Below are 70,034 nucleotides of genomic sequence, written 5' to 3'. Positions count from 1 at the left end.
TGTGACCTTAGGCAAAATTAGCTTCTGCGAATCTCAGCTTCTTTTGTTAGAAAATGTGGATGACAACATATTTGTAGAAGTGTCTTAAGGATCACATGAGAATATGTTTGTCAATGTTTTATAAATTTGATGTGAAAGTTACTTATTATTATTATTTAATGGTAAATTCTACCATTAAGGGATCTTTTAACATCACAATAAAACCAATGTGTTGTAGTTAATAACACATTTTCCAAAAAATCTTGACATTGGACTATTGGTTAATTTCCAATTGTTTTGGGAAATTGCCATGTTGATGGATTAAGATTAGGGTTAAGACTTAGAAATGTACATAGATCATACAGTATTTGTGTTTACAGTTTCTCATTTTGGTCAGTGTTAAGAATCATCGGTATAAAACATTATTAAATCAGGGGCGCCTGGGTGGCTCAGTCGTTAGGCGTCTGCCTTCGGCTCAGGGCGTGATCCTGGCGTTCTGGGATCGAGCCCCATATTAGGCTCCTGGGAGCCTGCTTCTTCCTCTCCCACTCCCCCTGCTTGTGTTCCCTCTCTCGCTGGCTGTCTCTCTGTCGAATGAATAAATAAAATCTTAAAAAAAATTATTAAATCAATTAGAAATGTTTAGCCTTTGGCCAAACAGATGTGAATCAGAAATACTTGTTTAAGCATCTCTGTTGACCATGGAGTGTGTCAGGCGGATGTACAGTGGAGAGAACCGAAGCTCCTTCACCATGGGGATCTAGGACTTGCAGTTAAAACGGTCTGCACAATAGGTCCTTGCTTTAGGAGCCTCGAGAAACAGAGAAGACTGTTTTCACCTTCTGAGGTGTCTGTAGTCTGCTGTAGATTGTGGCTGAACTCTCCTTCTGCTCAGGAACTGGGGTCTTTCCCTGTAACAGACCAACATCAGACTATCTATAATCACCAGATGAGAGCTTCATGTTTAGCCCTGAAGGAGAGGGGACACCCCACCAGGTTTAGGCTTCACACACAAGGTGATGGCTGCCTTAGGGTGCTTCTGGTTGCTCACACCTCCCTTATCAATGGCCCAAGATCGGGAGCTGAGGATGAGCTCCTTCACTCCAAGGAACCCCGGGGTTCGGTAAACATGGATAGAGCCACAATTATCTGTCCATGTGCTGCTGGTCCTGGCCCCTGGTTTGGAAGGACCAGTTATCCAGGATATTGGATGGTTCTAGAAGTGGTGGAGGAAGGAAGGTGTACTGATCAAAAGAGCTCACCTGCAAGTTGAAGAATACTTGCGTATACACTGTGTGGTCTGCAGATGCAGCCACCATGCTTTCTGGGGTGATGAGTTCATACTCTGCTTGCCCCTCAGATGCTGAGTCAGATCCAGTGCCCTCCTGAGAGAGCAAGTCATTCTCCTGGTGTCTTCCAGCCTTGGGTATGTCAGTCCTCTCCTGGTCCTTCTCCATTGTTTCACTGCTGTCAGAGGTGCTGTTGGAGGTGGGCCTATGCTGTTGCTTGGCAGTCTTAGGGAAAGTGTCCAGCTTCTGACACCCTTGGGAGAACATATTGTACAGTGTGTGTCCAGCAGTGAGTTTTGAACACATTGTGCAGGTGGTAAAATGTGTGCCAGCCCCCACCTCTTTCTTGTTTTGTGCAAGGATCCAACCTGCTCTGATTTCTACTCCAGGTGAGGCCTAAAGAACTGGAGGAGAGGTTGTTCTCCTGTCTCCCCACAGGGGACTGTATTCCACTCTCCTTTCTCCCTTCCTTTCAAACATTCACTCATTTCCACTCGGTAAACATTCATGGAGTGTGACACGGGATGGACTTAGCAACACTCGGTGAGCTGACCTGGCTCTGTTGGCTAAGCCACCCTAACTGCCATGATGTGTACTCTGGGAAAACACAAAGGTCATTAGATCTGCTCTTGAAGGAAGACATTGTCTAGCGGGAGGGTCAGATCCATACAGAAATCAACGAATGCAAGCCCAGCTCTGGCAAGGGTGACATGAAAAATGGAAGGAAAATGTGAGGACATAGTCTCTGGTTAGGAAGCAGAGAAGAACTCATGGAGGTGGTAGGATCGAGGTGGGCCTCGACAGAGGAGCAGGGTTTTGACGAGTGACAGTCTATTCTTCGTTAAAGAAGCAGCATGATTAAGGGCAGGTGTGAAATATTCTTTTTTAGAAAAAGATGGTATTCAAAATATTTAACAGGTGCAATGGACTGGGTGTAGCTTCATCAGAATGGGTGCCTGTATTGAACAATTGGTTGGCGAACCAGGTGCATGTCTAGCTGCCTTTGGGGGCACATCAAACAGCCCATTTGGTCTGAGTGCAGAATAATAATGGCTCACCCTTAGGGGCACTTGGGTGGCTCAGCCGTTAAGCATCTACCTTCGACTCAGGGCGTGATCCTGGCGTTCCGGGATCGAGCCCCACATCGGGCTCCTCCACTGGGAGCCTGCTTCTCCCTCTCCCACTCCCCCTGCTTGTGTTCCCTCTCTCGCCGTCTCTCTCTGTCAAATAAATAAATAAAATCTTAAAAAAAAATGGCTCACATTTACCAAGTGCCTAGTATGTATCAGACACCATTCTAAACACTTTTCATTAATAAACTTATGCAATCTGCATGAAACCCCATAAAACAAAACTATATTTATTTTTTGCAGATGAGGAAACTGTAGCACATAAGGGTTAAATATTTGCCTGAGTAAGTGGTAGGGTCAGGATTTGAAAGCTGGAAACCTTGTCTCTGATGTTCTCCCCGCCCCCCACCCTGATGTTCTTAACTAATACTCAAAACTACTCCCTATGGGCTTTGCTTAGGAAAAAAGTAGGTAAAGGTGGTCTGGCTAAATATGGAATGAGAATGTAACAGTAATTACCACCTACTGAGTGCACACTGTTGGCACTGACCCACTCAGTACTCACAGCAACTCTAAGAAGTGGGCGCATTTATTTTGCAAGGTAAGGAAACTGATGCATAGAGATTGAATTGCCCAAGATTCGCTAATGAGCATAATCAAGATTTGAACACAGGACTCTCTGGTCTCAGAACATATACTTGGCCCCTAGGTTTTATTGCTTTTTGAGTAACAGACAAAGGCCATGAGGAGCCATTGATGGTTTTAGAGCAGTCAGAGTTGAGCTTTGCAAAATGATGAGCAGAAGGGATAGAAAAGAGGAACTCTGGAGAAGGAGTGTCCAGTTAGGAAATTATTATACTATTTAGGGAAGAATTAACAAGGCATGGGATTGTCTATTAATGAGGACTGGTTAAATAAATTAAGGCACATCTCTAGGATGGAACGAATGGGAGTCAGTCTTACATATGCTAATATTACTAGAATATTCTCTTAAATTAAAAAAGCAAGGTTCAGGAAAATGCTATAGATTGTTCCCATATGTGTAATTAAAAGAAAGACACCTACACACATACACACACACACACACACAAACACACATGCACAAATATATTTAATGACCATAAATGCATTAAAGACCCCGAAAGGATTTAGAAATGCATCTTAACGATGAAGGCCTCTGGGGGGAGGGACCAGGAGATTGGGATTTGGAAGAAGATTTAATTGTATACCATGTGGATCTATGACTTTTCAGTTAAAAAAATCCTATTCAATAAACAAAAAATTTGTGACACAGCGAACCTCGGTAGTGACAGATCTAGAGAAGAGGAGACTTTGGAGAGATGTGGGGAGGTTAAAGAAGCAGACCTTGGGAGCTGAGGAAAGGTGCTGGGGAGGGAGGAAGACCAGAGGTGACAGTGGTGTCCCCAACACTTCCTTACTCCTCCTCCTGTGCCCGGAGCACCAAGGAACAAGGGCACAGGCTGGGCGAGACCAGGGTCTGCCCCAGGCTGTGAGGACGGAGCTAGTAGGAAGCTTCACACTTAGCCTCATTCCCACTTCTCGTTCCCTTTCTCTTGGTTACACTTTCCCATCAGAAAAGCCTGCACTGTTGGGTGACTCGAGCCACCAGCGTCCCACCCAACACCTCCTGTTCCATCTCTTTGGGGGATCTCCTCCATGAGAGGTTACGTGGGATTTTTTAAAGCAGGGTTTGTCTCAGCAGGTGGAGTTTGGGGATTCTTTAGAACCCCAGAGCTTCGAGTTCAGGGTGGTAATTGAGGATACTGAGCAATGGGAAGGGGGTGGTAAGATGCAGGCATCTCAGCTCACCACTCCAACACCCATCAGGACAGTTCCACTTTTGCACACTTTGTGCAATTGGGGTGTTGCACGGTATTTTGTTTGAAGGAGGCATTCCTTAGCTTTTTCAAAAATCGGAAAACCACTGACACAGTGATGACCTTGGGTAACAGTTGTCCCAGACAGTCTCATGGGTTTGCATTTTAATTAGGTTTTCGTTTTGCTCCTACCACAGATTTTTACCATTCTATCTGGCCTTTGTTCCTCCATTCTCGGAATGAGGAAAATAACGTCATCCTCATTGGACACCACATTTAAGTGATGATAATGCCGGAGGAACCTTGGAGACCCCAGAGAATAGGTTGCCTTTTCTAGCTCTGGTACCATCTTTCCAGAGTCCATCCTGGTTGTGGTTTCTGTTCCCAAACCACCTTCCTTCTCCAAACCACATTACTTCTCAAACTTTAACAGACTTATGATTCACCTTAAGACGCAGGCTAGAGTTCGGTATCTGGGGTGGTGCCCCAATTCGCATTTCTGGCAAGCTCCCGGGGGATGCTCATGTTGCGGATCGGCAGACCACACTGAATACATAGGAGTTTCCATCTGGCCCGGGGACCCCACAGCCCGTGTCACTGATGATCTTACCTGGTGCATCTGCTGGCATGTCAGCGTGGCTGGAGCTGGAGGCTGGGACTGAACCTGACAAACCGAGGTAGAGAAGGGTTATCAACAGGTCTGCGAGGAGGGAGGTGTCTGATTCTGAGTGTCAAAGGAGTTGGGGATAGATTTCCAGGGACAAAGACAAGACAAAGGCACTAGGGAGGAGGTGAACCCTGATGTGAGTAGGAGCCCATGGGAGAGGGTGACCAGCATCCTAAGGTCATCTTCAACTAAGGAGAGTGCCCTGGATCCTCCTGCCATCCCTCTGCCCCCTCTGTGGTAGCCACTCGTCAGATTGGTTTGCCATCTTGCAGGAATTGTTCCAGGGATCCTATGTGTTCTAACCCAATATGCTCTTTCTGGGAACTAGTCCATTTCCCCTGCAATATGAAATTCCAAGGGAGCTGCCAATCATAATAGTTAATCCCGTTGGCCACAATGATTGATTGTTCCTAGCAATGGTCACATGACCCAAGGCTGTGCCAATCAGAGATCTTTTGAGTTGGAGTTGGAGGGAAACTTCTTTTTTCTCCTCCTGGTGGCATACCTCTTAATAGGTGTAAGTTTGGAGCTACCAATTGCTGTGTTGTGGCACACCCCACCCCCACCCCTGTCCCTCAGCTCAAAGCGAAAAGTAAGGGTGAGAGATGGAAGGCTCTGGTGATTTTTGAGTCTCTGGTGACATTTGTCCGTAAGGCCAGTGCCTTCCCTGTCTTCCCCACAGATTATGTGAGTCCCAGAATAATAAATCATACCTCCTGCACCGTCCCCCCCCCTTTTAAAGGTAGTTTGAGCCAGGTTTCAATGATCTGTAACTAAATTTAGAGTCCCAACTAATAGCCCTCCCCACCGTCACTCTGAGAAGAAATGAAGTTTTGGGAGAGAAGGAGTAGGAGGGGATCATGAGAGGGTAGACGAGCCTCCAAAGGTCGCAGGGATATGGTCTAGTGTTGGCAGGTGCCAATAATCTCAGAAACCCACACAGTCTTTTTCGCTTCCAAATGCACCAGATGAAGACCGCAATGCAGGGGATGAAAACCGTCACGAGGAGCACAGTGTAAAGCTCTGTGTTTCTCTCAGGCCCTTTGAAGAGGAATGAACGATATTAATATAAATAATGACAAGGAGATTGGAACAAACAATGGACAAAGCATAATGGCCATCCTACCTGCCTCTTAAAATTTCATGCTATTGCAGAAAATATTCCTTTTCATTCATTCATTCATGCTACACCTATTTCTTGAGCAGGCATTGCTCTGGGCTGAAGCTATAGCAGTACTTAAGGCGGACACCGTCCCTATGTAGAGAGATGTATGCCTTGCCCAGTGCCACAGAGCTTTAAATACCTAAACAGGATTTGAATGTAGGCTGCCTGATCCTAAGACACCCTTATCCATCACACTACACTGCTCCTCTCTGTAAATGGTGTAAGGGCAGTTCTAGGCTCAAGACAGAGTTAAGATTTCCACTTAATAGGGCTCTAAATCCATCTGTCAGCCTGACCTGGCATCGTCACATCCTAGGTAAACTTTCCTTTTTTCTACTTCCTTCTAGAGCAGAACAGAGCACAGAACTCAAGGTCCCAATCATGCTTTTGCTCTGTGACCTTGGACAAGTGCCTTATCTTTTCTGAGTCTCAGTGTCTTTATGTTTTGGAGAGTAGTAAGAGTGTTTGCTGCGTAGGATTATTGTGAAGTTGATTGTGTTAAAATGCACAAGGACCTAGAATAGTGCCTGGCATCTAGTAAGAACCACTAGGCTCCGGTAAGACCACTTTCTAGCTTCCACTCACAGTCTGTGTTCCTTTGTGGTCTACATTCCTTCACCCATCAATTTCTATCAACTCATCTCCACTAACTTCTGACACTGTGCTGCCCAAGTATGGTAGCCAAAAGCCATGGTATGAGCCCTTGGAATGTGGCCAGTATGACAGAAGAATTAAACTGCTTATTTAATTTAATTTTAAAAAATTGAAATAGAAATATGGTGATTCAGTTTCTTATTGGAAAATTGATAAGTAGGTTTGGAACAACTTGGATATGTAAATCTATTTTTTTTAACTGTAACTCTTATGAACTCTGAATACAGATCAAGTACTTCCATTGGAAATTTGGCATCTGAATTGAGATGTGCTGTTAGTGTAAAATACATACTGGGTTTCCAACAACTTAGTACAACATGAAGTGTAAATTATCTCAAGGATAGTTGTATTGAATACAATCCAAAATGGTGATATTTTGGATTTAGTGGGTTAAATAAAACATATTATTAAAGTTAGTTTTGCTTGTTTCTTTTTGCTTTACCTAATGTGGCTATTAGAAAGTGTAACTCACATGTGTGGTTCCCATTATATTTCTATTGGAATGTGCTGCTCTGAAGTACTCTTGCCCACACTCCCTCACTGCACTGCTTAAAGAACCATTCAAAATGCAAACACTTGAATCCAGGCATCCAAGGCCCTGAGGTCTGAGCAGACATAAAGGATAACCTGGACAGATGTTGCCAGAAAGAAAGTGCTGGGAGCTGTTGCTGACAGGGTTGCTGGCGATGCATGTGAAATTGGGATGATTTTCACCACTTGTCCAAGAAACATTGAGGTGAGGTCCCCCTTGGGACTCCACGGTTCCTTTCGGTAGGGGGGTCCATCTATACGTCACGTTGTGTCCACTGTCCTCCACTGAGCATGTCAGGCTGAACCTGCAGATGCCGTCCTCAGCAAGCCCAGGATGCCAGGTAATTTTTGGCTTCTTCAATCTCCCTGTGTGAGGAGAAAGACAGTCCTAATGCAGAGTCAGGCCTGCCTGCTGGGCAGTCACCATGTCTTCGTTCATTCAGAATACACTCATGAAGTTGGGGGTTGGAACTGCATTAGGGCTGAGAAATGCCTCCAGAAGTCACAGGCATTTTGGAGTATACCTGGCCTTTCTCTTGGTAGCCATGAAATCTCAGACATGTCACTTCACCTCTTTGGCTCTTTGATGCTCAGACGTTAAATAAAGGAGCTAATGAAAACTGGAAAAAGAAAGATATCACATCATTCTATACGGTACCGTGGGAAGAACCAGCAAACCCATCAGCACAGGTAAGTACAATGTTCCATGTGCTTTGAAGACTCTTGAAGTCTTACAGGGTGAGGTTCCATCATCTCAGTTTTTAACTCAGGAGATAAAGTGTAAAGGGGTGAGTGCAGCGCCGACATGGAGTTAGTGCTCAATAAATGTTAGCGACTTCAAAAGAAATATCACATTGGTGCCAGTTATTCCCAATTTATTATTATGTTTACTTAATCTTCTTGCCTCTTTCTAATAGCTGAGTCACGGTATGCTACAGATGTGGACTAGCTGACTTCCAGCATATTTTAGCAGGACCATGCCTGGTGATTCTTCACAGATACTTAGACACCACGAAACCCAGGCAGGGGATGTGATGACTATGTCTGGATGGCACAAGCGAAGCAGCTGGCAAACATAAACCCAACTGTCAAGCCAAGCTCCGGTGAGGCCCAAGCCTGAGGAGAAAGACTGCAAGTTCTGTCCCTCACACTTGGGAAAGCCAAGCAGCCGTCCCTCGTGGGGATCATAGGCTCTTTAGACACTAAAGCCTTTCTCCTCAGTCTTCTCTGAGTCCACTCCAGCCAGCTGTGCCCTTATTCAAAATGAAAATGTTCTACAAAAATGCAGGTTGAAGAGTTCTGAGACCCCCTGACAAGCAATGCAGAGGACAGGGGCAAGTACTGAAGGTTGGGTGGCGGAGACCCTAACTCGAAGCCCAGCAGAAGGGGGACCTTGGCAGGTGGAGTTTGCCTAGCTGCTGGTTGGAAATTTTTCCTCCTGTGAGTTGACTGGTCTGAACTCAATAGCTGTCCTAGTGATCCGAGGCATTGTGGTAGGTGGAGAGGCTCAAGAGAGGAGGGAGGCAAGGAAAGCAGCAAAGAGGAGAAACATCTCAGGGAAGGAATCTAATCATGAGCGCTCTGCTCAGAAACTCACCGTAGACAAGCAGGGTGACAAGTTTTGTGCTGATGACTCTGGAGGCCTTTGAGCACACATAGGCATAGTAGTGGCCAGCATTCTCCATCTTTAGCTGGGCAATGATCAGGGAGTAGTCTCGGCTCGAGTTCTTGTTGGGATCCTTGAACTTAATGAATGGATCAGCTGTTGCTGCTTCTTTTTGCTCTTTGCTGATAATAGATGTGTTAAACATCCAGACGACGTTCTCTCCGGAGTGACTGGCCGAGAGTGTTAGAGGCAGGGTGACCAACTCCCCCAAGATCCCCACCACTATCTCCCCCATTGACTCTCCTCTGGAGGCTCCTGGAGCTGCAGTCAGAGATAAGACATTGTGGCTTTAGTCATTGGTTTTCTTCCCTTAACTCTCAGCCTGCCTGAAGGAGATTGAAGCCCCATAGGCTCTCCTGCCCGCACCCCTTTTCCCTTGCTCTGATTGGGCAACCCTGTTGAGCACTTGTTGTGGTCAGATATACACCTGGCTCTGCCTTTTTCATACTCAGGCCTCTCTTGCCCTCCCTGCCCTTCTGAGGAGACCTCAGGGGATACCTCCACCCAAACAAAGAACAAACTAGATCTCTTCATCCATACCCTCTTCCCTTCCCTCACTCTACCCTAGAGTTTCACAGTTCCCTGGGAGTTCCCAAGTGCCCTGCCAGTCTCTCTCAGGCCCCAGAGGGTAGACAACAAGAGTTCTTCAAGCCTGTGTTCTTCCCCACTCTATCTGTGTCCTGCCAGAACCCTGGCAGTTTAGACTCCACGGCTGCTCAGACTGTTTCTGGGATCCCCTGGAGGGCCTAAGGGGAGCCTGCACCTGTACAGAATTGCCGGGCATAGACGGGGCTGGAGGTGTTCTGGCTGATGGGGTTCCTGGCTGTGCAGGTGTATGGCAGGTCTGGGTCACACAGCCTCCAGTGGATGATGAAAGTGGAGCCCTCATGGGATTCAGAAGCATGGGCGTCCTTTGGGGTCCAGCTGTACAGAGCACTTGTCCCTGCCCTCTCCACAAAGCAAATCAAGGTAATGTTACAGGAGCCATTATCAGACATGTTCACAGACTTCATGATGACTTGAGGCTTTGGCACCTGCTCTGTAGGGACAACAGCAATGAGGAGATTACTCAGATCCCTTCTGCAGCAGGAAAGGGCTGAGAGAAGAAGGTGGTGATGATAGAAGACCTAGGGACAGAAGAAAAAAGCCAGAATACCCGTTCCAGGGGAAGTCTTCTCTTAGTTTCCCACCACAGCCCAGACTGAGTGCCTCTCTTCCACACTTCCATAAATCCTGTATAGGTGTTATCTCCATGACTCAACATGACACTAGTCTGATTACTCCTCTCTCTCCCCATCAGTAAATGAACTACTTGAGGACAAGGCCAATGCCTGTGCCTGAATATCTAACACCTGACTGGCCCACAAAAGTCTCTCTTGAATGTCTGGTGAATAAATGGATAAATTAGTCAGTCCCAAACACTGTGGAGCAGGGAGCTCTGCCTCTAGAATTTGAGTTGCTTTTGCCTTTTGTTCTGAATGTATGACCATTGTGCTTCCAGACCTTCTTCCTGGTCCTTTCTTTCCCTTTTGTTCTATTTCCTCTATCCACAGTGTGTGTGTGTGTGTGTGTGTGTGTGTGTGTATGCATGTTTAAGTTTGCTTTTTTGGGGGAATTGGTAATACCTAAAATTGAAAAGATACAAAAAAGTGTAAATAATTTAAAAAGCAAGCTTTCTTGTCCCCAGCTACTTATTTGCTCTCCCCAGGAATTACTGTTATGAATTTCTTGTTATCTTTCTAGAAATATTCTAGGTATCGATACATATATGATAGTATACTATATATGTATATACTGTCCAGAACCCTTTAAAAATTTAATAATATATTGAATTTCTGGGGAAGATGGCAGAGTAGAAAGACCCTGAGCTCACTTGTCCTATGGATACAACGAGGTAACACCCACATCAATGTAAATAACCCAGAAAATGACCTGAAGGCTGGCAGACCAAATGCGCCACAGCTAAATATATAGAAGAGGTCGCATCAAGAGGGTAGGAAAGGCAGAGATGCAGTTGGGAACTAAATGGACCCACAGGACTGTCCATGGGAGGGAGGGATGGTGTGGATGCAGAGGAAGGACAGAAACAGACTCACACAGGGAAGATGAATACCCATAACATTTGGTTTTGAAAACCAGAGGGGCCTAATTTCATGAGTTCTTACAGTCAGCGAGGCTTAACACCTGGAACTTTAAAAATCAGCTGGCTGGGCTCTGGGAGGAGGAAAGGAAACTGAATCCCTGCCCTTAAAGAGGCAGCACAACAAACAGCTCCACATATACAGCATAGCTGCAGCAGTTTGAAAAACATCTGGAACATATGGGAGGGATATTTGTTTACTTATCTCAGAGCATGTGCTGGAGGGGCAGAGACCATTGGGAGACTTCTCCAGGAACAAAGGAGCTGGAGGACATCATTTCCCTCCCCTGCCCCACCCCCCAGCTAGCCACAGGGACACCTGTGGGAACCAGTGCCATGCCAACACTCGATACCTAACTTGCCAACAGCACACCCAACCCCTGCATTCTCCTGTAGACATGCCCCTTCCAGCCATGCCTCCATTCCAGGTCCCCTCCCACAGCAGACCTGCACAAACCTCGCTAACACCAGACACCCTGCCCTCCACCCAACCCCTGCTCCTGCAGATTTGCCCCCTCCAACTCAACTTGCCTGGGTCCCATTTACTACAGGTCCCCTCCTTCAGCCCACTGGGGCAAACCTTGATAACACTGCCCAGCTGCCCCTGAGTTCTCCTGTGGTCTTGCCCCCTCCAATGTGCTCCCAGCCAGAGCCCATCCAAAGTGGTGCCACAAACCTGGCAGTGTGCAAGCAGTGCCAGAAGGGGCCAGCACCACTCAAAAGTGACTCTTGTCCCAAGGAGAAGGGAAGATTAGCCCCCCCCCCCAAAAAAAAGTCCAACTGTGGCCCTAGCAATGGGCTAGAGGCAGACATCTGGTCTGAGTGCAGGCCCTGCTCACCAAGGAAAGCCTCTCAGGGAACAAAACAAGGAAAGCACCCTGTGTTTCAGTGCTACTGCATCTCTGACAAATGCCTGGTCTGACTCAGCTCAAGCCGAGGCAGCCCTAGACTGGCCCACTAACAACACAAGGACCAAATCCTGCCCACAACAAGCAAGGACGGTCATTGTAGATGACTGGAATGAGGGCAAAAGTGGCTCAGCCACACCAGCAGGGCACACACAACATACATAGGAAACACCCCTAAAGCTCCAAGTTCTGGTGAACAGGAGACGTTTCACTTCAGGGCATTCCAGGACCTCTTCTTCCTAAGGCCACTACTTTCAAGAGCAGGAGACACAACTGACTTTCCCACTACATATAAGCAGACACAAAGAATTAGACAAAATGAAGAGATAGGGGAATATGTCCCCGATGAAAGAACAGGACAGACTCATGGCAACAGAGATAAAAGAAACTGAGATAAGTCATATGCCTGATGGAGAATTTAAAGTAATGGTCAATGGACTTGAGAAGAGTGGAGGACCTCAGTGAAACTTTAAAAAAGAGATAGAAAACATCAAAAAGAACCAAGCAGAGAAGAAGAACTCAAAAACTGAAATTAAAAAGACTCAGATAGAGGGGCATCTGGGTGGCACAGTTGGTTAAGCATCTGACTCTTGGTTTCAGCTCAGGTTGTAACCTTAGGGTCGTGAGATCGAGCCTCACTTTGGGCTCCAGGCTCAGCATGGAGTCTGCTTGAGATTCTCTTTTCTACTCCCTCTGCCCCTCCCACTCATGATCTCTCTCTCTCAAATAAATAAATAAATCTTTAAAAAAAATACACAGATGAAATAAAAAGTAGACTAGAGGAAGCAGGAGAATGAATCAACGACCTGGAGGACAAAGTAATGGAAAGCAATCAAGCTGAATGGGCGAGAGGAAAAAAATAATAAAAATTGAAAATAGACTTAGGGAATTCAGCGACACCATCAAGTGTAATAACATTCATATTATAGGAATCCCAGAAGGAGAAGAGAGAGAAAAGGGAGAAGAAAATTCATTTGAAGGGGGCGCCTGGGTGGCACAGCGGTTAAGTGACTGCCTTCGGCTCAGGGCGTGATCTCGGCGTTATGGGATCGAGCCCCACATCAGGCTCCTCTGCTATGAGCCTGCTTCTTCCTCTCCCACTCCCCCTGCTTGTGTTCCCTCTCTCGCTGGCTGTCTCTATCTCTGTCGAATAAATAAATAAAATCTTTAAAAAAAAAAAAAAGAAAAGAAAATTCATTTGAAGAATAATAGTTGAAAACTTACTTACTGAATCTGAGGAAGGAGACAGAAATCCAGATCCAGGAGGCACAGAGAGCCCGCAGAAGTCAACCCAAGGAGGTTCACACCAAAAAACATAGTAATTAAAATGGCAAAAAGTAGTGATGAAGAGAGAATTTTAAAAGCAGCAAGAGAAAACAGTTACATAGAAGGGAGATCCCATGATGCTATGAGCTAATTTTTCAGCAGAAACTTTGCAGGCCAGAAGGGAGTATCATGATATATTCAAAGTGCTGAAAAGAAAAAACCTGCAAGCAAGAGTATTCTATCCAGCAAGGCTATCATTTAGAATAGATGGAGAGACAAAGAGTTTCCCAGACAAAAGTGAAAGGAATTCATGACTACTAAACCAGCCCTAAAAGAAATGTTAAAGGGGACTCTTTAAGTGGAAAGGAAAGATCGTAAGTAGGAGTTAGAAAAGTAGGAAGCACAAAAGCAGTAAAAATAAGTTTATCTATAGAAATCAGTCGAAAGATTCACAAAATAAAAGGATATAAAGTATGACACCATATACCTAAACTATGGGAGGGAGAGGAGTAAAAAAATGGGTTCAAATTTAAGTGACCATCAACTTAATATAGACTGCTGCTGCTCTGTGGAGAAGATGTTATATACAAACCTAATAATAGTAAGCACAAATCAAAAACACGTAATAGACATGCAAAAAATAATGGAAAATAATCTAAGTTTACCACTAAAGAAAGCCAGCAAACCATGATAGAAGAGAGCAAGAAAAGAAAGAAACAGAGAAGGGGGCACCTGGGTGGCACAGCGGTTAAGCGTCTGCCTTCGGCTCAGGGCGTGATCCCGGCGTTATGGGATTGAGCCCCACGTCAGGCTCCTCTGCTATGAGCCTGCTTCTTCCTCTCCCACTCCCCCTGCTTGTGTTCCCTCTCTTGCTGGCTGTCTCTATCTCTGTCTAATAAATAAATAAAATCTTTAAAAAAAAAAAAAGAAAAAAGAAAGAAACAGAGAAGAACTGCAAAAGTAACCATAAACAAGTAACAAAATGGCAATAAGTACATACTTATCAACAATTATTTTGAATGTAAATGGACCGAAAGCTCCAGTCAAAAGACATAGGGTAACAGAATGGATAAAAAAGCAAGACCTGTCTATATGCTGCCTAAAAGAGCCTCATTTCAGACCTAAAGATACATGCAGATTGAAAGTGAAGGGATGGAAAAGCATTTATTATGCTAGTGGAAATGAAAAGAAAACTGGGGACGCGATACTTGTATTGGACAAAATAGACTCTAAAACAAAGACTGTAACAAGAGACAAAGAAGGACACTATATAATCATAAAGGGTACAATCCAACGAGAAGTTATAATGATTGTAAATATTTATGCACCCAACAGGGGAGTACCCAAATACATAAAACAGATGATAACAAAAGTAAAAGAAGTAATTGAGAGTAATACAATAGCAGGGGACTTAACACCCCACTTACATCAATAGATAGATCATCCAAGCAGAAAAGCGACAAGAAAACAAATGGCTTTGAATGACACATTGGACCAGATGAATCGAACAGATACATTCAGAACATTCTATCCCAAAAGAGCAGAATGCATATTCTTTTCAAGTGCACGTGGAACATTCTTCAGAGTAGGTCACATACTAGGCCACTAAACAAGTCTCAACAAGTTCAAAAAGATCAAAGTCATATCATGCATCTTTTCTGACAGCAACACTATGAAACTAGAAATCAATCACAAGCAAAAATTTGGGAAGAACACAAATACGTGGAGGTTAAATAACATGCTACTAAACAATGAATGGGTCAACCAAGAAGTCAAAGAGGAAACAAAAAAATACATGGAGACAGATGAAAATAAAAACACAACAGTCCAAAATCTTTGGGATGCAGCAAAAGCTGTTCTAAGGAAGAAATTTATAGCAATAGAGGCTTACTTCAAGAAGCAAGAAAAATCTCAAATGAACAACCTAACTTTACACCTAAAGGAGCTAGAAAAAGACAAACAGAACCCCAAACCAGTAGAAGGAAGGAAATAATCGATATTAGAGCAGAAATAAATGAAACAGAAGCTAAAAAAAAAAATAGAACAGAACAATGAAACCAGGGACTGGTTCTTTGAAAAGATCAACAGGGTTCTTTGAAAAGATCAACAATCAACTGCGGGCTTAGTCAGTTAAGTGTCTGCCTTGGGCCCTGGTCATGATCCCAGGGTCCGGGGATTGAGCCCCGTGTCAGGCTCCCTGCTCAGCAGAGGGCTTGCTTCTCCCTCTTCCTCTGTTGCTCCCCCTGCTTGTGCTCTCTCTCTCTCAAATAAATAAATAAATAAATAAATAAATACTTTTTTTAAAAAAGAAAAGATCAACGACATTGATAAATCTTTAGCCCGTCTGGAGAGGGGGGGAGGTGGAAGGGGATAGAAAGAGAGAGAGAGAGAACACTCAAACAAAATCAGAAATGAAAGAGGAGAAATAACAACTCACACCACAGAAATACAAAGGATTATAAGAGAATATTATGAAAAATTATATGCCAACAAATTGGACAATCTAGAAGAAATGGATAAATTCCTAGAAACATATAACCTCTCAAACTAAATCATGAAGAAATAGAAAATTTGAACAGACTGACTACCAGCAATGAAATAGAATCAATAATCAAAAAACTCCTCAAAAATAAAAGTCCGGGGGGCGCCTGGGTGGCACAGCGGTTAGGCGTCTGCCTTGGGCTCAGGGCGTGGTCCCGGGGTCCTGGGATCGAGCCCCACATCAGGCTCCTCCGCTATGAGCCTGCTTCTTCCTCTCCCACTCCCCCTGCCTGTGTTCCCTCTCTCGCTGGCTGTCTCTCTCTCTGTCAAATAAATAAATAAAATCTTTAAAAAATAAAAAAAAATAAAAGTCTGGGACCAGACAGCTTCACGGATGATTTCTACCGAACATTTAAAGAAGAGTTAATGCCCATTATTCTCAAACTATTCCAAAAAATAGAAGATGAAAGAAAGCTTGCAAATTCATTCTATGAGGCCAGCATTACTCTGATTCTAAAACCAGATAAAGACACGACAAAAAAAGAAAACTATAGGCTAATATTTCTGATGAACATAGATGCAAAAATCCTCAACAAAATATTAGCAAACTGAGCCCAAAAGTACATTTAAAAAATCATTCACCATGATCAGTTGGGATTTATTCCTGGGATGCAAGGGTGATACAATATTCATAAATCAATCAACATGGTACATTACATCACCAAGAGAAAGGATAAAAACCATTTGATCATTTCAATAGATACAGAAAAAGCGTTTGACAAACTACAGCATCCATTCATTATAAAAATCCTCAACAAAGTAGGTTTAGAGGGACCATAACTCAACATAGTAAAGGCCATATATAAAAAACCCACACTTAACATTTTACCTAGTGCTGAAAAACTGAGAGCTTCCCACCTACGGTCAGGAACAAGACAAGGATGTCCACTCTCACCACTTTTATTCAACATAGTCCTGGGTGTCCTAGCCATAGCAATCAGGCAACAAAAAGAGATAAAAGGCATCCAAATTGGTAGCAAAGAAGTAAAACTTTCACTGTTTGCAGATGGCATGATACTATGTATAGAAAACTGATACTATGTATAGAAAACCCTAAAGATTCTACCAAAAAACTCGTATAACTGATACATGAATTCAGTAAATTTGCAGGATTCAAAATCAATATATAGAAATCCATTGCATTTCTTTCTTTTTTTTAAAGATTTTATTTATTTATTTGACAGAGATAGAGACAGCCAGCGAGAGAGGGAACACAAGCAGGGGGAGTGGGAGAGGAAGAAGCAGGCTCCCAGCAGAGGAGCCTGATGTGGGCTCGATCCCATAACGCCGGGATCACGCCCTGAGCCGAAGGCAGACGCCTAACCGCTGTGCCACCCAGGCGCCCCTCCCTTGCATTTCTATACACTAATAATGAAGAAGCAGAAAGAGAAATTAAGAAAAACAATCTCATTTACAATTGCACCAAAAATTACACAAACAACGAATCATGGAACACTACATCAAAAACTAATGATGTACTGTATGGTGACTAACAGAACATAGTAAAAAAAAACAAAAACAAAAACAAAGCCAATTGCACTAAAAATAATAAAATAGTCAGCAATAAACTTAACCAAGGAGGTGAAAGACCTGTACTCTGAAAACTGTAAAACACTGATGAAAGAAATCGAAGATGACCTAAATCAATGGAAAGATAGTCCATGCTCATGGATTGGAAGAACAAACATTATTAAAATGTCCATGTAACCCAAAGCAGTCTGCAGATTTAATGCAATCCCTATCAAAATACCAACAGCATTTTTCACAGAACTAGAACAAACAATCCTAAAATTTGTAGGGAACCACACAAAATCTGAATAGCCAAAGCGATCTTGAAAAAGAAGAAAAAAACTGGAGTTATCCTGATACCAGATTTCAAGATATACTACAAAGCTGAAGTAATCAAAGCAGTGTAGTTTGGCACAAAACTGGACACGTAGATAAATGGAACAGAATAGAGAGCCCAAAAATAAACCCATGGTTATATGGTCGATTAATCTTTGACGAAGGAGGTATGGATATGCAATGGGAAAAAGACAATCAACAAATGGTGGTAAGAAAACTGGAAAGCTACATGCAAAAGAAAGAAACTGAACCACTTTCTTGCACCATATACAAAGATAAACTCAAAATGGACTGAGGATCTAAATGTGAGACTTGAAACCATAAAAATCCTAGAAGACAGCACAGGCAGTAATTTCTCTAACCTGGCCATAGCAACATTTTTATAGATATGTCTCCCGAGGCAAGGGCGATAAAAGCAAAAATAAACTATTGGGACTACATCAGAATAAAAAGCTTCTGCACATCAGAAGAAACAATCAACACAACTAAAAGACAACCTACTGAATGGGAGAAGGTATTTGTAAATGACATATTTGATAAAGAGTTAGTATCCAAAATATATAAAGAACTTATACAACTCAACACCCCAAAAATAAATAATCCAATTAAAAATGGGCAGAAGACACGAACAGCATTCTAAAGAAGACATGCAGATGGCCAACAGACACATGAAAAGATGCTCAACATCACTGATCATCAGGAAAATGCAAATCAAAACCACAACAAGATATCATCTCATACCTGCCAGAACGGCTAAAATAAAAAACACAAGAAACAACAAGTGTTAGCAAGGATGCGGAGACAAAGGAACCCTCGTGCACGGTTGATGGGAATGCAAACTGGTGCAGCCACTGCAGAAAACAGTATGGAGGTTCCTCAAAAAGTTAAATATAGAACTAACATATGACCCAGTAATTCCACTACTGGGTATTTACTCAAAAAATATGAAAACACTGATTTGAAAAGATACACGCACCCTTGTGTTTATAACAGCATTTTTACAACAGCCAAATTACAGAAGCAGCCTGTGTCTATTGATAGATGAACGGATAAAGAAGATATGGTGTGTGTGTATATATATATATATATACATATATATATGAATATACATACATGTATATTGAATGTATACATATATGAATATACATATATGTGTATGTGTATATATATATATATGAATATTAGTCAGCCATAAGAATGAATGAAATCTTGTCATTTGTAACAACATGGAAGGTTCTAGAGAGTATTTTGCCAAGTGAAATTAAGTCAGTCAGAGAAAGACAAAAACCATATGATTTCACTCATATGTGGAGTTTAAGAAACAAAATGAACAAAGAAAAAAAAAGAGAAACCAAAAAACAGATTCTTTTTTTTTTTTTTTTATTTTATTTATTTGACAGAGAGAGACAGCCAGTGAGAGAGGGAACACAAGCAGGGGGAGTGGGAGAGAAAGAAGCAGGCTCCCAGTGGAGGACCCTGAGGTGGGGCTCGATCCCAGGGACCCGGGATCACGCCCTGAGCCGAAGGCAGATGCTTAACGACTGAGCCACCCAGGCGCCCTCAAAAAACAGATTCTTAACTACAGAGAACACACTGATTGTTGCCAGAGGGGGGGTGGGGGATGGGTGAACTAAGAGAAGGGAATTAAAAGTACACTTATCATGACGGACACCAGGTGATGTATGGAAGTGTTGAATCACCATATTGTACACCTGAAACTAATACAATACTGTATGTTAACTATGCTGGAATTTAAAAAAAGTTGACAATGTATTTTGGAAATTGTTGTATGTCGGTACATACTGAGTTCATTCGTTCTATTTCTATTCGCTGCGCAGAATTCCATTTCTTTAACATATGCAGAGCACTCAACGAGGTCAAACTACCTGGTAGGAAGATGGTGCCGTAGGCTGAATTGTTTCTTCCCAAAGTTCGTATTTTGAAGCCGTAATTCCCAGTACCTCAGAACATGATTTTATTTGGATATAGGACTGTATTTGGAGATAGAGGTCATTAAATTAAAATGAGGTCATTAGAATGGTCCCTAATCCAAAATGACTGGTGTCCTTATAAGAAGAAGAGATTTAAGACCCAGATGACACAAACAGAGGGACGACCATATGAGGATATATCAAAAAGGCGGCTATCTGCAAGCCTAATAGCAAGGTCTTGGAAGAAACCCAACCTGCTGACACCTTGATCATGGACTTCCACCCTCCAGAGCTGTGAAAATAAGTTTCCGTGGTTTAAACCACCCAGTCTGTGGTATTTTGCTGTGCGAGCTAGTACAGGTGGGTGAAGGATATTAACAGAGTTGCAGAAAAGAGAATACAAGTGGCTCTTAAACGTATTTTGGCTGTGTTTTCACTCTGACATCTGTATTTATGGTACTGGGTGAAAAGGACCAACATGGTAGTCCTATTTGTCCTAGACAGAGGAACACCTAGGGAGAAAAAAATCGGTTTTTAAAAATAAAAGCTCAGGGGTACCTAGGTGGCTCAGTCAGTTAAGCCTCTGCCTTTGCCTCAGGTCATGATCTCAGATTCCTGGGATTGAGCCCCATGTCCAGCTCCGTGATCAGCAAGGAGTCTGCTTATCCCTCTCCCTCTGTCCCTCTCCCTTGCTTGTGCTCTCTCTCTCTCTTTCTCAAATCAATCAATCAATCAATCAATCTTAAAAAAAATAAAAGATCGGGGTGCCTGACTTAGTCAGTTGAGCATCCGGCTTTTGATTTCGGCTCAGGTCATGGTCTCAGGGTCGTAAGATTGAGCCCCACGTGGAGTCTGCTTCAGATTCTCTCTCTCTCTTTGCCCGCCCCCCCCCAAATAAATACATAAAATCTTAACAAATAAATAAATAAATAAATAAACAAACAAACAAATAAATACATGATAAAAATCCACGGAAGCTCTCTGGAACTCACCATAGACATGCAACGTAAATTCCTTGTCAGTGGTGAATTTAGAAGTCTTCCAGTTTATCTGGGCTTTGTAGGATCCTGCATCTTCCAAAGTCAGGTTGCTGAGAGACAAGGAGTAACTGTTTAAGCTGATGGTTAGTCGGTCCTGGTAGCTTTTGGCCGTAACGAAAATCTTTCTTTCTGCAGTTGCTAAAGCAAGAGCACCTTGGGGACCATTCCAGGCGACGTGCTCAAACTCTGTGTCTACTGAAATGTTCAGGGGGAAAGTCACCGAGCCCCCTAGAATCCCGGGCACCACTGTTGGGGTTGAGTCCTTTCCAAAGGCTCCTGGCCCTGCAGAGACAAAGGAAGGACTTGGAGGAACAGCTGGACTCCTCAAGTCAGCCTTCATTCATTCAATAAAAACATACTTGGAAAAAAATGTCAGATTTTGAGAAATGAAATGAAATTCCTGCCCTCCTTCCTCTAGGCTTGTTGCCCAGCAGAATCATTCATTCATTTCCTCACTTACAAAACACGCTATCGCACAATCACATCTACAATAATCAGTAAAACAGACTTTCTAGGTTTCTGTCCCAATGAGGAAATTAGCCTGGTGACTTGGGGTGAATTTTTGAATTTCTCTGAGGATCAGTTTACTCATCTATAAGACAGAAATGTTCACACCTATGCTATCCTCCTTTAGGGATATGATAGACATGGAATAAGAAGAGGTTGCTATAAATCATAAAGAACAAAAGAAGTAAAAAAGGAGCATCTTTTAAGAAATGAGTTGAGTTGATGGATGGCTATCAGGGTGGATTGATGGACAGGTGTGTGAGAAGGCTAGTGAAGTGAAAGTAATGGTAGAACCAGGGTGGGAAGCACATGAGTGTTAGTGCAAAATTCTTTCAAGTTTTCTCTGTGTTCAAGAATTTTCATAATAAAATGTCGGCAACAAAAGGAGCATTTCTCATCTCTATCTCACTCTTCCTTTCCCTCATTGTCCAGGGGATCTCAGACTGGCTTTGCCTTGGCCAGGGAAATCTGGTCTGTCCTTAGGAACAAGGTTTGGGGTTGGGAATAGTTGGAATATAGTAGCATGGATACTGCTCCCGATTTCTTCATCTCGGGAAAGACCAAGATCTCTCTCTTTTTTTTTTAAAGATTTTATTTATTTATTCGACAGAGATAGAGACAGCCAGCGAGAGAGGGAACACAAGCAGGGGGAGTGGGAGAGGAAGAAGCAGGCTCACAGCAGAAGAGCCTGATGTGGGGCTCGATCCCATCACGCCGGGATCACGCCCTGAGCCGAAGGCAGACGCCCAACCGCTGTGCCACCCAGGCGCCCCAAGACCAAGATCTCTGATAAACATTGTTACCATGGCTTCCACAGACCCAGCATCTGTCCAAGGCAGTTCATTTCCTTGCAGGGGCCCTGTGAGTGTCTGCTGGGTGACCCCAGCCTGGATTCCCAGATTCAAGGGCTTCTGAGGCTCTGGAGAGTCCTCTGAAAATTCCAGATCAAATCAGATGGGTTCAGGACCCAGATTACTCCAGGAATCTGGGTGGAAAACTAAGTAAAAAATGTTAAAGAGAGAGGAAAAACCAAAGTACAGCCTGGAGGGCTGGAAAGAGGCTGAAGTGCTCTCTGAAGGCTCAGAGGGTACAGAGTTATTCAGACACATAGAAGAGACACCTAGATTGCTGCAGACTGGTGTAGGGCCAGGGACCAGGGGGTGATTCTCTATCCATATCAGACAAGCACTTGGACCTTGTAGAGAGGCAGCTAGGAGGACGCAGGGCTAGAGACCATGGATAAGCTAGGCTAGGTCAGTTCAGGTGGATTCTGGGGGCAGTCAGAAAGCAGAAACTGGGTTGGTGCAATGTTGGTTTGAAGTTACCTGAAGGAGAGCTCTTCCCATCTAGAAGATATTGTTTATGATTACAATGACATATTAGCACTTTGTAGAAATTACCTCATTCAATCCTCAAAATTATCTGAAAATTAGCCCCGGTTTACAGATGAGGAGCTAAAATTTCTAGAGTTTTAGCTGCTTGTTGAGATGACGGGGTGGTCAGCTGCAGAGCCCAGATTCCGTGTACGTGATGCCCCAGAATGTGGAGGCTGAGAGCGCTGACCACCCTCCATCCTAGGAGCCCAGAAGGTCCTGAGTCTTGGCTGGGCACATATGACTGCACCCATCTCTCCTAACATCAAAGATGAGCAAAGGCGCACAGACTGTCAGCAAGGGGAGCAGGGTGTGGTTCCTATGGGTCAAATCCTGTTACTGTTGCAGCGAACAACGCTACGTGACTCCCGGGATAGTGACAGGAGTCCCAGGTATCAGCCCTCTTATTTTGAACTCTGCCATTTGGCAAATGATAAAAGGGTGTTCAACGATTGTGATAACTGAATTTGCCTTCCCCACCTTTAATAGTTTCCAAATAATGCACTTAGTGATTATTATAACAATCAGCTTCCACCAACTATGTGCCAAGAGCTTGCTTACAGATATCATTTTTAATCTATAAGAGAACCTTGCAAGATACATCTTACTAATCACATTCTACATTTAAGAAACAGAGGCTCACACAGCTAGGAAATAATGGAGCAAAGAATTAATTTCAAGTGTTTCTGATACTTGCAGGGGCAGAGGACAGACTGCTCCAAGGTGGGCCACTTTGACATGAAGATTATTCTGAGCTGCAGGCAATCAAGACCCTGTGGGCTCAAGAGAAACATTTGCCCCTCCCTTAACCACACAGAAGAATCTGAATCGGGGGTCTTTCCCAGAATAAGGGTTACTAGCAGAGATGAATTTTATCTGAGTGTCACATTACATGGCAGGGCAAACATCTAATTACAAAACATCTGCTCTTCTCCGCATTGCCCTGTGAACTACACTCCTTCCCTCTGAAGTCCCAGACCCCTGCCCCCTTCTCCTTAGTTTGGGATGACACAGCTACCTCATTTTGCCTGATGGTCTTTGGAATTTCCGTGTCTGTGTGGATTCCCCAGATATATGCTATTAAATTTGATTTTTTCTTGTTAATATGTCTCATGTCAATTTGATTCTTAGTCCAGCTAGAAGGACCTTGAAGGCGTCAGGAATTCTTGCTCCCCAAAAAGAGATGGGACATTCTTGCTCCTTGACATACTGAAGTGGAAGGACTTTTCATCCTACTGCCTCCTAAGTTCCTGAAACCACTACTTGGAGACACAAAAGCATCAAAGAAACTCTCTGTTAGACCCAAACAGTGAAGTTTGAGGTCATCCCCAATCAGTGGAGCTAGACAGAGGGAGATGCTTCTTTGCCTTGAGGTTACTTGTTGGTCATCTGAGGCTTGGGTGACATTCGACAGGCAAACTTCAGGTTTATCTAACACAGCCAGGAAGCACCCCAAGAATTGAGTTGGGTGTGGATATAAAGAGCCATGATGCTTGTAATGTTTTCATGGTGAGCAAAGATGAGATGGAAAATGAAGAGATCAGACTGGAACCCAGCCCTGGAGTCTAGGCCCCACCCCATACATGCATCTCAGAGTTCTTCTAGAACTCCCCTCACTGCCCACCCCTCCCACTCCCACTGCTCTCAGGTCCCTAAGCTACAGTGCTATCCTCCAAGGTCTTGGAGAAAACAGGATTCCCAGAGGGACAGTAGATGTCACTATCCCTGCTGCCTGAAACCCTCCCTGGGGTACTGAGTCAGCTCTGCCCACTGGCCATGCTGCTGAGAGACGTTTCCTAGAAACTAGCAGGACTTGGGCCTTGATGGGGAGGTAGGATGTGGGGAAAAAAGGACATTCAGAGAGAAGCCACCTAGCCCAGGGCCAGACCATCTCCAGATCCCCAGGGAAACCTGCAGTTCGGGATATATGATAAACGTGGCAGGGTGTAGAAAGAAGCTCCAGCAGTTCTGTGTCCCTAAGAAAGGGGGTGGCTTGTCATCAGAATTTTCCCCTACCTGTGGATTTTATCCACATTATACAGGGAACAAATGCATCCCTCGGCATTTCTTAGCAGGAGAACATCAGAGTGAGAGGAACGTCGTCTGAGCCCAGAGCTCCTTGAGACGGGGGTAGAATGACACCTGCTCATGGAGAGTGACTGCGAACACGCTCACACACAGACATGTACAGGAATTAGGTGGAAGCCGCAGCAGAATTACCACAAGGAGAGGAGTCTCCTGATTTTACCAATAAGAACCCCAGCAAACAATGTCACCGGCCCCGGAGGGAGACCACTAGCAAGCGGTAGTGGCCATAACGGGGACTTACCTGTGAGCAGGAGGAGACAGGTCCAGAGAAAGGAAGAGAATATGCGTGGCTGGGTCTTCTGTGGTTTATTGGAGAAGGGCTGGGGAGCCCAGTCATCCGGGTGTCGCCTCGGGCCTGCCATGTTGGTCTGCTTTTGGATTTCCGGCTGAAAGAGGAAGCACTTACCACAGACTCCTGCGTGTGCGGCTGTGTGTCTCGGGAAGGGTGGTGTGTATCTGGCACCACAGACTCCTCCCCCTCGCTCAGGCTGGGGTGGGGGTCCCAAGATAGAGAGTCGCCTGCTCTACTGACTGAGCCATCCAGGTGCCTCTCTCATGGCCTCTTCTCGAGTGTGGGGTGGGTGTCATGGCTTGCTGCTGCCCGGTAGAATGTGGCAGCAGTGACAAGCTGTCGCTTCTGAGATTAGGTGACAAAAGGTTGTGTCTTCCATCTCGGTGTGTCTCTCTCTCTCCCACCCCCAGCTCTATTTGCCAGGAACCAGGTATTGTGTTGCGAGCTAAAGGCTTCAAGACAAGGAGCCAGGGAGACTGGCCGCCAACACTCCGAGAGGTACCGATGTCTCTGCCAACAGTTGATGAGGACTCGAGGGTGTCGAGAGCCACGGGGTGAGGCCGGCAGTGCCCGCCCTGAGAGGTCGGCAACCCCGCCCCCCCTTGGCCAGGCACTTTGTGAGAGACCCGGACCCAGAGCCACCAGTAGGCTGGGCCTGCATTGCGGCTCCGCAGAGACGGTGGGATAATAAATGCTTATTTTAAGCTGCTAAGTTCTGTGATTTGTTGCATAGCCATGGGTAACAAATAGCACGGTCCAGTGAAGTCACTGTTTTGCTTAAGTCAGTTTGCATTGGCTTCATGTCGCCTACAACTGAGACGCTTTTCACTGATGGGAAGGAAGCACCGTCAAAGCTGCCTTGACGATGGGTGTTGCCAGGGGTAGCTGTGTGGTTGGCAGATTGGGGGCAGCGTCATTCCCTTTATCTTGCTGTGGGAAACTGACTTTAAAAAAAAAAAATAGGCTCCACACCCAATGTGGAGCCCAATGTGGGGCTTGAACTCACAACCCTGAGAGCAAGACCTGAGCTGAAATCGAGTGTCGCACGCTTAACCAGCTGAGCCACCCGGGTGCCCCGGGAAGCTGACTATGAACAGCTGATGTATAGCGGCTGCTTAAACCGTAACCTGCTGATGTCCTGAGATTCGGATTTTGTGTGTTTAGGCTGTAGCAGGAGAGGACCTGGAAAGAAAACTTTAGGAAAGCTGAGTGGGTGGTTTCAGGGGACATTCAGCGAGTGCATGTCAGGTGCTAGACCCCCCCCCCCCAACCCGTGACACGCACGGACTCATGTAGTCCACACAACAGCTTTATGAGATAGGTATTTTTATCACCCCCATTTTATAGATGAGGAAGCCAAGGTACAAAGAGGCTAAGTGGCTTATTCTGAGTTTTGTAAATAAGAATTTGAGCCCAGGAAGTCTGGGAGCAGGGAAGGAGGGAACGAGGGGACAGTGAGGATGGCAGGCATCTGCCATCAGAGGGCGTCTTCAGAGTCTGGTCACGGCGTGGCACTGTGCAAGCCTGAGATTGAGGGCCTCCTTAAATTCGGTGTGGCAGGTGCCTCTCTTGCCTCCCTCTAGTCCTGGCCCTGTGGCTAGAGCATGGCTGTCTAGAGAGAATTGCAGGACCCGTGGCCAGGAGCAGTTTCCACAGCCCAGGTGAAAGGTCTTATAACCCAGGTGCCATGGACTCAAAGTTTGTGTCCCCCTCTCCCCCAGTTCCTATGCTGAAGTCTTATCTCCAAGGGGATAGTATAGGAGACGGGGCCTTTGGGAGGTGATTAGGTCGTGAGCGTAGAGCCCTCAGGGACAGAATTAGTGTCTTTATGGAAGTGACCCCAGAGTGCTCCCTTGCCCTTCCTGCCACGTGAGGTGAGAGTGAGAAGACACCGGCTATGAAGCAGGAGATGGGGCCTCACCAGACAGTGAATGTGCTAGTGCCTCAATCCCTCGACCCCCAGCCTCTGCCAGAACTGTCGGAAGTCAAGTCCTGCTGTTTATAAGCCGCCCAGTCCCTGGCATTGCTGTTAGGGCAGCGCGAGCTCACCAAGACATCAGACTGGAGGCAAAGAGCATCTAGCAGGGGTTTGGGTTTTTTGTTTTGTTTTTTTAATTTGAATTCAGTTAGCCAACATATAGGATATCAATAGTTTCAGATGTAGTGTTCGGTAATTTGTCAGTTGCGTATAATGTCCTGTGCTCATCACATCACGTGCCCTCCCTAATGCCCATCTCCCATCTAGCGAGAGAGGGAACACAAGCAGGGGGAGTGGGAGAGGGAGAAGCAGGCTTCCCGGTGAGCAGGGAGCCTGATGTGGGGCTCGATGTGGGGCTCGATCCCAGGACCTTGGGATCGTGACCTGAGCAGAAGGCAGACGCTTAATGACTGAGCCACCCAGGCCCCCCTAGCAGGTATTTTTAAGCAGGGGTGCAATGTTATTCAAGGACCCGTTTGGAAGCTTACTCCAGCAGCAGAGGGGAGGGGATGGAAGGGAAGGGACTGCGATAAGAGGACAGGTAGAGGGCTTTTAAGGAGCCCAGGTAAGAGCATGAGAGCGGTCACACTGCATGGGAGGAGAGGACAAAGTGGGAGACGGTTTGAAGACACGCACGATAATAAAAATCATTGCTAACGTTTATTGAGTAATGAGTGACGCTTTGCACTTTACATATGTTTTTTTTTTTAATCCTCAAGCCAACCTTATTGGGTTGGTACTCTTATTATCCTCATTTTATTTTTTTTAATTTTTTTAATTTTTTTATTTTTATTTTTTTTTTAAGGTTTTATTTATTTAACAGAAAGAGAGACAGCCAGCGAGAGAGGGAACACAAGCAGGGGGAGCGGGAGAGGAAGAAGCAGGCTCATAGCGGAGGAGCCTGATGTGGGGCTCGATCCCATAACACTGGGATCATGCCCTGAGCCAAAGGCAGACGCTTAACGACTGAGCCACCCAGGCGCCCCTATCCTCATTTTAGAGATGAAGAAACTGAAGGTAAACGTCACTGGAATAGCCTTCTTGGCGGTGGCAACACGGGGGGACAGTCTTGTGACACATAGAATCAAACTAATTATTAGGATTTAAGTACAGTAAAAACCTAAAAGAACATGAATTTTGATGTAATGCAGTTGGCAAATGGGTCCTGGACTCACCCGGTCCCTGTCTTCACACAGTGAAGGCTGATGGTCTCCTTGAGCCGTGGATGCAAAGGCATCTGGTGCTGGGAACCAGGGAGGAGGCAGGCGGAGTCTAGCATTTCCAGTTTCTCCGTGTCCTTGGTCCAGGCCAGCAAATGTGGGCAAATGACGGGAAAATTTCTGGAATTCCTTCTGCTGTCCCGGAAGTCCAGCCAGGCACCGGTATAAGCCCCAGAATCAGTCATCTACTGGGTATTGCCCCCAGGGAGCATCAAAGCCCAGCCTGGCCTGCAGTCCGGATCCTGCAGGCACCGTCCCAAGTTCCGCTGCATAGACTCACCACCAGCCCACTTTGCAATTACGATGACCTTGCATTTTCCACAATTGTATTTTTTGACTTCATTTTTCATATTATGTGGGGGGTTTAATGTGTTTATACTCCTGCAGATCAGAAGAATATAGAAAGAATACAGAATTTTGATAAGTTTAAAGCTTTTTACACCTAAATGGAAAGATTGTTAAATATCTCAAGAGCTAAAAGAAATGCAACATCAAATCAAGTGCTATAGCGACCGTAAAGCAAGAAAGAATTAGGTGGTATCACGGCGTGGCAAGTTGAACTGAGGACACAGGCTATGAGACCAGCCTTTTCTTTCCTTTCTTTAGATTTATTTATGTATTTGAGAGAGGGAGAGCATGCACGCACACGAGCGAGTGGGGGGGGAGCGGCAGAGGGAGAAAATCTTCAAGCAGACTCCCCGCTGAGCGAGGAGCCTGATGCAGGGCTCCATCCCACAACCATGAGATCGTGCCCTGAGCCGAAACCAAGAGTTGGACGCTTCACGGACTGAGCCACCGAGGCGCCTGAGACCAGCCTTTTAGAGGACGTCAACAAAGCAGGTAAAGGGACCTGGGTGGGTACCAACAGTTGATGTCTCAGTGGTGTTTCTGGTAGTTAAGCAACCTTAGTTGAGGGGGCAGGTGCCCCAGAAAATAGCTGGGGTCGAGATGACATAACTGTGTCCTTTATGAATCTTTCAGTTTCAGAAAGATAAGGAATTCAGAGTAGGTATGTTCAAGGTGTCAGTTAGTCCTTTTTGTTTACATGTATGTATTATTTGAGACATCTAGCTTATTAAAGCAATAGTTCGTGGTTCTGATTTGAACTATGTATTTGAATAATTGATTTGCGTTGGTAATTTTATTTTTTAATTAATAAATTTTTATCGAAGTACAGTTGGCACACAATGTTACATGAGCGTCGGGCGTACAACATCATGATTGGACAAGTCTATACGTTACGCTCACTGCACATGCAGTGGACATTTGTCACCACACAGGGCTATTACAGTTGAATCTAAGTCTATATGAAGTATTGAGTATTGGAAGACAACTTAAGAATTACCCTACTTATAAGCTTAGTGTACTAGATGTACAAGCCTTCTTTAAGTATTTGGGGGTCTTATTTATTGATTCCAATACTTTATCCAAGGTGGGTGGGGGATGGGGGAAACAGGTGATGCGGATGAAGGTGTGCACCTGCTGTGATGCATGGAAGTACTGAGCGACCGTACTGTGCACCTGAAACTAACATAACCCTGTATGTTATCTCTCCTGGAACAAAAATAATGGTACTAAAAATATATTTCTATCTTAAAAAAAAGAAAAATAAGCAGAAGAGCTTTATCATAAAATCTGTTTTCAACTCTGAAAAAAAAAGTAAGTACTTTAAAAGTACTTTCAAAGCTAAATATACTACATTCAACAGTGAGATTTAAAGTCCTTAAAGGAATTGATTCATAAATTTGTAATATGAGTCAAATACTATTGATAGCCACCCAAAAGGAGGTTAAGGGCTGCCATATTGGTAAATGGAATGATTTACAAGCTGAACTGCCCTTAAGGCTGGCAAAGGTTTTTAATTCGTTTGTTTGTGTGTTTGTTTTTGGTAAACTGAATATGAATTACTAAAAGCAATATAGCTTATGGATAATTTTTTTACGCACAAAAACCACCTTCAAGGAAATAAATAATAATGGGGAAGTCTTATTTCCTGGGAAGTAGTTTGCTAAGATCGTAAGTAAGCAGGATTCAAATCAGAAAGCTTCATATCCACCCCACCGTACCCAACCCTGAGGCGAAACCACCCCGCATTACTTTGTTTTTCCATCGACGTGATTTTCTTTCCTCCCAGCCTGTGAGCAGCATGGTTGCCGAGACTTCCATTCGTCTCTGCGTGCCCAGGCCCCGGGCTCGTGTGTTATGGTGAATAAATGAGTGAGGAGAACTCAGTGAGAGTAGTATCCAGAAGTCCAGGAGAAGAGAGAATTTCGAACAGGGAGGGTCCCTGGGTCAAATTTAACTGACGGCCCTTTAAGATAAAGGCCAAAGGGTCTATAGGCTGTGACCAAAGGGAGGTGATTGGCAACCTTCTTAAAAGCAAGTGTATTCTCTTCAATCTTGTTGGGGCAGCTGACCTCCACACTCTGAATGCCAGGGAGATACTTGTCAAAGTCTGAGAAGTGAGGGGCCTGACAGGAGGCACCAGTCACAACGACATCCTCATGGAGATGTCAACAGTCTGCATGGCCCAACAAAGCCATGAGGACCATTTGGTGTAGTCACCCCTGTGCCTCCCCTTTCTCTCCCTCTACTCTTGGATTAGGACTTTCACACAACTCCTTCAATCATACCACCAAAAGTGCAAAATAACAAAATATCTGACCTAGTCTTTCATCGTTGGAGGTAGAGGTGCTTCCAAAGGTCTTGTCCTCTGGATTCTTCCAGCCTTGTGTCTGTGCTGAAAAGGCTACAGCCAGCAGCCTGTGTCTCCTGCCTTTCTGTCCTTGAGCCATTCTGGGCTTGCTCTTCTCTGCCTGCTGACTCAGTGTCAGACCTCAGTAAGCACGTAGGCGCGAAGCCCCTACTATGTGCTGACACTGAGCTCTTCACTGGGAATTAAAGGATGAGAAAGGAGGGCTAGAGTGACGTAGGTGAGGCAGGTGGCGGGGACCAGGGCAATCCAGGAAGCAGATTTGCAGGAGCCAATTTACAGGCCTGAGAAATCCTAAGGGGTTTTGGGGGAGATTCTAGAAACTGTCTGCGGTGACTGGAGTCCAGGATGGGAGACTTGGTGACACGGCATGAAGCCAAGGTTGGCAAGAAGCAAGAGAACAGGAAAGGCCTTGTCCCCCAGAGCTGCAAGCCTGACTTTACCTTGTGGGGGTGGGGACTTCCGAAGGGCTTAAAGCACGGCTGTGACGTCGTCAGCTCTGACTTTTATATAGTTCCCCTGGCCTTTCTCATGTGTCCCCTGGTTTCTACATCTTGTGACTCCAAAGCTACATGTGATTATTGTGGTGAACTCTAAAAACAGGAAATATTTGTGGGCTGACATTTACACATTCACAGCTGGCCAGCTGTCCTGAGGGAGGCCGGTCTGCTGGTGACTGTTATGGGTCCTTCTCTACCGGGGTCCTTGCTCCTGCTTGGTCTTTTCACGGGTAAGTCTATCTCTGCCACTACCTCCCAGGCACCTCGACCTGCCTGCACATTTCTCTAGCCAAGGGTGATTTTCACTGAAGATGCTGCCTCCCTGGGGGCCAGGCTCTGTGTGTGTGTGTGTGTGTGTGTGTGTGTGTGTGTGTGTGGTACACGAGCTATCATCTCAGACCGTGCAGGCCCACACTGTGTTCTTGTCACTCTCACATTTCTTCTGCTAGTGAGTCATAGGGAGCCCTGTGCGTTCCTACACAGGCTGGCGGTGGGGGCATGAGATCGAGGACCTGCCCCATCTTCACCCTGCCATTTCAATCATCACCCTCTTACGTCTCTTTGCCTCTCTTCCCTCTCCCAACAGCCCCTGGGAGTGACCCTTCATCATGAATTGGGCTTTCTGAGTCCCATAAATGACTTCAGTAGGGGATCTCAACCCGGCACTTAGCAGCTGTTTCTGTCCCCCTAGATTCTTACTGCTTGCTCCTGTCCCCGAGGACCTGAGTCGTGGCAAGAGACAGGCTTGGGAACCAGAGTCAGGGGAACGAAGCGTTTGAGAAATCTGCGTGAGGGGCCAGGCTCTGATCTTGCTCTCCAGAGTTTCAAACTTTTGCTTTCATTCTTCAGGGGAAAACCAGCATGTGTGATTATGAAGGTCTCCTGCCTCGGGATTGTCCCCACCCCAGGTTTTAGGGGGTCCCCTAAGCCTGCTGATGAATGCCTTGATGCATTTAATACTTGGCAGTGAAAGGAAGGAGAAACTCTTCTCTACCCTCAAGATCTCCTACCTGAACTAAGCAGTAAATTTATGTGAGATAGATTAACAGGAGAAAGAACCTCAAAGTTTCATGACGTGTGCATGGAAGCCCAATAATGAAACTGAGACCTAAAGAAATGACCGAGGAGTCAGTTTTTATACTTTTTAGACCGAGAGACGATAAATCTGTGAGGAATTGACAAGACGAAGAAAACTTCTCTTTGGGAGCTTCAGTTAGTAAGGAATTCTAAACGGTCTTTACGCTGCAGGAATAAGTAAGAGGGTAACAGGATTGCTTGTAAGCGTTCTTGGCTCTAAATTTCCCCCATCTGGTGATGCGGATACTCTTTACCTCCCGGGCCAGACAGGCAGCCTTTCACGTGGGAAATTTGTTTCCTGCTTTCAGGGGACAGAGGAGGGTCTGAGTGTCCTTGTGCTGACTGGCTTTTAAGTAACTTATTTAAATAATCAATGTGCCCAGGTGGCCCGTCTTGGGGTGGCCTGCGCTTGGCCCCATCACCGTTTATAAAGAAACTTTACTTAAATTAAAAAAACAACAACTCTGATCCCCACGATAGACTTGTGATATAGATAAGGCAGACAGGATTACACGTGTTTTACGGCTGATGGACTGAGGCTCAGGGAGATGAGGGCATGCAGCAGCACCGTGGAAAGGCGGAGAACGTTGTCCTCGGCCAAGGCGGCAGAGCTGGCGTGGAGATTCCTGCAAGGCTCCCCTCACCCCCACTTTCCTATCCCTGCACGGAGCAAGCTCATCTGGGAGCTTGTCTCTCTCCATGGCGTCCAGGCCAGGCCCTTGGTGGTCCCTGCCCGCAGGGGCATCTCCTGGGCGTATGGCCAAATAACATGTAAGACAGGTGCTACCTGAAAAGATGTTCACAGTTCTTCAGTTCAGCTCTGGAAACATCTATTGGGGCTCTTGTGTGCTGAGTGTGTGGTGGGAATGGGGGTCAGCAGGACCCAGGGAGGAAGGAAGTACGATGAAAGCCTGTTGCTGACAACACAACAGGCAGAGCACAAGCTCTGGGGGGATGGGGGGTCAGGTGAACTTGGATCTTCCTGTGGACTCTGTGGCTTCCAAGCTGGTGACCGTGGGCAAGTTTCTTAGGTTCTTTGTGTCTCGTGACCTTTATCTTTTAAGTGGGAAGAAAAGCACCCCCCTTTCAGGTTGTTGGGAGGTTGGGGAAGATAACGTGTTGACCCTCCTCGGGGGCGCGGTGTCTGGCATTTGGGGTTCACGTCCTGATCTGATCCCTTTGTGTCTCTCCGCACTTGAATCCAGACACAGGATTCAGACCTAGAAGTTCCAGACACACCCACAGCCGCTAAGCCTGAGGCTAAACCACCGACCTGCCCTCCTCTCTCAGAGGTCAATTCCCTTCCATCTTCTGTCCTTGGGGAGCTCGTGAACTCTGCGGAAAGACACGCACACAGCTATCTGTATGAATCGGGGTGAAGTAAATGCTTAAAACCAAATAAGCCAACAAAAGCAGGGGCTGAAGGAGATGGGGGTGGGCGTGGCTGGACCAGAAGCGCAGAGCCCAGCCCGGGGGGGGGGCCGGGGGGGGGGCGGGGAGCGCTTGAATGAGGCCTGAGGAGTCACGGCCTCTGGCATCTGAGGGTGCAAGGAGGAGCCAAGCTGTTCAGTCGGGGTGCGGGCCCTCCAGCCGGGGTGCGGGCCCTCCAGCCGGACTGCAGGCCCTGGGCCCAGTGTGGGGCGAGGACGGTGCCGCTGATGCCAACGCCTGCTGGCCCGCCATGCTTCCTGTTGGCACGCATGATGCTCCGGGAGGAGCCAAGGGAGTTCCACGGAAGAAGTGGACACCAGGCTGTTGCGTGGATTCCGTGGGTGCACAGGACGCTGACCTGCCCCCAGCTTGGGGTGCCTACTCCCACAGGACAGCAACCCCTCTCCCACCCCTTGTCCCCACAGCCACTGTCTCAGGACGTCTCGGGTCATCTTTTGACAAAGAGACTCACCACCTGGCCTGGGAACAGTGACACGGCTGGCGCTTCTGGATCCCATTCTGAATCAGGACCCAGATGGTTCCCTGAGCCATGCAGCCTTTTCTTTCTAAACCACTGTGCAGCACACCTGGGTCAGTCTCAGACTTTCTGTTTCCTGGGACAGCGTGTCAGTGCTGCAAAAATACTCCAGCGGTCGCTCTACTGAGCACCGGTTTTTGCGTTTCTCGACAAGGGTGCTGGCCAGTTCTGGAGAGGGCGCAAACGGGGAGCGGTCGCCAGCTTACTCCAGCAACATCAAGAATCTCGATTAACACCAACAGTGAGGCATTTACTTGCATTATCTCATTGAACCCCCACAAAATCCTGGAAGATGGCCCTGCCTGTTTCACAGGGGAGACAGCCAGGACTCAGAGAGCAGATGTCACCCCTCGAGATCGCACAGCTGGCACCTAGCAAGGCTTTGAACTCGGGCAGTCTGGCTAGTGCCCTGGTGCTGCTGCTCTTCTCCCAAGTACCCTGGTCCTGAATGACTGTCCCCCGACTACACTTCCACTTGCTTGGCCAGCCCAGCCCTAGCCTTCCTTCTAGAAAGACGTTCCCAGAACCCAGGCTTCGGTTCAGCAGTGTTTGCACAAGCAATTACGGGGGATGCTACAAGGCGGTTTCTGCTGCGGTGGGGCTAGGCTAAGTGAGTTCTGATCCTATTGCCTGGATCAGCGGAGGGTGGCTCAGAGTAACAGCAGAGATCGTCCCCCCAGGCACCTCCAGAGAATTTCCCTTTCTCTCCATTCCACTCAGCATCTGCAACCCTAGCACAGCATCTATGGATTATTTTATTATATGTGAATTAGTCAACGTAAATGCTGAAAAAGACCGCTTTGGCATGACGGGAAGGGTGCTGGCTTGTGTTCCTGTCCGACCACCAACTAGCTATGTTGTGTGGAGCAAGCCACCTAATTTCTTTGGGTCTCTGCTTTCTCATTTATAAAATGGGAATAATAATCCCTTATCTGACCCTCTCTGGCCTGTTGTGAGCCTCTGGCTGAGTCGGGCTGCCCGTGAAGCTTCTGATCTGTGTCTCAGCAGGGACAGGGGTTTCCGGAGAGGATCCAGGCCCTGTGATGGTAACTGGGACCCTAGGGGGGTCTGTCACTCTGCCCCTGCAGCTACAGCCTGGACAGCCGGTGGAGAGCATCTCTTGGTTGTCCCGCTCCGTCTCCACGGCCATAGCCACGGTAACCTTGGCAGAAGCGGGAGGACCGGATACCTTGTACCAGGCAGAGACCCGGTACCGGGGTCGTGTGAGTGTGGTGGGCCCAGGCCGCTCGCTGCACATCAGCAACCTGAGCTGGACTGACGCGGGGCCCTACCGAGCCCACATCAACCTGCGGGGCTCCCGCCTCACCCGCACCCGGGAGTACCGACTGCAAGTCTACGGTGAGTGACCCGCGGTGGCAGCAGGTGTGGGGGCAGGGCCCATCTTTCAGGCTTTCTCACAGCCTTTCCCACATCTCTTGTAGTAACATTTACGCTTTTTCTGATTATAAAGCTAATATGCGCTCACTGTAACAAAACAAAACAGACCATGTAAAGTAGAGTTGCCTGGGAGAATGTCCTGAACAACGTCAAGGCCTTGGACCTGCCCCAGGCCGATGGCAGCAGAAACCCCCAGGGCTGTAGTCGGTGGAGAAGGGGACTTCCGCCCCAAGATCGGTCGTGCCACCCCCCTACTCGACTGGTCTTGAGGGTCCTCGATCCTAAAACAGGAACACTCCCATCTGGTGAGAATAAACTCCCGAGAAAGAGCTTTGGGACACTCTGGACAGATGTAGTGGAAAGCTGGGATCATGGTGCTGAAAGATATTTAAAAATGGTTTCAGGAGGGAAAACTGCAGTGGAGACGCCAGAGGTGGGTGCCCCCCCGCCCCTCCCCCCCGAACGAGGAGGGCGGGCTTGTTCAGCCAGGAAAGATACAGCAAGCCAGTTTTAGATTCAGACAGCTTATTACTCACATCGATAGTGAAAGAATAACCCAGGCCCCTCACAGCAGCAAGAATGGCAGAGGGGGCCAGTCGACCACGAGGCAGGTGTCAAAACACCCTGTTGCCCAAGAGCTGATTCTAGGCCGCAGTGGTGAGGTGGTGACGGTGACCGAGGGGGGCCGAGTCCGCAGCTCTGGTCGAGCTGGTGGGGCAGGAAGCTCCTTCCTCGTGAGAAAGTGACTCATGAGTGCCTCCCAGGGGAGACTGAGGTCGGCCCCGATGGTGTCAGGGTCTCCCGGACCACCATCCTCTCGTGTTCGGGGAGGATCTCAGGGCATTCTGCCAAGACTCAGATCAGCTGGGGTTCAGTCTTTGCCTAAGCGACATGGCCAAGGCCTTGGGGGGCCCTGGCAGAGCCGCTCCCCCACACTGGGAAGCAAAAAGGTACAGTGACCCGTGAGGAGGAACACGGGGAAGCTCACGGATGGAGGGAAAGCAGAGAGGCTTTTCAGGGCTGAGTCGTGTGCTAGGAAATACTCCTGTTGGAGGAGGCAGGTTTTCCGTGTGGGAAGATGGACTTGCTTCCAGGTCAGGCTCCCCGGGCTGGGGACAGCGTTTCTGCCCTAAGGAGGCCTGGCCTGGCCATGGGCTGCGCTCCACAGCTCGAGGGCCCCCCACGGCCTCTGGGACCTGGAGGGGACTGTTCACTAGGATGGTCCCAGGCTGGTGGGAGAGCCCCTCTGGCTCTGGTCCAGTGGAGTGGCAACAGCGAAGGTAACAGGCCCCCTTTCGTCCTTCTCAGGGAGTTCCCCAAGTCACGGGAGCCTCTCCACAGCCCCGCAGCTGGCAGGAGAGGGGTTTATTTCTGGGCTGCCGAAACCAGTCTCAGAGAGAAAAAGTGACACAGAGGTAGAAAGTGGCCGAGCAGGCCTAGAACTCTGGCTCCCTCAGGCCACATCCTGTGCTTCTGGTGTCACTGCGTTGACGGGCTTGAGCTCGAGAGGGTGCTGAGGGGCAGAGGGCCTGCGGAAGGAGTCACGGGGGAGGGGTTTCAGTTCTGAGGAACACATGGGGGGCGGGGGGGGGGAAGGCAGCAGAAACTTACCCAGCCTGCCTTCTCCCCAGGGGACATTCTGGGCTGCGGGGTCCTATTTTTGCCCAGTTGAGCTGCCCCTGGGGCTGCCGTCGGGTGGGCCCCAGGGCTGAGGCCAAATAACAGAGCAGCCTTCTCCCACACCCTGTGGCTTTGTGGAGCCTGTCTTGACTGTGTACTCTCTTAGCTACTCTTCCTGCCGCTCCCCACCCCCTGGCTCTGGCCTGGGGACACACGTGGACAGATAATGGCAACCTTAAGGAAGCATCTGAGCTCCTGGTCCTGGGGGAAGTAGGGGTGGGGTGCAGGCTGAAGGGAGCGAATGGGGGTGGGAGAACCCTCCGGGGCCAAGGGCCGAATCTTCTAGGAGCCTTGGGACCCGGAAGCTGGATGTGTACTGCAGAGACCCCTCCTGGGCAGAGATGTAATTACACCTGCTGGGAGTGGGTGCGCGCACGGGGCCTTCATGGAGCCGGTGTTGGGGTGGGAACCAGGCTGTGGGGTCCGAGACACTGGATTTGGGTCTTGGAATCATCATTTAATAGCCGAGACTCTGGGCAAGTTACCTGAAGCTCTCTGAGCCTGTTAAACGGAGTAGGTACAGAACCTCTCCTACCCACTCCATGGGGTGGTTCTGGGAATCGAATGGTGCTACGTGGCAGGGCCTCGCAGAGCCCGAAGCTCTGGAATAGATGGGGGCAGATTCTGCCCCTGTTTCTCCCGTGCGTACTCAGGATGACGCAGGGTCTTGGCATCAGTGCCTTGTGCCTTCTGCCCTGTGAAGGGAGGGCCCAGGGCATCTCTGCAGTCCTCGGTTGGCTCATTTCGTGCCCACAGAGCCGCTGGCCCAGCCGCGTGTCACGCTGAGCTCCAGGATTGGGGAGAATGGACACTGCATCTTCATCCTGACGTGTGTGGTCGAAAGCAGAGGGGGCTCTGTGACCTACAGCTGGCTGCCTCTGGGACCCCGGGCTATCGTGTCCCATGGAGGGTCTGTCCTCAGTGTCTCCTCGAGGCCTGGGGACAGGGCTCTGACCTTCACCTGCGTGATCAAGAACCCAGTCAGCAACAGCAGCTCCCTCCCTGTCTCAGTGCCGTCCTCGTGTCCAGGTACCCCGAACTGGAGCACGCACGGTGCACTGCAGCTCTGAAGCGGACAGAGGTGGAGGGCAGAGCCCCCTTCCGGCCCCAGGGAGAGGGGCTAACACCCTTGAAAGGGGGGAGGGGGCGGGCTGGGGCAGGGCCGTCAGGGGAGGCAAGGGGGGGCCCACCGGAGCTAGTGTGGAGGCTGGAGGTTTGGGCAGGAGGAGCTCGAGGGGGCCTGGGGGGCCCTGAGTGCGCAGGGGAGACCCTGGCGCTGAAGCTAGGGTCTTCTGTCTGTCTGCAGGGCCAGGAATCCTGGGAGGGGACACCGTGGGGGAGACGGTGACCGGTCTCCTCGGGGACTTGGCCATTCTGCCCCTGGAGGTCCCGGTCGGGCAGGAAGTGGAAAAGGTCACCTGGAGCTCCGGAGGGCGTGTTGCCGTTATGCAGCCAGGGCCAGGAGGCCAGCCGGTGCTGGCCGCCGGGACTCAGGGAGCCTACAGCAGACGCTGGAGCACGGTCCACCGCGGCTACTCTCTTCAGATCAGGCCCCTGAGGCTGCAGGACTCCGGCCTGTACAGAGCCTGGCTCGCCCTGCAGAGTCCCCGGATCAACATCACCAGGGACTTCACCCTGCGTGTCTATGGTGAGGGGGGGTGGAGGGCTCACCTCTGAACTTTGACCTTTCCTCTCTCCCCTGCGTGGCCAGACCAGAGTCTTCTCAGAGCTCGAACTTTCCTTTCTTGCACAGAGAAGCTGCGGGAGCCCAACATCACTGTCAGCTCCCAGATCACGAAGGATGGGGCCTGTCACATCACCCTGATCTGCTCCCTGCAACAGTCTGGAGAGGACATTCAGTACAGATGGGCACCCCTCGGCCAGGGGGCAGTTATGTCCCATGGGGGAACCACTCTTCGTGTCTCCTGGACACCCGGGGTCAGCGACAGCTATCGCTGCACCGTTAGCAACCCAGTGAGCCAGAGCTCCAGCTCTGTCCTCCCCGGGCCCCTCTGCTCAGGTAAGCCCTTCCTCATGTGTGCCCCCCTCCCTGGCAGCCTCGGTCCCGGGGCTCAGCACCCCCGCCTGCCATCCTCCGGGTCTGGGGGTGGTGGAAGAAAACGAGGGCAGGCTCATCTGCAGCAGGGAGTGTCTCCGGGGTGGCAGGAAATGGGGACCCTGGAGCCCTCCTCCCAGGGCCGCGCTGTCCAGCTTTGGTCTGTCAGCCCCAGACTCCGTGCCTGGGCGCTCGGCTCACTCCGGGGACTCCCCGAGGGCAAGTGCTTCTCCCAGCCCACTCAGTCCTGCAGAGCCCACAGAAGGGGCATCCCAGACGGCCTTGGCCATGTCCTCAGGGAAGCCCGGAGCTGCTGTGACACGGAAATCCGAGGCTGTGCCCCTCCGGCATCAAGGGCGGCCTCTCGCAGTTTCCATAGGCCGTGGCAGGACACTGCCTCATTCCAAATCACTGTGTCCGTTTCCTCTTCTCGGCCGACTTCTGACCATCTCTCGGCTCCTTGTCTCTGGTTCCTTACCAACCACTTTCTCTTGGACCCTTTGTGGCTGCTCTACCCCCAGAGGCGTCCTCATTGCTAAGTTCAGGGGCCACTTCTCACTCGTGTTGTCCTCAGCCCGCTCTCCTCGGGGCCCTGGGCTGCTGGCCCCCGGGGGGTCTTCTCTTCTATCACAGTCCTTAGGGGTCCTGCCCAGGCCTCTCTGTTGCCTGGGGTAGAAAGCTGGGTGTCATTCAGAACCCTTGTTTTCCATTGCTACCAGCTGGTGCTCACACCTCCCGGTTATCCCGCTCTCTCCCCTCTGGATCATTCTGCCCATGACGCTGCTAGCGGATGAGTTCTGCAAGAAAGAAATACCTGGGTTACTTTTCTGCTTAAAACCTTGTGGAGTCTGCCCACTATCAAGGGTATAAATATATTATCCCCTCTTCATTCATTTAAGCAACTCATGTTTACAGAGCATTTATTATTATTATTGTTATCGTAATCGAAATATAGTTAACATATAATATTAGTTCTAGGTGTATAACATAGTGATTCAACATTTATATACATCACGAAATGCTCACTGTGATACTTGTAGTCACCGTGTGTCCCATGCAAAGTTATTACAGTATCATTGATGTATTTCTTATGCTGTACTTTTCATCCCCACCACTTATTTATTTCATCCCTTGAAAGAGCATTCATAACCTTACAGAGCTTTTTTTTTTTTTTTTTTTTTTTTGAGAGAGAGAACGCATGTGCCTGTGTGCAAGTGGGGGGTGGGGGGAGCAGAGAGAGAAAGAAAGAAAATCTTAAGCAGGCTCCACGATCAGTTTGGAGCCCAATGCTGGGCTCGATCCTCTGACCCTGAGACCATGACCTGAGACAAAATCAAAAGTCAGATGTTTAACTGATGGAAGCACCCAGGCACCCCTTACGGAGCATTTTTTAAAGATTTTATTTGTCAGAGAGGAAGAGAGAGAGAGAGAGAGCACAGGTGGGAGAGAGGGGGAGAGGGAGAAGCAAACTCCCTGCTGAGCAGGGAGCCTGATGCAGGGCTTGATCCCAGGACCCTGAGATCATGACCCGATCCACAGGCAGACGCTTAACAGACTGAGCCACCCAGGCATCCCCAGAGCATTTTTAGAAAAGATTTTATTTGTAAGTCGTCTCTGTGCCCAACGTGGCGCTTGAAGCCACAACCTCGAGATCAAGAGCTGCGTGTTCCCCCAACTGAGCCAGCCAGGCACCCCCAGAGCATTTTTAAGGTGTCTTGAGTTGTTCTAGGCATTGAGGCTAGAGTGAAGAAGAGGTCTGGATAAATTGCCACCTCTCAGGGAACTCGGTCACGGTTGTCACAGTCGGCAGCTAACCCTGCTAAATGATTTGAGGGGTACTGAGCGTGTTGTTTTAGGGCCTTCATCCTGTCTGTCTTCTCCATGGAACGAGACCAAGGCCCATTTTCTTCTCGGCATCTCCAGTACACAGCATGGAATAGGCACGAAAAATGTGACTCTGACAGTTCTTCAGGGAGCAGCCTGTGCTGGGTGTAACGGGGCACAAGGAAACATGGTAATTGGCTGCGGACGCAAATGTTCTCCCTGCCCCTCCATGGGGCCCAGAGGGCAGCTCACCTCCAGCCCCCAGATTCAGCTTCCTTAAGGGGTCTCCAGCCCACTCACGCTTCTGAATTCTCTTCTTGGAAATCCCTTCCCCTGCCTGCCTGTCTTCCGTTTCTTCTCTTCCCTTCCTTTTACCCCAGTTCCTAACCTGTGGTCATTGTTTCTTTCAGCCTCCTTCCTACCCTGCTCCTTGAAGAAAGAATTTCTTCTCTTTTTGATCCTGGGAGCTTTGCAGATTGAATAGATTGACTTTGACAAGTGGAGAAGCCAAGAGGACCGTGAGAAGGGGTCACCCGGGGAGACCAGAGATAAAGAATTCTGTACCTGGGCCCCACCTGTCAGCATCTCCTGCTGAGAGGGGCATCAATCCCTATGAAGACGTAAAACCTATTTCATTTGCAAACAGTTCAAAATCTCCAAGAAACTGCTACATCTCTTCTGTTGAAAATAACCTGTTTATTTTTATTTAATCATGTTTTAAAGTGTTCCGAAAGAAAAGAAAGCTTATTCATTTATTCATTTAAGGAAAGTTGCACGTTTGTGGGATGTCTGGGTGGCTCAGTCGGTGAAGCGGCTGCCTTTAGCTCACGTCATGATTCCGGGGTCCTGGGATTGAGCCCCACATCGGGCTCCCTGCTCAGCGGGGAGCCTGCTTCTCCCTCTCCCTCTGCCTGCCGCTCCCCCTGCTTGTGCTCTCTATCTGTTTAAATAAATAAAATCTTCGAAAAAAAAGAAAAGTCGTACGGTTGAAACATAGGAAGGTTTGCGAGGCGATTGAGTGTTGTGATCCTATGTAATCGTCTTCTGTTAACACTGACGCAAATGGGCTAAGAGGGCCCAGACTGAACTTAAATTTCATCTCCTTGGAGCAGCCTTTTGACCACCTTATTTATGCAAATCTTTCCTCTTATTCATAATCGTTGTACCCAGCTCAATTTTGTCAAATTATCACAATTTGTAAATATATACTTGTTTGTTGAATTTTTTTTCTTACCTTCTGTCTCCCCCACAAGATGTTTAGCTCCACGAGGACAAGAGCTGTATCTGTTTAGTTCACAACTAAGTCCAGATGGCAATAGAGTGTTTAGCTTATGGTCGATATTTCAATATTTTTTGAATGAATGAATAACTAATGGCTGAGAGTTGAGAACATTTTTTCTTAAGATCCAAGGACTATCAGATTTTATAATAATTTGGGATCTATACCATTTTGTGTGTGTGTGTGTGTGTGTGTGTGTGTGTGTGTGTGTTTTCTTTCTGCGTTTGATAAAGGAGGAAGGAAATGGAATCCTCATCCTGAAATTTCCATTGTCAGGCCATCCTCAGGCAGCCACTTTGGCCTTCAGATTATGCTGGGCTGAAAACAGCCCAGGCCCAAAAGACTCAGGGAAGAAGCTTTGACAACCCCCAGCCCCAAGAATTTAGACAGAGGACCAGCTCCAGGAAGACAGGCATTGCTCTAGATAACTATGGTATAATATGAACTAGAGGTGGCCGACAGGGAGGAATTTGGCAAATTCTGTTAAAATTCCTCTCTATGTCCTGTTATTTCTGTATGGCCCAGCAGAGATTAGTTTTTACCATGTACTCTTTTTCATCTTCCTGTACACTGACTTCCTTCCCTTTGAAGTCCCACACCCCTATCCCCTTCTCCTTATTTCAAGATGACACATATACCCCATTTTGCCTGTCTTTGGGATTTCCATGTATATGTGGATTTAATTTGTACAAAATTAAATCTGATTTTCTCCTGTTAATCTGTCTTGTATCAATGTGATTCTTAGTCCAGCTAGAAGGATATTGAAGAGCAGAGGAAATTCTTCCTTCCCAACAGCTTCTAATTAGTTTGCTCGACCCTCTGTAATGGGTTTCTCCCACTGCAGTCACTCAAGTTTTCAAGCACAACTCCTCGGGTCCAGAGACACTGACTTTCTTGCTTTCAGGTCTCATCGTGTCCAGAGTCTTTGCACAGGCTCTGCCCTCTGACCAAGCTCTCCTTTCCTGTAAGGAGCTCCTACTCACCTGTAGATCTCAGCTCAATCATCACTGTGTAGGAGAGGCCTTCCTTGATCCTGGCAATAGCCCCCATTACAGGTTACCCTTACATCATGCTTTTTTTTTTTTTTTTTTAAATACAAGTCACCGCTGCTGCAGTGGTATTTGGAGATAATTTAATTGTTGGTCTCTAAAAAGGAAACTCTTCTCTCTCTACTGCACCAACTAAAGGAAAACTTCTCTGTTCTTTTCTACTCAAAGTGAACACATCTGACACTAAATGTGTGGCTCCCCCCGCCTCCCCGCACCAACCAATGCTCCAACACCAGCTAGCTGTCCTACAATTCAATGAAAATTTGACACTATTTACCCAACGTTAGTGTCAGATCCCACAAGTGAAGGGCTCAGTCCCAAAAGATTGCTCCCACTTCAGAGGCCAATTGCAAGTCTGGGCCTGCCATACTTCTGACCAAGCCAGTATAGTCTAAGGGCTCTCACAACTCCCTCCTGGGGGTCAATAATTTGCTAGAATGGCTCACAGCACTAAGGAAAAACATTACTGGTTTATTCTAAAAGGAAGCCTCTCAGGAATAGTCAAATGGAAGAAATGGACAGGGCAAAGTATGTAGGAAGGGGTGTGGATCTTCTAAGCCCTTTCGAGGTGTACCACCCTCCAAGCACCTTCATGTGTTCACCAATCTGGAAACTCTCTGAACCCCTCTGGTTGGGGTCTTTTTATGGAGGCATCATTATGTGGGCATGATGGATTAATCATTGGACATTGGCAACAGAATTTTATCTCCAGCTTCTCTCCCATGCCCGGATGTTGGGGGTAGGAGGTAGGGAATTGGGGGAAAATAGGGCTGAAGTTCCAACTCTCGAATCATTTTGTTGGTTCTCCTGGCAACCAGCCTGTATCCTGAGGCTATCCGGGAGTCTCCAGCCACTAGTCACATTAGCATACAAAAAGACACTTCTCTCTTTGAAAATTCCAGGGATTTTAGGAACTGTTTGGAAGGAAACTGGGAGGAAGACCCAATCTATATTTATTATTATCTCTCAATATCACAGACTCTCTCGTTAGAATTAAGCACCCCAAGGACAGAGAGCTCTGTTTGGTCACTGCTCTAGTTTCTGTGTTCAGCACAGTGACTGGTACTTCACGGTGCTAAGTCTTGCTGAATGAGTAAGTAATGAATGCGTGCATGGTTGGCCGAGTGCCTGCCTTACATGGTACAGACACCTTCTTTTCTCCCCCACCGGAGTTTCTGTATTTATGAGCTGTATTAGCAGCTCACAAACCCCAAACCACACAGCTTGTGGTGCTGCATTTGATGGATCTTGACGTGAAAGGTGGCTTCCTGCACTAACGAGCTGGCGGTTTCATTTACCTGCTGGGTGAGCTCAGGAGGTGAAGGCTTTCTCTGCACGTGTATTTCAGAAAGTTCTTACTAGGTCCAGACTCCAGATCTATTGGGGTATTTCTGGGCTTGATTTTGTCTCTCATTTAAAAAGAGAGAGGGGGAGCTAATTCTAATGATTTCACCGTTAGGACTGGCTTAAGGAGAGGGTGAGGGGCACAGATGCATCTAAACCCTGGCGGTGGTTAGTCTCCCCTCCCAATCTTTGTCCGCTCTGAAGCTCCCCCAACTTCAAACCACCCACTCTGGGCAGAGTAATCTTTTCCTCTGATCGTCACATTCTAGGGGCTTCTCTCTCTTCTTTCCACCTCATTCTCACCCGGAGGAGGCACTTTCCTTCCTCCCCCACTGCGCACCTTCCACCCCCAAGATGGGGGTCTCAGAATTTCCCCTCAACTCCTCTCAGTGGGTCACACCTCTTTGTACTCACTGTACACTTATTTCAAATTTCTTCCACTCCATTATGTAATACATCCTTTCTCATTAAAGAACTTTTGGAAAATCAAGACAAGCAGAAGAAAACCAAACCACTTAAGATATCGCCTGACCCCACAAAACGCAGCATTAATATTTTGCTGTTTTTTCTTCTAAGTTTCTCCTTGCACTGGTGTTTTTAAAACGTAGTTGTAATCATACAACACATTAAATTTCACTTTCCACTTTTCTTCACTTGTGATATTGTAGGGGAGGGAAAATAATCTTCCCTATCCCTTTCTAGATTCTGTGGCCGAGACCTTCCACCTCCAGTAACAAAAGACTAACAAGAGAAAAAAAGATAGAAGTTTAAGAACATGTGTATCTATTGTATACATGGGAGATACCCAGGAAACTGAGTAAAACTCCCCAAATGGCCAAAGCCACCGTCTTAAATACCACCTTCAGCTCAAGGGAAAAGAAACATGTTTTGAGGGGGAAGCTTTTTATGGGAAGTTATCAGGAAAAGTACAGTAAAGGTGTTGTCATAGATTTAAGTTGATGCCTCCTACACTGGTAGGATTCTTTTGTCAATCCCAGTCATCCTTCTCTGTCTGGTACGAGAGGCAGACACTTGCGCATATGGAGATTTCCTTTGTAAACGTAATTGTCCCTTACAAAAGGGACAAAAGATCTTCTCCTGCATCTGTTGTTTCTTTGAAATAATCAACTGAACATGATCCTTATGCTCAAGAGGCATTTTTGGGGTGGCACACTCAACTGCCCTTCAAAGTCATTACATTTTCTAGGGGCGCCTGGGTGGCACAGCGGTTAAAGCGTCTGCCTTCGGCTCAGGGCGTGATCCCGGCGTTATGGGATCGAGCCCCACGTCAGGCTCCTCCGCTATGAGCCTGCTTCTCCCTCTCCCACTCCCCCTGCTTGTGTTCCCTCTCTCGCTGGCTGTCTCTGTCGAATAAATAAATAAAATCTTAAAAAAAAAAAAAGAAACTGTCAAAGTCATTACATTTTCTAGCTTTATAACCCGTAATTCCTAATGTCTGTGTTCACTTCACCTTTCCCTGTGGTTAGAGTCTTAGGTAGTTTCCAGAATATCACTATAACAAATGGCAAAGTAATGCATATTTTTGTATGTAAATCTCACAGTGTCTTTTTGAGACAATATGATTCTCAACGCCATTCTTGCCCAGAAAGCATTGTTTTTAAGTTTTTTCAACATGGAGGAAAATAAATTCCCCTTCCCCCCTCTCTTCCTGTCCCCTTTGCTATAAGCCAGTGTTGAGATAAATTTCTAGGTCCAAGATGGACCACTTCTGTCCAAGGTGCCATGTAAGCAAACTGAAACTTGGCTAACTTCTGTGTCCCTGCAAATGCTCTGATCAGAAACCCAGTGGTATTTCCGGTCACCTCATCTCCAAATGCCAAGTCAACTTGGGATCTTTTCACTCCAAATGAGTCTGATTTTGTGGCTCTAGTCATTTAGATATTTTCTATTTTTCTCTTCCTCATTATTTATTCTTTATCTTATAAAGTCTTCCAGCCCTCTGGCCCAATTTGCACAACTCCAAATGGAGACTGCCCACTTCATGAAGTGTTTAATAAAGTTTGTTTGTATTACCAACTTTTGGTTAATCATTTTTTAACACCATTGAAGGGGAGCAGAATATACCACCCCAAAATATATCGCCCACACTTTGGCATGTGGATTATTTTGAACTGAAGTCAATCAAGACCCAGCAGACTCGGGAAAACCTTTTTGCCTCTCCATTATTACCTAATAAAATTTAGAAAGGGGCCTGTACCAGAAAGAGAGCCATTACCAGAGGTAATGTTTTCCTCTGAGAGATTATCTGCATGGCAGGGCAAACACTGTATACAAAACATTTGCTCTTCTCATCCTCCTGTGAATTGCCTTCCTCCCCTTTGAAACCTCAGACCCCTACCCCTTTCCTTAGCTCAGGGCCGTATAAAAGCCTCAATTGCCTGACTAGTTTTGAGTCTCATATTTTTTATGGGGCTCCCATACATATGAAATCAAATTTTTTGACCTATTAATCTGTCTTTTGTCAATCTAATTATTATATCAGCCAAAGAACCTAGAAAGGAAGAAGGAAAAATTTCTTCTCCCCTATACCAGACACCTCTCTTTTAAGGGCTGATTCTTCATTTTTTTTTTTTTTTTTTTTTAAGATTTTATTTATTTATGTGACAGAGAGACAGCCAGAGAGAGAGGGAACACAGCAGGCGAGTGAGAGAGGAAGAAGCAGGCTCCCAGCAGAGGAGCCTGATGTGGGACTCGATCCCGGAACGCCGGGATCACGCCCTGAGCCGAAGGCAGACGCTTTAACGACTGCGCTACCCAGGCGCCCCTGATTCTTCATTTTTAATGCTTCTGTATCTTATGCTAAGTTGACTTGTGGGAAGTTAACCATTTTTTTCCTGTATTATTCCCTCCTTAAGCCTCATCAGCCAGATATGAATCTTCTCTTACATACCATGTACTTACACTTATTTCACATGATTTCACATTACAAGCCCTATAGGGGTTTTAGAAATAAGAAAATAAGGGTGCCTGGGTGGCTCAGTTGTCAAGCGTCTGCCTTCGGCTCAGGGCGTGATCCCAGAGTCCTGGGATTGAGCCCCACATCAGGCTCCTCTGCTGGGAGCCTGCTTCTCCCTCTCCCACTCCCCCACTTGTGTTCCCTCTCTCGCTGGCTGTCTCTCTCTCTCTCTGTCAAATAAATAAAATCTTCAAAAAAAAAAAAAGAAATAAGAAAATAGAGGCTCACAGAACCCAAGTCTTTGGCAAAGGTCAAAGGTCAATCTGGTAGTAAGGGCTTTTGACCCCGGGCCTGCTTGTCTCCAAAACTATGTCCTTTCCTCCGTGCTACACCTGGGAAGAGGGGGATCCACCCCTCTCAAGCTTTGAGCTCCCATCTTCCTCATCCTTTGTGGTGGATGATGGGTGGTAGAGCGGGCGCTGCTTTTTTTTTTTTCTAGCTTTTGTCATATACTGAAGTTTCTCTTTGCCTCAATTTCAACATTTGTAAGAATGGACATAAGTACCCCAAGCAGCTTGCCTTATAGGAGTCCTGTGAGGACCTACAGAGCAATACTTTACGTGAGAGCAACCCAGCCCCTTGCAAGAGGTTGTGAGATGTGGGTGAGCGTGGGAGAAAGTGTCTTAGGAAACTTTCCTGTTGTTGGGAGGTTCACCTTACTCAGGAGATCCCCACCCTCCTAGCCAGTTGTGCCCTGTTTCCGTGTTGTCTCTTCTAATGCTTTATAAAACTTGATCTTGCCCAAAATCCCTTGAGAAGAGTACTCCACTGCTCCTGAGTCACTGTGGTCCCCCAATCCTTTTGAATAAAGGACTTCAAACAAAACTGTTTTAGCTTTGTCATTTGACAGTTTACACCCCTTGGAGCTGGGGCATCACGTCTCTTCCCGATATTTTCATTCAGGATGTGTCCAGAAGCATATCAAAAGCAACCGTCCTCCTCCCCATGTATTTCATTTCATTAAAAAGGTAAACTCTAAAAAGGGAGGCAGGAGTTACGTCTGTTTTATTTGCCAGACTGACCCGTCAGAGATCCTCAATAAATATTAGTCGAATGAACCATGTGACTTTAAATATTACGCACGATCACCCCTAACTCCAAGTCTTACAACACATTCCAAGCGCATCGTCAGGTTCAGTTTCTCCATTGACATGAGCTTCTGAACAGGCCCTCTGGCCCTGGCTTTTCACTTGCAGCACAGAGTGGAAATGAAGCTGAGGCCGTGGTCCTTGTCTTCAGGTCAAGCCACTTTGGAGTGTCCATCCAGCCAAACCCAGTCTTCTGCCTGGGTTCTCTGTCCTTATGCACTTTGGCTCCCAAGTCCTATGGATCCACCCCTGATTCTCTGGTTATTGGGAATTTGTGGTCAGATCTGCTGCTAATGTCCACGGAAGTCATTCATGAGAAACCAATTTCATGAGAGCGGAGAGCACACCTGAGCAAAATCAGCCTAAGCTCAGCACAGTGCCAAGCACATAGTAAGGAGTTGGTTAATGAATCCATTTCGGGCTGCTACATCTGCTTTCTCTGGAAATATCTGCCATTCTATGTTCTCACTCTTTTGGTCACCAGACTTTTGGTCTAGTCCTCATCTCCAAGCCCTGGAATGGGAGATGTCATTCATATGATGGACAATGCATTTACATTTCAATAGAGATACTTCTAAGCCTCTTGCTTGGGGTTGGCTGATAAATTCACAACAACATTTCCAGGAAGGGATAGTTACACATTTGGGGTTTGAGGAGATTTCTCAGGAGTGGATGGAATTAGGATAGTTATTCTGGAAGGAAGTCAGTGTTTTTCATTCTTCCTCAGTATTTCTGGTCAATTCAGTGATTCTTTTTTTTTTTTAAATTTTCTTTGAGGTGACCCAGAAGGGATGCACTGCTGTTTCGATGACATTCTCATAGGCAAATAACCTTGGCATGTTCGGTGATGTGGGTGGAGAGTGGGGTTTCTCCATCTGTTAGGCAGATATAAAGATGCAGATTGCTGGAGGTGGGAGGGCGCTGGATCCCACCAGGAGACCCCACCATCCCAGACACCCTTCTTTGCCAAGGTCACCCAACCCAAACCTCCTGCTGTAGAGAAGCTATTACTTAAGGCTGAACCACTTTTACTTTGTTGAGTGCTTAATGAACTGAACTTTACTTCCCACAATCCTATTACTTTCCTACTACTGTGCAAACTGCTTTTCTCATCCTCATCTTCTCTGACCTGGTTGGGAGGGGAGACAGGAAGGTATCATTGTTTCTGCCAGGTGTGATCTGTGAAGGAATAAAGCTTTAAAGCTTAGCACATTACTAGTTTGACTGGGGAGAGGGTGCAAACCAGATGTAACATACTAGACCAAAGAAAAGTAGCAAAAATCTCTCCTGCCTCCAGCTTACTGGTGGCTCAGAAGCAAGCTGAAGTTGTCTCCCCAGCAATCCCTCCCCTCTGAGGCACAGCCCAAGCCATGGACTTTTTTCCATCCAAATTCTTAGGATCCTACTGATTTTCTTGATCATCCCTACCTAGAACCTCTCTTCCTTTTTGCTCTATATTACTCCATTCAACTCCTAAAACACAATTCTCATTTATTCTGTATATTCTTGTGTAACCCTAAGCAAAGGGAATGGGGATATCCTGGGGAAACTTTTAATACCAGAGAATACGAGATCGCTGGGGCCCAACACATTTTCAGCTAAGCTTGAGCCAGGAAAAAGGATGAGACAAGTAAGGTGAATCGCTGCTCTAAAGCTTCTTACCTTTTGGGGTATTTGCACGGAGGAATAAAGTGTATTTACTGGATTTTCCTCTGGAATAGTGTTCTATTAAAAGAAGAAAAAAGAAATCATAGGGTTACTTAGAGAAGCCCAAAGAGACACCCAGAGTCCGGAAGGGAAAGCACAGGTGGGAGGAAGGGCAAGAAGAAAGAGAGGCTCCAGGCCAGGAATGGGGAGAGGGAGGAGTTCTTGTTGGTGAGTGCTATTATAATTATTAATAACTTTTTTTCAAGAAGCAATTGCCTGATTTTTTTTAAAGATTTTATTTATTTATTCGACAGAGGTAGAGACAGCCAGTGAGAGAGGGAACACAAGCAGGGGGAGTGGGAGAGGAAGAAGCAGGCTCACAGCAGAGGAGCCTGATATGGGGCTCGATCCCATAACACCGGGATCACGCCCTGAGCCGAAGGCAGACGATTAACCGCTATGCCACCCAGGCGCCCCAGCAATTGCCTGATTTTTAAACTGCGTTGTGCTTAAATAAATTTAAAAATGTATAAGATATGGAAGTCCCATGAGCTATGAGCAGCCTAAGGTGATTGAAGGGTAATTTGAAGTAATATTGTTAATGTTGCAAGTAAACTTTTCTATTAGCCTAAAGGGCCTTTGGAGCAAATACGTGAGGATGACTGATGGGTCCAAACAATAAAACTACAATGACAGCAATAGCAAAAGCAACTTCCAGGCTGGAGAAAAGTATCCTGGTCAGTGAAGTTTCTTCCTGAACACCCAGGACAGTCCTGTGGTCTCCTGGAAGTGTGTCTTGAGCAGGAAAGAAGGAGGATGGTGATAAAGCAATCGGTTTTGACATAAGCCAGGCTGTGTGGAGCCCAGAGTGGTCTCCCCTGTGAGGCAGAAAGGAGCTCTCAGGACACTAACAGCTTCAAAAGAATGTGTAATGTCTCCTCTCGGAAAAGCTGTAGGTAAAAACAGGAAGATGCAACATGAGACACCAAGGGCTGCACTGACGCTGGGATTCTAAGGCCCCAAAATGCTTGTATTTCTTCACTATTTGGGCCAATGTGGAGAAGTAGTCCTTGGCCTCTAAGAAGCTAGCCCAGCTGGGGCCTCAGTGATTCCTGGGGGCTGTCAAAGTTGTCCGTCTAGGTCATGGCTCCAAATTGTTTTATTATTTGAGTTTCTTTAAACTTTATTCTTATGATCTTCTTTTCAACGGGTTTCCTTTGAATTGACAATGTGTTTGTTAACCTCAGCTTGGTGACCCACACTGAGAAGGCCTTGAGCGTGGGCCTAAAGCAACTGTGGGCTCTTGAGCTTTCTCCTGATGGAAAAGGTATCTCTATAGCCAATGTTCTGACACCATAACTCAAAGATCAGGCCAAACTCACACTTTTCTACCTGCTGTCCTTTGCAAAAGGAATTTGGCCTGTTGAGCGGCCCTTGTGAACTGTGGAGGGAAGAGAGGATTCCATAGGTCACAGGGTGAGCATTACTGGCTGGGTCAGAACCAGGGGCTCAGAACCAGAGGTCAGTGACTCCTGCATGAGAAAGTATTCATAAGGACTTAGGGAGACACAGGTGTGTTGGGTTTCAAGGGCTATACATCCTCATATTCCATGTTGCCCAAGTCCACAGAGAAATCTCAACTAAAGTAAGGAGGGCATTAGAAGGGAAGATCAGGTCCCAGAAAAGATGGGAAAGGACTCACATTAACACAGGTGATTGTGTCATACACTGGGGTATCTCCAGAAGGAGAGTTGTTAAGAATTTCCTGATGAGTATCCATTCCCTTCTTCTCTTCAATGGACTCTGAAAACAACATGGGAGAGAATCAGAGCTTACCCTCCTTTGATTCAGCACCCCCACCAGCCTACCCCTTGGAAGACCCACTTAGGGTGACCACCATGCTGGTTTCCGGGGCATGGGACTTTCTGTGTTACAACCAGGGAAATCCCATAATGAACTGTTTATCCTGGTTATTTCACTTCCCAATTTGTGGACCAAGGCAGCCAAAGGGGAAGCAGAGAAAGTCAGAAACACTTTCAGAGTGCTTTCAAGAGGGAGGAAAGATCTTAACACCTACAATTTATACACAACTGAGGCTTAGGTCCCTCCCCAACACTCCACATGGACAGTATGGGGGAAGCTGAGAAGAAAAAATCAGCAGCAGGGTTAAGGGATGCAGAGCATGGGGTTTGGCATGGAGAGAGAGAGAGCCTTCTCCAGGAGGAATGTGTCAAGACTGAGGTGGGGAGTAAAGAGAGGTCTCTGGAGTTGATCCAATGAGGAGGACTGGGCATGGTTTGGGGGCTCTGACAGGGATGGGGATTGGAAGGGCTGACTGGAGTGTGTTGGTGTATGGGCCTCGGAGTTGGAGGCCATTGCCTACCAGGTCTGGGGAGCAGAGTCAGCAGTGTAGGCCTTGTGTCAATAGGCGGGCCATACCAGTAAGTCCCTCTGGGGGAGGGAGGGGTGGGTGAGCACCAGAGAGGGAACTGGGAGGACTTTGGACTTAGGCGATAAGTTTTGGACTCAAGCACTCTCGTACTCCAGAATTAAGGAGTGCAAGATGATTGTGCTCTCCTTGAGGACACAGAATATGACCTTTTCATTTCTGTATCCTTAGCGCCTACTACCAAGTCCGACATACAGTTCAACACATGTTTGTTGAAGAAATGAGGGAACAAATGCATGAATGAGGCTGAAGGCAAAAATAGTGCATGCTTTACCTTCCTTTCTTTCTCTCCTCGTAATTAGAATAACTGGCACCAGGGCAAAGGCACTGAGCAGGAAGATCACTCCCAGAATGTACAGGACCGCGGAGGATTCTGGGTCATCAGCAGCACCTTTAAAGAGAGAATGGATGGAGGCACAGGGAAGAGAGAAGAGTCAGCTAGGGAAAAGGACCCAACTTTCGGAGCAACTGCCACCTTTCTCCCAGTCTGGTGACTTCCCAGGGGCCTCCAGTTTTCATGGGCTGTTCCCATGGGGACCAGGAGCTGAAGAAGGTCTAGGTCCTGAGACAGAGGCTTCTGGAGAAAGAGGAGAGACAGTCACCTTCACAGAGCTTCCAGGCAAAGACGGGGTTTGAAGAATTGCTACTGATGGGGTTCCTGGCCACACAGATGAAGGTCATGCCCTTTTTTCCCAGCCTCCAGGATATGGGGAGGATGGAGCCATTGTGGGACTCATTGGCTGCCTGCCCCAGGGACTCCCAGCTGTAGGTCACATCCTCTCCTCCCTGGTCCATGAAGCATGTCAAATTAGTCACACAGGTGCCGTTCTTATTGTTCTGTAGACCCATGGTAACTTTGGGCTTTGACAGGTGCTCTGCAAAAGAGAAATGGACAGCCAAGGGTGAAAACTGTGCCTTTTCTGAATTATTCTTGTAAACCTTGGACCTGAATCTCTGGCGGTGTTACAGAGTGGAGAGGAAGAAGCAATTCAGAGCAGAATTCTCATTCTTATCTGGGAAAGAGAACTATTTAGGTCTGCTTTCCCACAGTTATATAAAAACAATAGTAGCCATAGAGATAATAATAATGCAACAAGAACACAACTGCCATTTTCAAAGCAAAGCTATATGACCAGCCTTGTGCTAGATGCATTTTAGATGTGAGCTAATTTTATCTTTTTTAGAGGCTCCCTATTCCTCTGTCTTCAGGCTTCCTTGAAGAGACTACTCTCTAAGAGAGAATAGTATAAGAATAATATTTCTGGCCCTCTTCTCTTTCTTGTGCTCACTGTTCTCCTTGAGAAGATGAGCAATTGGTTCATTGATGAAATGGTGAGAGTCTGACATCCAACATCATTTCTTTACTACGTTTCTCTACTTTGAGCTGTTAAGATTGCTGTTTAAATGTGGTTTGCCCTTTTTTCCCTCCACCAGCTAGTTTGACTGCATAATGCATGCCCTCTATTTCTTTCAACTACATCTATATGGAGGACACACCTGGATCAAGGTACATGGCCTACCTCTTAAGGGCAAACCTGGAGGCCCATCTCTGGGTGTCTCTGATCCTACAGCTCAGTGAGTAAGGCAGCTATTCTTGTAACTGGTTGAGTAATTGTTTTATAAGTTCGTCTTCCCTGAATGGGCTTCAAGGTCTAGACTTGGGGGAGAATATTTCTCCTATCTAGCTTCACCAGAAAAAATAAAGCTGATATTTTTATCTTCCTTTTGATTCTTGTGTGGATTTCTCAATTGGTTGGAATCTGTAGGGAAAGAGGTGTAATTGATGTTTATACACAATCATCTTTCTAAAATAGGTATCACCTTTCTCCCCATTACAGAAATGGAAATGACGTTTCACAGAGCTGAAGTAACCTGGCTAAGGCCACTCAGTGAGTAGGTAGAGAAGCCAGCACTTGACTTGTGTGATCGTTGCTTCCCCTATCACCCATCCTCTACACTACACTGTCTCTTGCAGAATTTCTGAGTAGGAAGGGGCCTTAGGGGTCAGCTACATTTACTTCATCCATGCAGGAGTTCCCTCTTCCACATTCTTGCCAAATGTTTATCCAACCTTTGCTTGAATATCTCCGATAGCAGAGAGTTTACCACTTGATGATGGCAGTCATCCACCTTTGGAACTGATTCTGCTCACCATAGACACGCAGCTCATACTGCTGGATGAAGGGGTCTTTGAGGGAAGAGCTGTATATCACCACGCGGTAATCACCCGAGTCACTCTTATCCAGTTTGCTGAGCTTCAGGGAATAGTTTCCAAGTAGGAAGTCCACCCTTTCCTTGTTATGACTCTGGGTCACTATGACGTTGGGTTGTTTGTCTGGTGTTTTTGGCTGTATGGTGATGAGAGGTGTTGTGTTGAAGATCCAGACAAGACTGTCAATCTGAATTCTTGGGAGTTTCAAAGGGAAGGTCACAGACCCACCAAGGTCACCAACAAGCTCCTTCAGAGCTCCAGAGGTTGCTGGCCCTGTAGACACAGAAAATCATACAATAAACCTAAGTCCCTGCCCTAACCACCAATTACTCACCTACTTTTGGTTCTGGGAAGGTCCTAAGAAACCCTCAGGGGGTCAACACAACCAGCCCCTGGGAAGCCCTTTGAAACCTCTCTCACACACAGGCATTGAGGTCAGAATGCTTTGCCTGAAAGGAGGGACTGCAGGTGAACCCACCCCTTCCCTAAGACCTCAGGCTGGAAAGACCACACTCTGAGGTAGGTCATGAGGCCCAGCTCCATCTTGGACAAGTTCCTGTTAGGGGACAAGTGGGAGGTTACCGTTCAAACTTCCCTTTGGACTCCCAGATTGCTCCTGGGAGAGCTGACTTTGATGCAGGTGCAGAAGCAGCAGCTTGCCTGATGTGGGGGCAGTGGTTCTCAAGCAGAGATCGGGACACTGGGAAGGGAGCTCTAAGTTCTTAACGGTAACAATAACTGGGAAGCTTGCAGGGGTTTCAACTTCTGTTTTATGATAGATTAGGGGGCATTTGAGATCATCCCTGAGTGAGGTTCTCATTCACTTGAATTGCAGTGTTCTTCCTTGAGTGGAAAGGCAAAGGATGAGTTACTGGATGCTCTGCGGAGTGACCAGACTGACTCGTGATGCTCGCCCCCAACTATTAGGAGTCAGAGTGGGGTTTCACTTTCCCAAGAAAACAATCTTAGTTCACCCCCCAAAATATGACTTATAAACAACTACCACTGGTTATGTGGTTCCAGGTGGAAAACAGTTAAGAATGGCTGTGGAAAAAGCTTCCAGAAGTGGCCCACAAAGCATTTGCAGTGAACAAGTGTGGGGAATGAGTCTTCTGCCTGTTAAGATTTGAGGGACAGACTCGGAATAGCACAGAGCAGAAAGGAAATTTAGAAGTACACAGTCGGTAAGAGGCAGAGCCCCCATCAGTACACACAGGATCAAGGCTCCATGGGTCATCGCTTACCAATGAGAAAACCAAACAGCAGAGATTGAGAAAAAGTATTCAAGAATCACAAATAGTGGCAAAACTAAAACCAAAACCCAAGTCTTCTTAAAAGTGTTCTGTATACAAGTGCAAAACCCAGTTATTTTCTCTTTTACTTCTTAACATAATGCATCATGCTGAAATGTCTAAGAGAAATTTTATTAATTCCATCACGGAAAGCACAAAAAAGAGGAAACAAGGAAAATCTTTTTAAGCCATTTCCACACCCAGTGTGGGGCTCAAACTCACAACCCCAAGATCAAGTCACACGCTCCACCGACAGAGCCATCCAGGTGCCCCAGGAAAATCTTTCTAAAATCTAACAAAGCAACCAAGCTATAGGCTCCCGACAGTTGTATTATAATGAGGAAGCTGCTGGGCTGCACTATGACTTTTGTCGGCTGTATTCACTTCTACTTTAGTTGGCCCTTCATCCACAAAAAAATAGTAAAAATTATATTTTATGACTGCATTGGTATAAAAATGAATGTAATGCCAGCTGGATTCATTATTACATATTAATTATTATTATTTTATTTATTTTTCTTCTGATTCTGAAAGAAATTCAAACTATTGTGGGCCCCGGACACTGTACCTAATTGGCTCTGTGTGATTGACCAAGTACCCAGGTTCTACTTCATGTCACAGCTTGATCTGCTACCATATTTTTTCTTAATTGAAGTATAGTTGATGTACAATAATTATATTAAGTGTACAACATAGTAATTCAACAATTCTATACATCATGCAGGGTTCACCATGATAATGTAGTCCCCATCCTAAGTTACTACAACATTATTGACTCTATTCCCTGTGCTGTAATTTTCATCTCTGTGACTTATTTATCTTATAGCTGGAGGTTTGTGCCTCTTCATCCTCTTCACCTATTTCATTCATCTCCTCACTCACTCCCTCTTCCCTCTGGCAACCACCAGTTTGTTTTCTGTATTTAGAGTCTGCTTCTGTTTTTTGTTTGTTTGTTTGTTTGTTTTTGATTCCACATATGAGTAAAGTCATATGGTATTTGTCTTTTCCTGCCTGGCTTATTTCACTTAGCATAATACCCTCTGGGTCCATCCATGTTGTCGGAAATGGCAAGATTTCATTCCTCGTTATGGCTGAGTAATATTCCATTGTGTATATATACCACACCTTCTTTATCCACTCATCTGTTGATAGACACTTGGGCTGCTTCCATATCTTGGCTATTATATGTAATGAGGCAATAAGCACAGAGATGCATATATCTTTTTGAATTAGTGTATTTGTTTTCTTTGGGTAAATACCCAGTGGTGGAATTACTGGATCATATGATGTTTCTATTTTTAACTTTTTGAGGACACTGCATACTGTTTTCCACAGTGGCTACAGCAATTTACATTCCCACCAACAGTGTGCTCGGATTGCCTTTTCTCAGTACGCTTCCCAACACTTGTTATAGTCTTTTTGGTACTAACCATTCTGACTGGTATGAGCTGATATCTCATCGTGGTTGATTTGCATTTCCCTGAAAATTAGTGATGTTGAGCACCTTTTCATGTGTTTGTTGGTCATCTGCATGTCATCTTTGGAAAAGTATCTATTCTCGTTCTCTGCCCATTTTTAATAGGACTATTTGAGTTTTTTGGTGTTGGGTCTTACCATCATATTTTCTACCACCCTGGCACTGATGCAACTCATTCCCCTTCTAGCAAGAGACAAACTCCTGTACTGGCCTATCCAGATATCTAAAATTGTTTCACTAGAGATTTATTTCTATAGGCCCTGTTAAAACTCAATTACTCTGGCAAGAGTTCCCAATATAGCTACTATGTATTAGGGTTGATTCTGTGCCAAACATTTATTGTAAAGATTATGCCTAATACCTAAAGCAATCCTGAAAACTAGGAATTTTGATCCTTTTACACAGGGATCAGCAACCTACATACTCCATGGGCCAAATGTGGCCTGCTGCCTGTTTTGGTAAATCGAATTTTATTTGGACACAGCCATGTTCTTTTTTAAAAATTTATTTATTTATTTATTTCAGAAAGAGAGAGCTGGGATGTGGAGGAGCAGAGGGGGAGGGAGAGGGACAAGCAGATTCCATGCTGAGTGCAGAGCCTGTTGTGGGGCTCTATTCCACAACCCTGAGATCGTGTCCCCTGACCCTTTATACCAAAAGTTCGTTAACTCCTGATTTGATGAGAAAAGTGAGATTTAAGAAAACCTGAATGACTTGTCCAAAGGCACAAAGCTAGTAGGTGATGATTTGAGGATTTAAGTTAGTGTCGCTCTGGCTCTGGAGATTGGGGTCTTTCCATTATGGCTCAGTTTGAGGACCTTGGAACATTGTACCAGCTCCAGCCCTCTCCCTCACTCCCTTTCAGCAGTGAGGGCTCAGGTGTCAATTCTGAAGCCCTTGTGCCTCACAGAATCTGATTTCCCCTTCATGTCTTTGGTGACCTTCCTTTAGGCACAAGCTGCTCTACCAGTGCCCCAGAGAAAGGGATTCCTGGTGCAACCAGATGTTGACCTAGTCCCTTGATTACAGTTTTGGGATTTTTTTTTAATTTAAAGATTTTATCTATGTATTTGAGAGGGAGAGAGAGAGAGCGCATAAGCATGAGCAGGGGTAGGGGCAGAGGGAGAAGCAGACTCCCAGCTGAGCAGGGAGCCAGATGCAGGGCTCAATCCCAGGACTCCGCAATCAAGACCCAAGTCAAAGGCAGCTGCTTAACTGACTGAGCCACCTGGGCGCCCCTACAGTTTTGGGATCTTAACCATTTTTTTTTTTTTTTTTGCTAAATTTGTCTCCAAAAGTACTAGCTTCTCCCCCCGGGTAAATGCCTTTTTGGGGGCTGATTCCCGTTTTCAAACATTTCTGCCCTCTCGCCCCCATCAGTCAGTGCATATATACTTTGGATTCCTCAAGCCTTTATTAAGTCATTCGGTTAAGTAATCTGATTTTTCAAAAAGCAGCTCCCCTGCATCCCTAATACTTAAGCGGGATCATTTCCAGTTGCTCTGTCTTTAATCATCTCAACAGTGTCAAAATAGTCCCAGTACATGCCACAAAGTCAGTGTCAGTTCGAATTTTTGACTGATCAACTAATGTTTGCATCCTTTCACTTCAACAGTAAAGTGAATATTTTGCAGTCAAATAAGGATTTGTTATCACTTGGCCCCAAATAGTCGCAACCCTGGACGTTCACACAAGGTTTGGGGGAGATGTTTCAATCAGGGAGGTGGCAAACTGCAAGGATGTGACTTCAGTACCATAGCATACATTAAGGCATGCGCAATTGTTCTTTTCACTTCTTCACACGTGTGGTGCTGGATTCGCTGGCTGGACGCCAAGACAGGTGAATTTTGTGTGAGGATATAAAAAAATGTCTCCAAATTCATTGCTCCTTGTTAAGATGAAACTGGAAGATGGCACAGTGCAAATTGTCAACACAAACCTAGAGGGAGTATATTGTTTCTATCTTAATTAAATCTTTAGGATGAATAGAGGGGTCATGAAAGAAGAAAGTAGCTCCATGCCATTCCCCAAGTGTGAGTTCAGATGATAAGGGACAGGGTTAGTGAGTCCTAGCCAGTTTTATTTCCTCTTCGGTGGAAAGAGTTTTCCAGAGTTGACTGTGAAAAGGGATCCAGAACTCAGAGACTTCTCCTCTCAGCTGTCCAAGGCTGACCTGAAGTTCCCCATTCTGTGATGGCTTTTGCACCTGCAGCAATCCTATTGACTTTTACCTTGCCTATGTAGGTCATGCTTTCTTCATTCAGTCATTCTTTCCTCTAGCAAGAATTTATTTTGTTCGTATTTGTGCCAGGCATTGTCTAGGAGCTGAGGATATAACTAGGGAGGGATACAATCCTGATCCTTGGGCTCATGGAAGTAGGAGATAGCCATTAAATAAGGGGATGTAGTAGGCACTTGGGGAACCTACAATACAGAGATGGAACGTGATCTGTAGGATTATAAGACTCTAGAGAATGAGTGGCTACTAACACCCACCTACAAGGTCTGGGAGGATTGGACCCCACGAAACTCATCTGCCCTCCCACCAAGATCAGTGTAGTGAATGTCCTAACTTGTCTTTTCTGCATCCACTTCATCCTTTCCTCATTTTATAGCAGCCAAGTGGGTTGAGTAAGACTAACAGGTACCCAGCTCAAGTGGTAGCCCTCCTCTGGCATGGTAATTAGTTCAGCAGTATCACATGACCTAGGCTGACTTATCTGAGAAACCCTGGGCTTTTGCTCCAAGGGCAAGATGACCATATGATGTGGTGGGAAGATATGAATCCGGGGACCAGCATCCACTTGCTATCACCAGACAAGCAGCCAGGTCTCCTCCCTCACCTGACACCTAGTTTCCTTTGTACCTCACATTTTTGTTTGTGCTTTATCCTTCTGTCTGCCCATCCAAATCATATTCAAGACCCATAAAACCTAGTTCAAAGCTCTTCCCTGAGAAGTCTCCACCTCTTTCTCACACCCATCCCCTGAAATTCCACCACAAATGTCACTTCATTTTCCACTTTAAATTCCCCAGAAGAAGTTATTCTCCTGGGTGGTGATTGGACATATCACTAATAGACCAATAACTGGTCTACAGTCAGTAGGTTCCAGATTACCTGGTGGTAGGCTCTGGGATTGCACCCAGGGAGGGGTGGGGATGGCCTCTCCTGCCAGGCAGCATGGAACAGTGTGAAGAGGTAGTACTCTGGCCTAAATGGGAGTCAGAAAACCTGAGTTCATTCTGGTTTCTCTGTAATAAGCAACAAACTCTTGGTATCACTCCTTAGCTCATGAACTGGTTTTAATGGGCATCATGTTTTTATCCTCAAAGTAACTCCATGAGATAGAGGTTAATTAAGCTCCATTTTATGGATGAGGACACTGGGGCTCCAAGATGTTGAGTGATTTCCCCAAGGTCCCAAACTGGGAAGTGGTAGATGTGGGCTGAGAAGCTGGTTGGTTCTTTTGTGTTAGAGGCTTGCATTCTTTCCACTACCGCCTTGCTATTTACCACTTTGAGTTACAGTGTTCTCAATTCTCAAAGAGAAAAATAAGCTTTATTTGCCAAGACCTGGGGTGGATGAAGGGTGAATACGGATTTGAAAGCATTTTGAGAAGTGCAGAGCCTTCTGCCACACAGTAGGAGGGTGGGAGGCAAGGGCGAGAAACAGCGTTATGAGACAGGCCTTGAGAAGACTTCTCAATTTTAATTCTTGTTTCCCCAAGGATGGCTAGAAGTGAGAAAAACATTTCCCCAAACTTCTTTGGATGGCTTCTCAGCAGGATGAGGTTTTCAGAGGGTGGTCTGGAATCTAATGCCTATAGAACATTCACTGGCTAATTCACAGCAAAACACTATGTCCAATCACCATGCATGGTGAGATCTGCAGTAAGCATTCCCTGCCAACTGGCCTTTGGAGGTGGAGGAAGCTGGAGCAGGAGACCTTCTGTCTTCTGCTCTGGCCAAGACTCAGATATTTTGGCATCAAAAGAGTCAACCCTAAAATGCCCTTTATAACAGGCAAACAGCTCCTCCCCTTTGTCACCTCCTTTTCCTCTGGGTTATCACCTCCTCCCCTTCACCTGTTTCCCCCACAAGACTCAAGAGTTGAGTGGAGGGAAGGAGCCAGATTAACAGGAAGGGACATCATCAGTACAGTCAGAATTAAGGGATGGTACCAAGGAGGAAGACTTCAGGGTAGGGGAGGGTGTAAAGCTCACCTGATCCTGCTTGCCTGCCTGGTCCCCAAGCACCTCTCCCAGGATGCAGTGCCTCCATTAGAATGTACCAGCATATCATGGCATCCTCTTCATGGAAACCAGAGCATCTCAGACCTGGGAGATGTCTTAGGGACTACTTAGTCCTATCCCACTTCGCAGATGAGGAGACTGATGATCCAAGGGTCATGGTGACATGCTTTGTCAGTGGAGCCAGGACTCCTAAGGCAGGGCTTCCCATGCTATGCCCCCAACACCCCTGAGATCTGTAGCACTGCCTCAGTGTGTTTCTGAAGAGCTTAAGAGGAAGTAGGGGGAGATGGGTGAGGGGCAGAGCAGTAGGGAGTTTGAATATGAATGTGGCAGCTTAGGGCTGGAATGTTGGCAAAGGCACGTGGCATATTGGGAGGTTTGCAAACCTCTGTTCGTATGTATCAGACTTGGCACTGATTTAAAATTCTCTTTCCGGTACATTAGTTAAGGGGAAGTTGGGTAAGGAGCAGTAGTTTCCAAAATTGGTTTTTTCTTTCTTAAGCAGGAGTTTGCTTTTATGAAACAAAATCTTATGCAGAATCAAACATGTAAATTACTGTATAGAGTCAAAGCCTCCCTGATGGAAGAGGAGGTCCCTAGCCTCCACCCCATCACCCCTCCCCATCTCTCACCCTCTATACTTTTTTTAAGCTCTTCAGAAACACAATAGAGACACAAGAAAGGTAGAAAAGATAAAGGACAATCTGGGACTCCTTTCAGCCATGGGAGGTGTACCACCCAGGCTCTCCACAGCCTCCTGGAGCGGGGCACACACATGTGCCCTGCTGCCCACAGTTCAGGTTTCAGGGGGACACCTGGGATTTTGAAAAGCCCTGCTGTGTCCTCCCCCACGTCACCTTCAAGTTCCATTTGTGATCACTATTTCTATTCAGGGAGTGGTTTTTAAAGTGAAAACCTATTCTAGGACCACCTGCTTAGAACCAGGTGCTTCCTAAATACGCAAAATTCTAATGAACTCGAGAGGGCAACAGTCTGCTGAACACTTAGTGAGGCCAGGTGGTGGGGAGGAAAGGATTGGGGGCACTGACTGACTATGTGGTCTTGGGCAGGTCACTTCGGGCAGGCTGGGGCACACATAAACATACCAGCTGAGTCCTCGGAGACCTCATGGTGGTGCCCCCTGAGTTTGATGACCAGGGAGATCCTCCTAACTTCTTGGGCTCCAGGTCCTTTCTGAGAGCTCTGAGGACAGAAAATCTTCAAAGCTAGAACCCTTCTGACAGGAACAGAAAAGTCCTCCGTCCTTCATGGTATTAGACATAAAGTATCTATGGTAGGGGCTGGTTTTCTAAGTAGAGACTGATTGACTTGTTCAGGTTAAGAGAGAAAATTCAAATATTTCCTTCCACTAATATCGTTGTTATGCATAATCACTTAAAAATATTTTTCACATATTATGAAAATATATTTATAATTAACTTCTGAATAAAGGTAAACTGAAGTAATATTTTTAACAGAAAACAGTTTTTATTTTTAGTGTTTTTCTCTTTTGACCATCATTATGGACTCATAGTTTTTGTTAACATTGTTGTAACTAAATCGTTTTCAAACATAAGTTGTTTTGATTAGCTATATTTTTTTATTGTTTTGACTCAAATCGTCACAATTTGGCACATAGAAGCCCTTTTATGCATGTTATGGGTGGAAGAAATGCAAGGTGCACCTAAATAACTTGTTGCCTGAAAACAGTGATGCATTTTTCAAAGTCCTGAAGTGATTAATAAAAGAGCAAATGGGCCAGCATAAATATTTTTTCTAATATATTTCTAAATACGTACTTACAAATATGTTTAAGTAGGAATAAATAAATATGATAAATATACACCTGTATCATCTCATTTTGATTTTAAAGTTGCCTTCAAAGAGAAGGAGGGCTGAGGTCCAGGGAAGATAACATTCATTATTTAATTCATGATAGAATCTGGATTAGAACACAGGTCATTCTGCCACCCAACACCCCTTCTTTCAGCCCTTCCTTCCCTGGAACAGTCAGAAGGGGAGCCTGTCCCCAGATTCATTCTTGCACCTCTCCTTCTAGTTTCTTCCTGTCCTCTGATTTAGAAACGACAGCTTACAAAAAGATATTAAATGAAGTAGCAGAGCTTCCTGAGTTGGTCCAGAGTCCCAGAGTGGACCTAGAGCCTAGAGGTGTACCTCGGGATGGGGAAGGCAGTCAGGAGAATAAGAGAATCTGGACTTACCCGTGAGCTGGCAGAGGAGAAGGACGAGGAGGAAGCATGCTGGGGGACCAAGCATATTGTTTGTTGTCTGGATGTCAGCCACTAAAATGAACTACTTCCCCCTTGCAGTTCTCACATTTCTTCCCCAGCTAGCGTTCGTAAATGTAGGAGGGGTCATAAAATCACAAGTGAAAATGAACCGTCTATAATTTTTTCCAGTGTTTACCTTACTTGTTAATTGTAGGTGGTCAATAAAGGATGGAAAAAATGAATTGAATCCCAAAGGTGATGAAGCCCCCCATTTTACAATAAGGAAACATTGGCTCAGAGAGGCTAAGAATTGATCAAGGCCATATGGTCAGTCTTTTCTGCTACATTATATGACCTCTCAGACACTCAGAACATGGGAAATGGAAGGAAATAGAAGATTAGAAGGAGGAAAAAAGGGTGGCACTAGGGATAATAATAATATTTACTGAGTTTTGCTAAGTGGCAGGAGTACATGCATTCTTTTATTTATTCCTCTTAACAACCCTGTGAGATACTACCACAATTCTTATTTTCCAGGTGAGAAAATGAAGGCTTGAGTATATTACAGCAAAATTAAAAAGTTATTTTAATAAAAAAAAACAGTTATTATGAGAGGCAAACAATCAAGCCAATTAGTGGGAAATGATATTTATAATACATTTATTCCACACGTCTTATATCCATAATACACAAAGAAATCTTACATATCAATAAGAATTAAGCAGACAACACAATGGAGAAGAGACTGAAATATGTACTTCATAAAAAAAGATATCAAATGGTAAATAAAGATAAATCACTAAGAAAATGATGTCAATAGGAATAGCTAAAAGGTCAACAGAGGCACTGAAATGAATTCTAAAAAAAAATTCTAAAAATAATTTTTAAGAAAAGAGAGGAGAAATGCTGATGCCAAAAAAAAAAGCAAGTAGAAAACATAATAAAATGGTATATCTAAATTCAACTATATCAGTAACTACACTAAGTATAAATAGACAAAACATTCCAATTAAAAAGCAAGATTTTTTAAATGAATGAGAAAACGAAACCAAATTATATGCAGTCTGGAAGAGGTGAGCTTACAAATAAAGACACAGTTGGGCTGAAAGTGAATGGATGGATACAGACATATCATTCAGCCACTAGGCATAAGAAGGCTGGACTAGCTCTACTGATATCAGATAAAGTAGACTTTAGGACAAAGTGATAAGGATGGGCATTTCATAATGACAAAGGATCAATTTATTAGGTAGGCATAACAATCATAAATGTGTATCACCAGTAATCACAGATCTCCAAAACACAAAAACCAAAAAATTTCTCTGAGATAAATGCCTAGGAATATGATTGCTGGATCATATGGTAGATGTATGTTTAATTTCTTTTTTTTTTTTTTTTTTTTTAAAAATTTTATTTATTTATTTGACAGAGAAAGGAAAAGGGAGGAGCCTGATGTGGGGCTCGATCCCGTAACGCCGGGATCACGCCCTGAGCCGAAGGCAGGCGCTTAACCGCTGTGCCACCCAGGCGCCCCTAATTTCTTAAGAAACCACCAAACTATTTTCTAGAGTTGTAACATTTTACATTCCCCCTAGTACTTTGTGACAGATTCAATTCTTCTATATCCTCATCAGCATTTGGTTTTGTTACTATATTTTATTTTAGTAGTTTTAATAGATGTGTAGTAATATCTTACTGTGGTTTTAATTTGCATTTCCTAAAAGCTAATGATGATGAATATTTTGTCACGTGCTTATTTGCATCCATATATCCTAATGAAGCATCTATTCATGTCTTTTGTCTGTTACATAGTCAGATTCTTTGTTTTCTTATTGTTGAGTTTTGAGAGTTCTTTATATATTCTAGACACAGTCCTTTGTTAGATAAGTTTTTTGTTTGTTTGTTTTTAAGATTTTATTTATTTATTTGACAGAGAGACAGCCAGTGAGAGAGGGAACACAAACAGGGGGAGTGGGAGAGGAAGAAGCAGGCTCCCAGCCGAGCAAGGAGCCCGATGCAGGGCTCGATCCCAGGACTCCAGGATCACGCCCTGAGCCGAAGGCAGACACTTAACGACTGACTCACCCAGGCGCCCCCTGTTAGATAAGTTGTTTGCAAATATTTTCTCCTTGTCTGTATCTTCTTTTTTCATCTTCTAATAGGGTCTTTTGCAGAGCATAATTTTAAATTTTGGTTAAGTCCTATTTATCATTCTCTTTTTCTTTTATGGATTGTGCTTTCGGTGTCATATCTACACACATTGCACTTAGTTTTAGATTTCACAGGTTTTCTCCTACTTTTTTTTTTCTAAAAATTTTTATGGTTTTACATTTTATGTTCAAATCCCTGATCCAGTTTGAGTTAATTTTTTGTGTGATGTGTGAAGTTTAGGTTGAGGTTCATTTTTTGCCTGCAGATGTCTAATTGTTCCAGCACTATCTGTTGGAAAGATTAGCCTTCCTATATTTACCTGATTTTGCAATTTACTCAAAAATCATTTGGCCACACTTGCATGGGTATACTCTGGGGTTATCTGTTCATTTACATAATGTAATTATTGATATATTAGGGCTTAAGTCGGCCATTTTATTATGTCTTTGTTACTTCTTCTTTGTTACTGTTGTTGTTCTTCTGTTTTACTTTCCTGGTCATTCTGTGGGTTACTTGAATATTTTTTTATAATTCTATCTTGATTTATCTGTAGTGTATCTTCAGTGTATCTGTTTGAACAGATTTATTTATTTATTATTATTTTTAGAGAAAGAGAGTGAGAGCAAGTGGGGGAGGGGCAGAAGGAGAGGGAGAGAGAAACCCAAGCAGGCTCCACTCTCAGTGTGGAGCCCAACATGGGGACTGGTCCCACACACTTAGATCATGATCTGAGCTGAAATCAAGAGTCGGATGCTTAACCAACTGAGCTACCTGGGTGCCCCTCTTTGAACAGATTTTTAAATGGCTGCTCTATGCATTATATTATACATACATAAATTATGGTCTACTGGTGTTGACATTTTACAGTTCAACTGAAGTATAAAACCTTCCCTGTACTAGATTCCTTTACTATCGCTTAATAACTCATCTTAAATATATCTTCTATATACATTGAGACTCATGTAAGTTAATGTTATAGTTTTTTGCTTCAACTGTCAAATATAATTTAGAAAACTCAAGAGGAGAAGGATAGTCCATTTATTTATCCATATTTTTACTCTTTACATTGCTTTCTTCATTCCTAATGTTCCATTTCCTTCTTTTATCATCTCTTTTTTATTACAAGATATTTCTTTGACCGTTCTTTTAGGATAGCTCTGGTAGTGACAAATTCTGTTAATTCTCCTTCACCTGAGAATGTCTTGATTTCACCTTCCTTTCCTGGTTGAATTCTAGGTTGGCAGTTCTTTAACATTTGAAAAATGTTATACCTCTCTTCCTGACCTCAATGGTTTCTGATGAGAAATCTGCAGTAATTCAGATTGTTTCCCCTGTAGTTAACATATTGTTTTTCTCTAGCTGTTTTCAAGACTTTTTTCTTTGTTAGTTTTCAGCTGATTGATTACAATGTGTCTTGGTATGTATTTCTTTGAATTTCTCTTGTTTGGAGTCCATTCAGTTTCTTCAATGTGTCTGTTTATGCCATTTGCCAAGTTTGGGGAAATTTCAATATTTCTCTAAATACTCTTTTTTAGGCTCACATTCTTATTTTTTCTCCTCTCCTTCTGAGACTCTGATGACGTAAGTGTTGGATTTTTTGTTATTGCCCCATAGAACTCTGAATCTTTGTTAATTTTTTTCAGTCTGTTTTCTCTCTGTTTCAGATTGGGCATTTTCTATTTTCTATCTTCAAGTACACTGATTCTTTCTTTTATCATCTCTGTTTTTCTATTAAGCCCAACAAGTGAGTTTTACATTTCAGTTATTGCATTATTCATTTCCAAAATTTCCCTTCAGCTCTTTTACATCTTTTATTCTTTTGCTAAGGCTTTCTAGTGCTTTCATTTTTTTGTGTTTCCAGTGTGTTCATAGTTATTTGTTGAAGCATTTTCATGATGGTTGCTTTAAAAATTTTGTCAGATAATTCTGACATCTGTCATATTGATTTTGGTGCCTTTGATTGCTTTTTTTTTTTTTTTTTCATTCGTGCTGGTATTTTTTCTGGCTCTTGGTATGATGAGTGATTTTTGACATTGTGGTGGTGGGGAGGGTAAACTTGTTGCCACTGAGTGCTTGTTGAAATCCACTAGACCTTCCTCAACACCACCCCAAGGAATGAGGGGGAGTAGTACCTCGTCATTTCAGGGTGGAGGTGGAAATTCAGTCTTCCCACTCAGCCTCTTCCAATGTCACTCCAGTGGGGAGGGTGTGGGATTCTTCCTTACCGACAAGGGAGACTGGAAGTCTAGATTTTCCACTTGGCCTTTGCTGATAGAAAGGGGTCCTACATTTTTCCAATGTTATTTGGCTGGAAGAGTGTGGTTATTGTCTAAATGCTTCTGTCTTGCTAGGCTGCCTATTTTCAAGTTCTTTGCCGAGAATAGATTTTTCTTGGGATTGGCTTTTCTAGGTTCTGTCTTGTGCAACACATGGCCCAGGATATAGAGGTGACAAAAAGGAAATCCAAGGAAATAACTGCTATGTCATTCCTTGAATCTAGACGTCCCCAGCTGGCTTTTTTTCTCTTCAGCTTTTAGAATTATCTTGTGGTTGTGTTTTATATATAATGTCCAGTATTTTTAACTATACTTAATGGGAAATATAAAGAGAAATGTGTCTACTTCATCTTTTCTGGAATGAGGAGTGTGATGATGTGTTTTTATATCTTTTCTCTTCTGACTCCATTGAAATAATGGTGAAATCCTTAAAAAGGATTTTTTGTTAATTGGTGAAATGAATCTAACATAGATCATATTTCTTATCTAACTTGAAAAACACAGTAACAATAGATGAAACGTTGTCAAATGTATTAAAGTCCAAAGTCTTGCTGAAAATTAAGATAACAATTTCTGTGATGGAGAAACAGTGCAGAAACCCACCATACATGAGGAGAAGGGAGTGTGTATGCATCCAAAAGGAACCTTGATACCAAAATCATACAAAAACAAGAAAAGAAAATTATAGACCAGCATCACTTATGAACATAGTTGCAAAGATCCTAAATGAAATATTAACAAATCAAATCCAGTGGCGTGTTAAAAATACATCATGATCAAATATCACTTATCCCAGGAATGTGAGAATGGACCAATATTATAAACATTTGTCAGTAATCCATCACATTGACTAAAGACAACATAATACAATCATTTCAGACAATATAATACAAGATTTGGTAAAATTTAATATTTATTCATAATTTAAAATTTTGTTTAAAAAAACCATAGCAAACATCTTATGTAAGTGCTGAGCCTTGAGAAGCAATACTATCAAAGTCAGGAATAAGATAAGAATTGCTCCAGTTACTGCTACTATTCATTAATTAACTAGTGTCTTGGCCAAAGCAGTGAGACAAGAAAAATAAATAAGATGTATGTGAA

The 70,034-nt window shown here is 45.5% G+C and overlaps 3 protein-coding genes across 14 annotated transcripts in view; 1 reads left to right on the top strand and 2 right to left on the bottom strand.

The window, feature by feature from the left end:
* The window catches only part of LOC103672032 (T-lymphocyte surface antigen Ly-9), a 28,136-nt gene extending 2,754 nt beyond the window's left edge, over positions 1 to 25,382 (bottom strand). The window contains exons 1-9 of one of the 2 annotated variants that reach the window (XM_008700675.2): positions 24,740 to 25,382; positions 20,483 to 20,812; positions 9,623 to 9,898; positions 8,791 to 9,120; positions 7,290 to 7,559; positions 5,783 to 5,884; positions 4,787 to 4,840; positions 1,242 to 1,522; positions 819 to 890 (exon numbers count right to left, since the gene is read on the bottom strand). In XM_008700675.2, the coding sequence (XP_008698897.1) occupies positions 819 to 890; positions 1,242 to 1,522; positions 4,787 to 4,840; positions 5,783 to 5,884; positions 7,290 to 7,559; positions 8,791 to 9,120; positions 9,623 to 9,898; positions 20,483 to 20,812; positions 24,740 to 24,860 (1,836 nt within the window). In that variant the 5' untranslated portion in view covers positions 24,861 to 25,382. The remainder of the gene's footprint in view (positions 1 to 818; positions 891 to 1,241; positions 1,523 to 4,786; positions 4,841 to 5,782; positions 5,885 to 7,289; positions 7,560 to 8,790; positions 9,121 to 9,622; positions 9,899 to 20,482; positions 20,813 to 24,739) is intronic. The other variant, XM_040635928.1, reaches the window with a different exon arrangement.
* A 5,890-nt stretch (positions 25,383 to 31,272) lies between these two features.
* Positions 31,273 to 41,938, top strand: LOC103672034 (SLAM family member 9-like). Of its 8 annotated transcripts, none has more exons than XM_040635924.1 (7): positions 31,273 to 31,431; positions 35,253 to 35,606; positions 38,082 to 38,354; positions 38,632 to 38,973; positions 39,079 to 39,345; positions 41,238 to 41,395; positions 41,616 to 41,938. In XM_040635924.1, the coding sequence occupies exons 1-7, from the start codon at positions 31,383 to 31,385 to the stop codon at positions 41,637 to 41,639; spliced, it is 1,467 nt and encodes a 488-aa protein (XP_040491858.1). In that variant the 5' UTR covers positions 31,273 to 31,382; the 3' UTR covers positions 41,640 to 41,938. The 8 variants fall into 8 exon arrangements, with proteins under 8 accessions (XP_040491858.1, XP_040491852.1, XP_040491859.1 ...); XM_040635922.1 differs by lacking the exons at positions 41,238 to 41,395; positions 41,616 to 41,938 and adding exons at positions 33,484 to 33,641; positions 34,135 to 34,300 and having other exon boundaries at positions 31,291 to 31,431; positions 39,079 to 39,929; XM_040635925.1 differs by lacking the exon at positions 41,238 to 41,395 and having other exon boundaries at positions 31,274 to 31,431.
* On the bottom strand, positions 40,057 to 64,639 carry SLAMF7 (SLAM family member 7). 4 transcript variants are annotated; one of them, XM_040635926.1, is made up of 7 exons: positions 64,495 to 64,639; positions 55,191 to 55,523; positions 53,641 to 53,913; positions 53,313 to 53,429; positions 52,292 to 52,392; positions 50,605 to 50,667; positions 40,057 to 40,178 (listed from the first exon to the last, which is right to left on the bottom strand). In XM_040635926.1, the coding sequence occupies exons 1-7, from the start codon at positions 64,547 to 64,549 to the stop codon at positions 40,068 to 40,070; spliced, it is 1,053 nt and encodes a 350-aa protein (XP_040491860.1). In that variant the 5' UTR covers positions 64,550 to 64,639; the 3' UTR covers positions 40,057 to 40,067. The 4 variants fall into 4 exon arrangements, with proteins under 4 accessions (XP_040491860.1, XP_008698900.1, XP_008698899.1 ...); XM_008700678.2 differs by lacking the exon at positions 40,057 to 40,178 and adding an exon at positions 48,843 to 49,455; XM_008700677.2 differs by lacking the exon at positions 40,057 to 40,178 and adding an exon at positions 48,843 to 49,817 and having other exon boundaries at positions 64,495 to 64,638.
* Between the last annotated feature and the right edge of the window lie 5,395 nt (positions 64,640 to 70,034).

Source organism: Ursus maritimus, unplaced genomic scaffold (genome assembly GCF_017311325.1).
Source record: "Ursus maritimus isolate PB19 unplaced genomic scaffold, ASM1731132v1 scaffold_2, whole genome shotgun sequence".
In the NCBI taxonomy this organism is placed as follows: domain Eukaryota; kingdom Metazoa; phylum Chordata; class Mammalia; order Carnivora; family Ursidae; genus Ursus; species Ursus maritimus.
This window is presented reverse-complemented; position numbering and strand designations above follow the sequence as displayed.

Bases quoted from the DNA above. Each gene is read 5' to 3' on its own strand.
- LOC103672034 (XM_040635918.1), top strand. From the start codon at position 31,383: ATGGGTCCTTCTCTACCGGGGTCCTTGCTCCTGCTTGGTCTTTTCACG. The intron at 31,432-35,252 runs GTAAGTCTATCT...TCTGTGTCTCAG, and splicing joins CCTGCTTGGTCTTTTCACGG to CAGGGACAGGGGTTTCCGGA. The intron at 38,355-38,631 runs GTACCCCGAACT...GTCTGTCTGCAG, and splicing joins AGTGCCGTCCTCGTGTCCAG to GGCCAGGAATCCTGGGAGGG.
- SLAMF7 (XM_008700677.2), bottom strand. From the start codon at position 64,549: ATGCTTGGTCCCCCAGCATGCTTCCTCCTCGTCCTTCTCCTCTGCCAG. The intron at 53,914-55,190 runs GTGAGCAGAATC...TCTCTTTTGCAG, and splicing joins GTATGAGCTGCGTGTCTATG to AGCACCTGTCAAAGCCCAAA. The intron at 49,818-50,604 runs GTAAGAAGCTTT...TCTGCCTAACAG, and splicing joins CCGTGCAAATACCCCAAAAG to ATGGAGAAACCCCACTCTCC.